Source organism: Neolamprologus brichardi, chromosome 1, assembly GCF_056152115.1.
Source record: "Neolamprologus brichardi isolate AB-2024 chromosome 1, ASM5615211v1, whole genome shotgun sequence".
NCBI lineage: Eukaryota > Metazoa > Chordata > Actinopteri > Cichliformes > Cichlidae > Neolamprologus > Neolamprologus brichardi.
The window spans coordinates 15,086,353-15,147,525 of NC_142104.1; the positions used below are offsets into that span (position 1 = coordinate 15,086,353).

General features: G+C 39.3%; 6 protein-coding genes across 7 annotated transcripts; 4 read left to right on the forward strand and 2 right to left on the reverse strand.

Moving 5' to 3' along the window:
- Positions 1-452: 452 nt before the first annotated feature.
- On the forward strand, positions 453-11,885 carry phf10 (PHD finger protein 10). The gene is made up of 12 exons (XM_006779945.3): positions 453-893; positions 2,436-2,545; positions 2,834-2,964; positions 3,063-3,146; positions 3,238-3,362; positions 3,489-3,638; positions 4,158-4,267; positions 4,369-4,516; positions 5,136-5,288; positions 9,724-9,832; positions 10,350-10,538; positions 10,733-11,885. Exons 1-12 carry the CDS (start codon positions 822-824, stop codon positions 10,828-10,830), a joined length of 1,479 nt encoding a protein of 492 aa, XP_006780008.1. The 5' UTR covers positions 453-821; the 3' UTR covers positions 10,831-11,885.
- Positions 11,886-13,728: 1,843 nt separating this feature from the next.
- psmb1 (proteasome 20S subunit beta 1) lies at positions 13,729-17,105 on the forward strand. Its single transcript, XM_006779946.3, has 6 exons — positions 13,729-13,921; positions 14,279-14,386; positions 14,569-14,650; positions 14,762-14,891; positions 16,014-16,120; positions 16,553-17,105. Exons 1-6 carry the CDS (start codon positions 13,821-13,823, stop codon positions 16,736-16,738), a joined length of 714 nt encoding a protein of 237 aa, XP_006780009.2. The 5' UTR covers positions 13,729-13,820; the 3' UTR covers positions 16,739-17,105.
- A 1,491-nt stretch (positions 17,106-18,596) lies between these two features.
- psmc3 (proteasome 26S subunit, ATPase 3) lies at positions 18,597-20,281 on the reverse strand. Its single transcript, XM_006779947.3, has 2 exons — positions 19,303-20,281; positions 18,597-19,053 (listed from the first exon to the last, which is right to left on the reverse strand). Exons 1-2 carry the CDS (start codon positions 20,245-20,247, stop codon positions 18,715-18,717), a joined length of 1,284 nt encoding a protein of 427 aa, XP_006780010.1. The 5' UTR covers positions 20,248-20,281; the 3' UTR covers positions 18,597-18,714.
- Positions 20,282-20,302: 21 nt separating this feature from the next.
- Positions 20,303-28,481, forward strand: tbp (TATA box binding protein). The gene is made up of 9 exons (XM_087836507.1): positions 20,303-20,401; positions 20,827-21,040; positions 22,897-23,062; positions 23,181-23,349; positions 23,527-23,614; positions 25,533-25,624; positions 25,743-25,910; positions 26,031-26,125; positions 26,911-28,481. Exons 2-9 carry the CDS (start codon positions 20,987-20,989, stop codon positions 26,988-26,990), a joined length of 912 nt encoding a protein of 303 aa, XP_087692633.1. The 5' UTR covers positions 20,303-20,401; positions 20,827-20,986; the 3' UTR covers positions 26,991-28,481.
- A 937-nt stretch (positions 28,482-29,418) lies between these two features.
- On the reverse strand, positions 29,419-33,064 carry pdcd2 (programmed cell death 2). 2 transcript variants are annotated; one of them, XM_006779949.3, is made up of 8 exons: positions 32,779-33,064; positions 32,070-32,178; positions 31,885-31,941; positions 31,143-31,331; positions 30,475-30,636; positions 30,235-30,335; positions 30,044-30,157; positions 29,419-29,938 (listed from the first exon to the last, which is right to left on the reverse strand). In XM_006779949.3, the coding sequence occupies exons 1-8, from the start codon at positions 32,956-32,958 to the stop codon at positions 29,759-29,761; spliced, it is 1,092 nt and encodes a 363-aa protein (XP_006780012.2). In that variant the 5' UTR covers positions 32,959-33,064; the 3' UTR covers positions 29,419-29,758. The 2 variants fall into 2 exon arrangements, with proteins under 2 accessions (XP_006780012.2, XP_006780011.2); XM_006779948.3 differs by having other exon boundaries at positions 30,475-30,639.
- A 2,354-nt stretch (positions 33,065-35,418) lies between these two features.
- rhoua (ras homolog family member Ua) lies at positions 35,419-45,196 on the forward strand. Its single transcript, XM_006779950.3, has 4 exons — positions 35,419-36,017; positions 36,433-36,491; positions 39,664-39,852; positions 41,448-45,196. The coding sequence occupies exons 1-4, from the start codon at positions 35,726-35,728 to the stop codon at positions 41,730-41,732; spliced, it is 825 nt and encodes a 274-aa protein (XP_006780013.1). The 5' UTR covers positions 35,419-35,725; the 3' UTR covers positions 41,733-45,196.
- Positions 45,197-61,173: the final 15,977 nt, after the last annotated feature.

The following is a 61,173-nucleotide window of genomic DNA, read 5'->3' on the forward strand; positions in this document are numbered from 1 at the left end:
TTTTGGTTCGTGCAACTGGTCCGTCGGGTTATTGTCTCCCCAGAAACATTTCCGTTGTCTTTTTTCCTATTTCCGTTGTGCTTTGTGTGCTTTTGCAGCGTTTTTCTTTTTGCAGCATTTTTCTTTTTGCAAGTGTTTTCTGAAGTTGCAGTCCGTTTGGCCTCTCAGGGCCATCGTAATTTTGTTTTATTTTGCGAGTTGGTTATTAGGTGCCGCAGTAGCTAAAGAATCCCCCGCCGCAAGCAGCAGTCGCAAACGGAGGGCGCCCCTTAATCCCAGCAAATGGCCGTAAGAGCACCGATCGGTCCCTATGCCATCCCCAAAATGCGCTGGCATGATGTCGGGGAAGCATGGGTACGACGAGTAACGTTTTTTTTGCCGATGCCCGTGATGCCGCCCCCATCACGATGTTGCCCTGGGCAACCGCCCATGTCGCCTATTGTGTGGATTAAAATTCGTTGTAGGCACTTTTTATGAGGGAATTCTTGGCCTATGTCAAAACTGGCCTAAACCACGTTGTCAAAGCATGACACGTGAACAGCATGTAAGGGTTAATATAACTCAAACTTGTTCAAACTTCTCATCAAACGTAGTTTTAATTTATGCAGCCTGTAACGACCATGAATTCACTTTAACTGTCTATAATAATTAAGATAAATCGAGATTCTACCACACAGTCCCAGTCCTGTCCTGAAGTCACCCGTTTAATCCAGCAGGTGTCGGCCATGTTTCAACGCTCGCCAACAGCCGCGACACTTCACCAACGAAGAAGTAACGAGCTAGTATGCTAGCCTAGCTGCAGAAATCATTTAGCAAAAAATATGGCTGCTGTGCTCCCCGTCAGGCCGCCCTGCGATAGCAACCCCGCTACCCCTGGAGCACAATCCATAAAGGTGACATTTGTACGCCATAACAATATTAATAATACTAATAAGAAAAACACGAGTCACTGTTAGCTCAGTTCCCTCGGCTCTGCACGGCTATAGCCTGAGCTAATAGCTAACTGGCCATGTATGGGACACTTTAGTCCATGATTGATGATCAGTAGCCACATTAGCGTCCCTCCTTTGTTTTCAGCTGTGTAGTAATTGGTTAGTTAGCTCGTTCGGTTTGAATTTCCTCGTTTTATGTATCTGCAGTGATCTGGTCTGTGTACGTTTTGAATGATCTAAGTAAAAACGCGACGTTTAATGTCGTAATATTATAAGTGATTTGACAATTTGTGCTCCTTCTGTCAGCCAGCTCTGGCGTGTAAACTCATACATTTGTTTTGGTCTGTATTTAGCATAAAAAGTAATTATAATCTAACTCTATAATCTCACCGTCAATAATATTGAATAAAGCTTCGTGTTGATGTAAGAGGGGAAATATCCTTATCTGAAATCATTTTTTTGTGTTTTTCAAAATGAACCCTCTGTATTAAACTGGCTAAAACTCTGAATGTTAACTTTTGCAGTTGTTTAAAAAGTTTTCATCAGGCCGGGAAATGCTATCATGTCTAAAATAGCAGTAGTGTGCACTGTGTGTGATTTTTATCTCATGCCTGTGGAGCATGTACAGAAAATCACACTCAGTTTAAATACACTCTGTGATTCATTTAAAGTAAAAGTATGCACTGCTCAGTCATTAATTGGGCCTGATTTGTGGATATAGCTGGCTGAGGAGAGATGCCCAGACCTCTCTCTCCCTGGCCCCCTCTTCTATCTTTTCTTGGTGGGATACTAAGCTGTTACCAGGCCAGCTGAGAGAAGTAATCTTTCCAGCACATCCTGGGTCTTATCTTAGAACAGGGGTCCTCAATCCCAGTCCACGAGGGCCGGTGTCCCTGCAGGTTTTAAATCTCGCCCTGGGTCAACACACCTGAATCACATGATTAGTTCATTACCAGGCCTCTGGAGATCTTCAAGACGATTATTTATCCATTTAAATCAGCTGTGGTGGATCAAGGACACATCTAAAACCTGCAGGGACACCAGCTCTCGTGGACTGGGATTGGGGACCCCTGTCATAGAATATGAAACAACTCATCTAGGAGGTGTCGTAGTCCCTCCATGAATTGTCACATTAACATGGTGTCAACCAAGTGATCCTGGGAGCCTCTAGTGGGGTCTCTCAAGGCAAATTGGTCTTAAGCGATGATAGAATGGAAACTCTGTCAGGAACCAAGTGGGTCAGATGGGCCCCCCACTTGCAGAATCACATGTTAAAATTTGTTGTAGCAACAGGAAGACGAATCCTGCAATTATGAGTCCTAGGGTTCAGGTTTACCAAGCAAAAATGAATTTGGGCTCTATTCATTTCTGTGTCATAAAAGTGTCCAGTACAAAATCAGAAAGCTCTTAAAAGCTTTGTGGATATACTTCATGCTCAGGAGTTTTCAAACGTCACATTATGTAATGTTAAAAATTAATTCTGATTTTTCTTTTCCTCTGTAGGAGGATGTCATAGAAGAAGTGTCCAATGATGGCAGCCAACCTCCCAAGAGAAGGAGAATGGGTTCAGGGGACAGCTCTCGAAGCTGTGATACCTCAAGTCAAGATCTTGGGTAAGCTGGTTTGGCATTCGGCAAGAAACATCCACTGGCATAATTTTCAAGCATTCTTGACAACCAAGTAGGACAGAAAATCTGTTGTTACCATATGTCACATTCTTTTTATTTTAATATATATCCCCAAAATATACTTGCATATGATAAACCCTAAAAGCTGTAACTGTCAGTATTGATGTCTATTTAGTTCTTCCAATGGCTTTCTTATCTATATCAGCAAAGATTAATCTCACAAAATCTTGTCCAATCATCAAACTCTGTTGTCCCTCCAACCTTCCTTTCCAGTCCGACGTATTTCCCAGCAGAAAACCTGACGGAATACAAATGGCCACCAGACGATACAGGAGAGTACTATATGCTGCAGGAGCAGGTCAGCGAGTATCTGGGAGTCACGTCGTTCAAGAGGAAGTATCCTGGTAAGAAGTGAGATTTTTTTGTGTTTACCAGTTTTTTGTTGTAAAGAGTTACTCTATTAACTGGTGTTGTTGGTTTGTGCTTTTCTGTTTCTTTTTAGATATGGAGAGGAGAGACTTGTCCCACAAAGAGAAGCTCTACCTTCGTGAACAGAATGTCATCACTGAGACACAATGCACTCTGGGTAGAAACCAGTCCTTCAAACTCAGACTCGACTGCTGTTCCAGTTGTGATATCAGAAGGTAACATCTTTCCTTTTCTTTCCTGTTCTTCAGGTTTGACAGCTCTGAGGAGTGATGAGGTGATCGATCTGATGATAAAGGAATATCCCACTAAACATTCAGAGTATTCTGTCATACTGCAGGAGAGGGAGCGACAGAGAATAGCAAAAGAGTACTCCGTAAGTTCACAAGCAACAAAAAAAGATCCTGTAGAAGTAGGGCCACATTGTTTTCATCTAAAGTGTAATGAAAATCTTCTGCATACATCTCCAAATATATTTCTAACATTCTTTATTCTTTCATAGCAAATGCAACAGCAGAACCCTCAGAAGGTGGAGGCCAGCAAAGTCCCAGAGTACATAAAGAAGGCAGCAAAAAAAGCTGCCGAGTTCAACAGTAACTTCAACAGGGAGCGCATGGAAGAGAGGAGAGCTTACTTTGACCTCCAGACACATGTAAATCCAAACTGAACTTGTTGTTTCTTTCAGTGTTTTAGTAATAGCCCAATAGATGACTTAATTTAAATTTAAGGCATTTATCAAAAAAAGAAAGCAGAGCGGATGTCTGTCTCCCAAAACCAAAAACGGCTTGCAAAGCTTTTTTTGCCTTCCTCTTTGGAGGCTTTTGTTTCACTTACTTCAACTGGAAATTCTCCAGTTTTATGCCCTAGCAGTGCAGGTTTTTCTCTTAAAACATCATTACTGCTTTCTCTGTGATGTTTCTCTATAAAGAGAAAATCCATGTATGGCAGTATGTAGTTTAAAATGACTCGTGATACACTGATATATTCACATTGGTTAGATCAAAATTTGTTAGATGGTGCACAGGTGTCAAAAAAGTAAAATTGAATGATATAATTGTATATGTGGTTATAGCTGATTAGAGGCTTATGAATGCCACAACAAACTGTCTTTTTTGTAGTTGAGGGTTTTTTTTTTTTAATATCTTATATGTGTTGTGTTTTGTTGTCCCAGATCATCCAGGTGCCCCAGGGCAGGTTTAAGGTGCTGGCTCCAGAGCTAACCAGGACAGGGCCCTACCCTGTGGCTCTTATACCAGGACAGTTCCAAGACTATTACAAAAAGTATGGCACCCACTAAAATAAGTACTTTCACTTCTAATTACTGTTCGGTGCAATGTATCAAAGGTTTCGCCCTGATCCTCTGTTATTTTGATGTATGACAGATACTCTCCCAATGAGCTGCGGTACTTGCCGCTGAACACAGCTCTGTTCGAACCTCCACTGGATCCAGAGCTTCCTGCGCCGGACTCAGAGCCTGACTCTGACGACGCTGAGGATGGCAAGGATGACAAGAAGATCAAGAACTCATCTGTAAGACAGTATTTTGTGCACAGCTATATGAATTTGTTATGTGAGTAATATTAATCCGATGAAAGAGGTTTAGTTTATTGTATAGATTTTCTATTTAACCAGATATTCACAAAAAGAAAACCAGAAGTGTAGAGTAATTGGATGCTACTTTAACCAAAAAGTTAACTAAAACAAAGAGTGACTTCTATTGTAGGTGTCACTGCTGTCCATGAATATTTTGATTAATCACAAGGCAAACTACCCAAGCTTTCATTAGTCATAAATGAGCCAATCTAGTTGCCTCTTACTCATGTTTGCATGTGATTACTCACTCTTCATTTTACCTCGCTCTGTTGGGTATTTTCACAGAGTGATTTGATTGGCTAAGAAGGGAGAAGTTAAACCTTTCTAAGCTTTTTAATACAAACAGTGCAAGGAAAGTGAAGCAATGGATCCACATTACAGTTTGGTAACACACTGAAGTCTGAAATGCCCAACTGTGCGACTGATCCTAGGTCTCATGTCAAAGTCACTAACCTCCATCACAGTTACCTCGTCATGGATATGCTCTCTCGCACAGCAGTGCTATATCATTTGTCCTTCACTGATCCTCCACCTGTTTAATTCTTTTAATCTATAGGACAGTTCTTCTGGCAACACATCTGATGTGGAGAGCCAGGAGGGCGTGGGGAGACAGAGCCACAAGTCCAAGGCCAAAGATAGGACATCAACAACGGGAAAAGACGGCAGCCAGCGTCACTCTGCGTCCCAGAAAGCCACCGCAGGGTACAAGGTAGAGGACAAAACCACCTGAACTCTTCTCCAACAACAGCAGCAGCACTTTTCTACCCCCTCCTCCTCTTTCTACTACTACCACTCCCTTACTCCATCCCCTCCCTAGCTTTCTTCACTTTTTTCTCCAACTTCTACAGTTTGTCAGTTTTTCAGCTGGGACAGCCTGGTCCACACAGACACACAAACACACACACAAACACACAATGGGAGTCCCATCTTCAGGTTTTTTGTTGTTGTTGTTTTTAGGATTGCCACGTGGCTTCTCTCCCCCCCCCCCCTCCCCCCCCCCTTTTTTTTGTTCCTCTTTGTACAAGACTGTGAGCAATAAGAACTTTTAAAGGAACAGTTCACGTTTCTTTCACCGCACTTTCACTTTTTTGATGATTTTATGTTTTTTTGGTGAAGACAAAGTTTTGCTTTTTGATCGTCTTCAGTATACCTCTTGTCTGTCCTCACTTGTCAGAAAAAATACTTCCAAGACAAGTAAGTGGATGTTTTTGGCTGCTAGTTTCTTCCTTTTTGGTCAAAAATGATAAAATGATTTTGTTAATCTAATATAGAAAATATAAACCACATACAGTTTGTAGTTGCTTTTAAAAAGTAGTTAATGTTAACACTAAAGAATTTTAACATTTATCTCCTTATGTCTAGAAGGCACTTAACCCTACTGTTTTAAGTGTGTATCGGTAAAGTAACATACTTTGTTTATACACTCTGTGATGTACTGTTAATAAGTATCAGACAGCTGTTTTGACAAGGGCATTACCCGCCCCTGTGATGTCATCATGGCGTGACGAGGCCTTGCTGACCTTATTCACACTGTCGCTGAGCTGAGCTAGAAGTAAAATGACACACAGTTGTGGAATATCCTCATTTTAAACTAAAAGTCTTTGAACTTGATGCAAATGCACCACTTTGCTTCCCCACAGCTCATTGTGCACTTTCCATTTGTCTGTAGTTTTCCAATCCAACTTTATAGGACTATTCAGATGTTAAAATGGACCTGGGTATGTCCAGTTGAGTTCAGCTCAGCTTTGTGGTGTGGGCATGGTCCTTTTGATAGTGTAAGACCTGTTAAGACTTTCAGTGTTTGTTTGTTTTTTAAAGTTTGCTTTAATTGACATTTTTATCATTACAACTTTCTGCATAAGAGCCTCCAAATGTGGCATGGCATGTTGGTAGCCAGAATCAACTAGAGGTAGTCAGCTAATAAAAGTATATGATATATAGTATGACCTATCATTTTGTTAAGCAAAAATATGCCTGCTTCCTGTTAAGTGATGAAAAATTTATTTTTTTTCCCCAGTGGATGAAAAGTTTGAGTGATTTTTTTTTTAATGACTGTTACTGTTTTTCAAATGTCACCACATGTGAAAGGCTGCTAGCTGATTAACGTTACTTCGCTCTGGTTTGGCTACCATCTACTGGACATGCAGTGCTTAATGGTGACTTCACTTGAAAGCTGTTTTATAAGCAACTCACAAATAAAAGCTAATTATGAACACCAAAGATGGAATTAGATTGTTGAATACCTGGCTCTACAGCAGACTTTTGTTCAGGTTTTGCACGTTTAATATTTAGCGTAATATAAACAAAGTAAGTGTAGTGAGTAAAAGAGAAAAATCCTACTGAAGCTTTGGCTCTAGAGCCTTTCGGTAGCTTACACGTTGTTTCAGTCCTTAAATACGTGGCTCAGAGGAACCTAAAATATGTGACGCACTACACTGCTGCATTTTAAGCATTTTAAAGATGCAAACAAACACAAATAAGTGAGACTGGAGCCTTGGCAAAAGCAAACGAAAGAGTAACAATGCAAACCAACCCCACAATAGTTAGATTCAGTATTTCTCCTCATTTAATAAACAAAAATGATAAAACTAACATTAAAAACAAGACTGCCTATAAATCCAAACCAAACTAATAATTAATAGTGCGAGTCGAGCCCCATGCCTTCCCTTCTCTGGCTTCTTATGCATGCAGGTGACTTTCTGCAAGCCAGTCAGTCAGAGTCAACAGGTTAATAAGGATGATAGTAAATTATTATTATTAACCATTATTTAACCAGGAAAAAAATTAACTCTTGAGCTAAAAAAAAAAAAAAAAAAACTCTTTTGAGATTGGGATTAAAAATGTGCCTGCACATCAAGGTACATGTAAGGCACTGCTGTGTTGGTTCACTTGTATTGGCATTAATTACATTAACATAACAATCAATCAGTAGATTGTATTAACAGTGAATCCAGCAGTTATAATGCAATAAAAAACGAGAGACACGACACATGACACGAAAGTAGATTAAGTGTCATGATTGCTCTTATTCATTTTTGCTGTGTGAAAGTTAAAAAATTATGCTTCACCGTAACATATGACGTAACCAGAAACCCCTCTTAACTCCACGCTGTAATCTTCTACGTAACCTGACGTAACCCGACCTCCTGGGAAATGTAACTACCTGTCAGGCAGATGACTTAATATTAAAGTTACGGCGTAGGGGTAAGAGGGGTTTCCTTTTGTGTCGTAAGTTTCCACCCAGATTTCCCGCCTAAGCAAAATGCAGGCATGACTTATCTACAATCAATAAATACGTTTAAAGAGTCCATTTTAAATAGCAGTATAAATGTTACTGGTGACATCAGTAATCCAGCCAGACCAAACACATAATCAGTGGGGCTCAGTTCAGGAGACTACTCTTAGTTTTTTCTCGTTTCCTTCTCCTGCTGCTGTTTTGCTCTTAGTTTTCTTCTCTGCTCTGTTTCTAGTTTTTGATTTCCACCATTAGTAAGCCACGCCTTTTGTATAGTCTAATCGAATCTAATCTGTCAGGGGATATTTTTAATGATGGATGTCACGCTGTATCTTCAGGCATTTGAAGTAATTGGACATAATGCTATAAATTTATAAGGATAAATAAATATAATAATAGTAATAAAGGGCTACATGTGATTAATGGGATGTTTCCATTAGCTCAGTTCATCTTTATAAGCATTTCATCCTCTTTAGATACTTGCTGAGTTGACTTTTACTCAACTTTTAGTTTTTAGAGCTGTGGCTCTTTCCTCAGATGTTTATTTCTTCAGCTTCCTGTACAGTTACATCAAGATTCATAAGTTTTAAATGGTTGTCCGTTTGTGTGATGTCTGAACTTAAATGTCCCCGGGCCACTTTTTTTCTGCTTTTTCTGTTTCTTTACTCTCTGCTATCTTTTGAACTAGACGGTAAATTCACAGGATGGTCGTGCCATGTAAAATCAGTCAGTTCAGGAAAAGACCTGACTCCCCAGAATTGGCTGGTTTGATGTTTGTTTGTTTGTTTGTATTTATACAATAACTTAAGCATATCTAATAAGGTCAGGTGAACTTTATCCTCATACTGTGAAAACTGTCAGTTACATGCCCTCAGAAAGTACATTGTTATGTAGATATCCACAGGAGTTCAAACGACCTTTAAGATTTTTTCAGAACTGCAACCCAATCAATATAACACTACAGGGGTCAAAATCTAAAGCTTATAATATAATGGGATGTCAGTTTCAGCCTGTCTGTGATGTAGAGTAAAAAGTAACAGAAACAAGCATTAGTACCCTGGATGCTTGATTTGATGTCTAATAGTACACTGGAGAAAAACTTTAAAAAGTGCATTTTGGGGTCAACTTTATCTAAACAAGTTACAACATATGAAAGGTCCCATATTTGCTTACATTTTGACAACTGACTAAAACCCTTTTAACCCACTCCTGTGTATGTCCAAAGCCTGTAGTTCGGGGAGTTTTTACCCCTCACTCTGAAAGGCTGGGGGTATTGTTGTCACCCTGGTGGGCGGGCTGGGGTCACGGACAAACAACTTTGTGAACACGGTAACTCGAAAACAAGATCAAATAGGATTCTCAAATCTTCTAGGAGGCTGATGGGTAGCACTGCCAGCCACCAGTATTTTTTATAGTTTGCATGGTGTCAATAGATATGCTAAAGTTACTAGAAGTTCCTACATTAAAAATCAGGTGATTCTCAGGGGTCAGGTGGGAGTCACTCACTGATTTTCTATGGAATGAGCCAGGCACTTCATATTTCCACATTCATAAGTCATCATGAGAGAGTTTGCACACTTGTGGGGAGGACAGAAGTTATGTTAGGGTCAAAGCATTCATTAGTCAGAGTGTATAAATGTTTTTCAAATTTATTGAACATTTTAACATCATAAAGGGTAACTTTGTGTGGTGCTGCAGCTGATTGATCAGATGATATTTTAGGGCCATCTTGGGGTCACTTTTATTTAAAGATCACATTTATAGTTAAATAAGAAACATAATAAAATCTATGTTCACCAAAACCTTAAATGCAGCTTTGACACCAAATATTGAAAGTTTTGTTTCTAATTACACCCATGACTGCAGGATGCTCGTGTGTGATTTTTATAGCATTATTCTGCCCTTGCAGCCTAAGGTCATTCCCAGTGATATATGTGGCATTTGCCAGAAGGGTAAAGAGGCCAACAAGAAAGGCAAGCCAGAGGCTCTCATTCACTGCTCCGAGTGTGAAAACAGCGGTAAGTTCACACACTCAACTCCAGAGGGAAGTTTAATCACATCTGTTTGTACTTTGCTACAAATTGTCTAGTTAGTCATCAGCAGTTAACATGTATTAGGCCACCTCCATATTTAGTCAAAGGAAACCTTTAGTTAAGTGTTAAACAGCTGGCTAACTTTATATACCTGTGTGTAAGCATGATTTAAAGTATTTGTACTGTTTATGATACTGTATGTAAGAGAGCTTGTGTGGTTCAAAGCCATCTGTCAATGGAATTAGCAGGTATTCGGATGAAGGCTGTTTCATTGGTAGAAACATTCAGCATCTTATTTAGTATACCTGAAAATGTTCTAATGTCACAAATATTACTGTTTTAGATGATGGACTTTAGTATGTCGGTGGATAAATGCCTTACTGGGGTCAGTAAAATATCAGGGCGGTATTTTGCCTGTCTTTTCCATGTGTCATGTATTTATCTGGGTTCGTGCGTGTCTCTCCGGCTCTTCTGCTTCTTTGCGCATGTCCGTGAACTTCAGGCCACCCATCCTGCTTGGACATGAGCGAGGAGCTGGTGAGCATGATCCAGACGTACCGCTGGCAGTGCATGGAGTGTAAGACCTGCACCGTGTGCCAGCAGCCCCACCACGAGGACGAGATGATGTTCTGCGACATGTGCGACCGAGGATATCACACCTTCTGCGTGGGCATGGATTCCATACCTACAGGTGAGTAGATGGACATACAAAGGCGATTTTTAGACCAACAAATACCTGAGGCTTGTACTGCGAAACACGATTTGGGGTTTAGCCAAGTAACCTTCAGGTTTAATCCCAGGTTTTTAAGTTTGCAACGGAAGTTCACGTCTTGAGCTGAGTGTAGTTTTTTTCATGTTTTTGATTAATTCTCTCTGTCTCCTCAGGTCTTTGGATATGTGAAGTTTGCGACAAAAATTTCACCACGCCCAAGAAGAAAGGAGGAGCTAAAACACCCAAAAAGAACAAGTCAGCTCAGAAATGATCAGCGGTTCCATTAATCATAACAATCCTGTTTTCACATTCTAGACACATGCACTGCCATTAGACGCTGTGGAACTGGAAAATGACAGATAAGTGTTTGGCCAAACAGCTTTGACAGAAAAAGATAAATGCACAGTTTGTGATCCATTTAAAAAGAAAAAAAAAAGCAAACACATTAGCGAAGCTTCCTTCCAAATATTAAAAAATCCAAACTGAATGTTCAACCTGCTGTTGCTGTTTGGTGTGTCTTTAATATACAGACTAAGACTTTTCTGCTGCAGGCCTATAATTTAAAACATAATTAATTCCCACCAATAAACAAGATCAGTGCATTACGGTTTTATTAACTTATGTATGTGTCACATTAGGGATTACCCTCAACAGAGCAGCTCGGGAGAATGACCTCCACATACATAAATAATGTAGAAGCTAAACTGGAACTCGGATCCATCCAGATTTGCTGCACTGAATCCTTTGACCAAACCACTAACAGTGTCGCCTGTTCATTGTTAAATCGTGCAGTTTGTGCCTCGTCATGTTGCTGCAGTGATAACTTGTTTTCTGGGAAATTGTTTCAGTTAAAGAAAAATGGTGCTTTTGATTGTTTTACTACTGAAACAGCTGGTCTTTTTTTCTCTCAAAATTCTGTCTTTGTCTTTTTTTTTGTTTTTTTTAATATCTTTTGAATTACAGTTTGTATGTTGATAATGTGTGATTCACAGATGCGGGCCAGTAAAATCTTATTCAAGTGAATAATGACATGGTGCTTATGTAAAAGACACTGGCTGTCAGACCTCATAGCTGCAGGAGTTTTCAAGTTTTGGGAGTGAGTCTTTATTAACAAAACAAAGTCTCAGAAAAATGGAACCACTCGTAATTACATTGAATTGTGATTACACTGAATTTAGCGTCCATCACCTCGATGGTTAATTGATGTTTCTGCAATCAACTTAAAATGTTTTTCTGCTGTCCTGCAATAAGCAGGTTGTTAATGGGATATTTGTTGTTGAATATAATGCTTTGGTTATTGAAGTTAAATGTGTTTTTTGTTTTTTTGTTTTAAATAAAAGCTTTTTTTTAAAAAAAAAAAGAACAGTTTGTCTTTTTTTCTATCCGTATTTTATGATGTTAAAGGGAGCCCCTGTCAGTCATGTGTCCTCCTGCTTTACCTTTCCATTTATCTTTTTCACAGGCTGAGCAGAAAAAACTCTCTCAGTTCAGCATTGCATTATTTTATCTCTTAAATATCAGAGCCAAACGGCTTTACCACTAGACAGATGGCAATTTAGTTAATACTGTAAGGTTACATTGTGTACATTGCATTATTTATAGAGAAATACATCCATAGTTCATATATTACTAATAAAAGTTTCAGTATGTACCAACAGGTGTGCTTTTATCGCTAAGCGTGATTTTAATTTAGGTATTTTGTGCAGAAACTATAAATTTGAGACGCATGCTCACAGCAGTTCAGCAGTGTGATGAGGCTGAAGTAATCTGATTCAGCCACTGAGCCATGTTGGAGAAAGTGGCCTGCCACAGCACCATACAGGATAACTTTTTTTTTTTTTAACTCTCCCATAAGAGAAAATCATCCTGGATCAGGCAACTGCTGCACTAAAAAGTCACACACACACTTAAGAATAGGTGATAATTGAAAAACAACTAACTTCAAAAACCTCGACACTTCCCTGTCATTCACTCATGACCTGCTCATTTACCAGTTTAATTGACAGTGGAACAAATAATGTTTACAACAGTTATATTTACACTGGAGACACGGTTCCTTCTGCCAGAGTTCATCAACTCTTAGAACAGGACTTGTGAGGGGTCGGATAAAATCCTGGTAGCCTGCTCAACAGCAGACTGTACAAAAATATCTTGGTGGCTGAGGAGTGTTCTTGCTGTGATTTTTTTTTTCTCCTGCCGTTTTAATCAAATTAAAATTTGATCTTGAGTGGTAAATTTCCAAACCAGTTGCTGATGCCATAAATTTAAGACAAACTTTGTAGTAGTTCTATAAAAAATTGACACAGTGTTGCAGCATACCGCAAAACCTCAGTCTCCAGTGAAAATGAAGCTGCTGATGAACTCTGACACATACGCTTTTCACATGTATGTTCCAGGTAAGTGCATTATGAATTTGCACCCCTAAGTATTTGTACATTAGAAGCTGTCTAATGGCATTACCATGTATATTAATATGGGTCAAATCTCCAACTGATTTTAGATTCTTATTCATTTCTTCCTGTTTCTTTACATTAATATGCAAGTGATGCACAAAAGTTCCAAGAAGCCAGTATCCCCAGTATTTCAAGCTTAAAATAAACTAAAACCGTGTAATTGCTCAAAAAATTGCGCTTCAAGTCAATTGAGATTCTTAGGATTCTAAAGTATGTTATTTCAGAAAAAAAACGGAGCAAATTTAATCTTTCGATTACAATTTATCTTTCTTTCTTCAATTTCGGAGATATTTTTTTCGGCTAGTGCAGCGGTCCCCAACCTTTTTTGCGCCACGGACCGGTTTATGCCCGACAATATTTTCATGGACCGGCCTTTAAGGTGTCGCGGATAAATACAACAAAATAAAACTAGTACCGGTACCGAAAAAAAGAAAATTTATTCATAACACACATGAAAAGACCAAGGAAAACCGAGTAAAAGATAAAAATGATAACAAAGTAACGCTGAAAACCGATAAAAACCCTGAAAACTATACATTTCACGCCTGATCCTCGACTCTCGCGGCCCGGTACCAAACGACTCACGGACAGGTACCGGTCCGAGGCGGGGGGGTTGGGGACCGCTGGGCTAGTGAACGCATTAAACGTGTGGTGTGCATTACTTCGAGCGGCCTGTGGAGGCGCTGTTACACGGAGGCGCTTTAAAGACTCGGTTGTGACGACCGTAAAAGAAGAGGCTGCCATATTGCAGTGATACAGCGAGTTTATCTGAAAGAAGCTTCAGCACCGTCGGCTTTTTCCTTCAAATATGCTTTCTTCTCAGCATTTCGGGGATCCTGGGAAGATGAAAGATTATCACTATACTGGTCCAGTAGAGCACAAGTTCTCTCCATACGCCTACAACGGAGGGTGAGAGCTTATTTTCAATTCCTGTGTAGTTAGCTTGCTTCTTTGCTAACGTTTACATCCTATTACATTGGACTCAAGCTAACCCGCTCCGAAAATGAATTGTCAACAAAGCAGTTGTTGAGTTAATGAAACGTTTCTGATCCTGTCTGCGATATAACTGTATACCTATATATTTATCTAACCTTAGTGGAAAAAAGTTATATTATGAGCCAGAGACTTTTGTTAGAGATGAGTTAAACCTACAGTTTCAGTTTCGGATCAGTAGCCTGTAGCTGCCATTAGCAGTTTCCTGGTGCAGCAGACTTTTTTCCGCTCTTGTGAGGTGAACAGGCTGACCTCTGTGGTGTATTTCCTCAGAACTGTACTGGCTGTTGCCGGAGAAGACTTTGCCATTGTAGCCTCAGACACCAGGCTGAGTGAAGGCTACTCAATCCACAGCCGGGACTCCCCAAAATGCTATAAGCTGTAAGTGCACTGTCATCTCTCTGTGAAGCTACTGGGAAAGGTTATGAATTATGGGTAGAGCCCTGTGAGGCCTTTAATAGTGTGTATTTTTTTTTCTTTTTTGTGCCACAAAGGAGCTGTTGTTTTCTGGGATAAAGCTACCAGATAAATAATATATTGATAAGAATGTTATCCTCTTACAGGACAGACACAACTGTACTTGGCTGCAGCGGTTTCCATGGCGACTGCCTGACTCTGACAAAAATAATTGATGCCAGACTAAAGGTGAAGTGTTGCAGAAAGACTTCACATTGCATGATGGATAATATAACAGGCTGTCATCCACACCCACGTCGTGCTAAAACACAGCTGTTCTAATGCTTTCTTTCCTTTCAGATGTACAAACACTCGAACAACAAGACTATGACAAGCGGAGCCATTGCAGCCATGTTGTCCACCATCCTGTACAGCAGAAGATTCTTTCCTTACTACGTCTACAACATCATTGGAGGATTGGATGAAGAGGGTGGGTGCTGATATTATGATGACTACATTTTTTTAAACTGTGTTTGGGCTGCAGATCTTTTTTTCTTGCTGTGGTTATAGATTATTTTTTGTGCAGAAGACAAATTTAAGTGAATAAAGTTTGTGAGACTACATTAGTTTGTATAACAACTTTGGGAAACAAACTAAAAGTTGGCAAGAGACTTCATTAAACAACTTTTATTAACACAGTAAAATAATCTAGCTAAAGCTTGAGTGGACAAGCTATTTCCACTGTAATGTCTATATATATATATATATATATATATATATATATATATATATATATATATATATATATATATATATATTTTTTTTTTTTTTCTTTTTTAAAAAGCAATTATTATAGATATCAAGTCGGTTGGATATCAGACCTCTCTTAGCATACATAGCCATGAAAGATGGGTTACAAGAACAAGAACTTGGGAGCCTTCATCCACTTGTGTGTGAACTTACCTGGCTCATAGTCTAACACTCAGAATTTTTAGTCCGGTAAAAATGTCAGGAAAGATCACAGAGAAAACAACATACTTTTATTCTAAAGGCATTTTTGGAGCAGTCCACTGTTTGGCAGGCTTACTGGATTTTAACAGCATGTGTTGAACTCTGAATTTGTGCTAATGAACTGGGTAAAAGGTACAGGATACAGTTACATAAGTTTTTACTCTCTCAGTTAAGCTGATAAATGAAAATGTCTTGCAGGATAGACAAAGAAGGAGGGAGGTTTTGATCTGATCACACTTTTTAACCAAATCTTTAAGGTTTACTTACTGTAGTGTTCATATTTAACATCCTTATTATTATTCTCTGTAATCCACCACTCTAATCTAATGACAACATGCACAAAATAATAAGAACAAATGGGCAACCCCCCCCCCCCCCCCCCCCCCCAAAAAAAAAAAAAAAATTGACCGTGATCCCAAAGAGGTGACAGTCTACAAAAAATAAAATAATTCATGTGTAGTGTAGTGCTGGGTGCTTGAGGTGTTATTTTTAATGTTATTCTTGTGTTAGTTTGTGTTATGTTTAAAACTATCAAGATTTTACTGTGTTACTGTATGTAAAAGCCTGTTTCTGTTTGTAATATTGTGTAATTGTAATACAGGTAAGGGAGCAGTGTACAGCTTTGACCCAGTGGGTTCCTACCAGAGAGACACCTACAAGGCCGGAGGATCAGCCAGCGCCATGCTACAGCCACTACTAGATAACCAGGTTTTTTAAAACGCGCGTGTACTAACCTGATGTTTCCATATTAACATTACTATATTCACGTGCTTGTATCTTGGGTGTGTATTTTTAAGCTTATTTAGCCTCCCAGCATCCACCAGGTTATGACAAACCACTTCGTAGCCACATATTACGTTTCAGAATCCCGACCTTCCAGTTATTCTGTTATAAGACCTGCATTGAGGTATGCCATATGGAAAAAATAAAAATTCTGTATAAAGGCAAACCTGAACTTAACTCTAAACAGGGTGCTGGTGACCTGGTGGATGGTAAGGGTGGACCCGTTTCTCTCTCTCTCTCGCTCGCTCGCTCAAGATTTTTTTTTGTGCTTGGGTCCTTTCTAAACAAAGAATCAACTAAACAAATTTTACTGAGAACAGACAAATACAGGACTCGGTCTTCTCTCTCTCTCCACAGATTGGTTTCAAGAACATGGAGGGTGTCGAGCATGTTCCTCTGACTAAGGATAAGGCAGTTCAGCTGGTCAAAGACGTCTTCATCTCAGCCGCAGAGAGAGACGTCTACACCGGAGATGCTCTTCGGATCTGTGTCATCACTAAGGAGGGCATTAATGAGGAGAATATACCTCTGAGGAAAGACTGAGGAGGAAATGTATTGTTTCCATCTGCCTCTAGTTTTTCTGTTTGGTGCACATTCATTTTATGGCTTTGGCACCTTTACGTCAGGTTTCTCAAAACAGGAGTGTTGATTCAAGTAGCCACCTTAGTGGCTAACTGGGGAGCTAGTTTCCTTCCCACCGTTTCCCAGATACTCCAGTTCTCCTGTTCACATGCTCTTTTATGTGGTCTGGCAGGCTGATCCTGGATCAGCACTCCTATTCTGAGAAGTAAGTTCTTCACTCGCCCATACCTAGACCCTGCCTCTGTTATGATTTTTCATTATGTTTTCAAAGGAGATCCTCTCTGCTATTCTTTTTACATTCTTAATAAATGTAAAGAATTTAAAAGTCTGCTCTGCTTGTTCATTGCACATTCCACCTCAGATAGACCTCTGTGCATGTCTTTTATGACCAAAAGAATACAAATGAAAACAGTATCTTAATACAATATCTTGTTAAATAATAAAATTGTTTTTTTTGGTTTGGTTTTGTTTTGTTTCGCTTTTTCCATTTAGAACCATCGGTTAGCATATTAGGCATAAATAATTCATACACATCATCAGTGGATTAAAATCATTTTAGTTTGTTGGCTATGTACAACCCAAGTGATCTCATGTGACTGTATAATATTAAAATAAATGAGGCACCCAGTCAACAGTCAGCTATTGAAACTGATGTGCTTGAAACTAGTAAAAGGAGTTAGGTCAACTTTGACAAGGGCCAAATTGTAAAAACTGAGCTTGTCACATTAAGTACTTAAAGTATTTCAAGGAAATGTATGACATCATCATCGTAGGTTGATGTATAAAAGGGTTGTGTGGCTGTAGAACAGTTGGAGCGCTCAGTGTGTGTCTATATGGTTGTCGAATTAAAAGCATGACTCATGTCGTGATCAGAACAAGTGTGTATAGGAAAAGAAAATAAGAAAATCTAAAATGTGAAGTCAGCATGTATTCATTGATCCATCCATTTTCTTCCACTTATGGTATACAGTCGATCCCCGTCGATCCAGGGTTCGGTATTCATGGATTTTTCTGTGGAAAGCAACTCCAAAATACTTGCAGATTATTTCATGGATTTTTTATGTAATTTTTCTGACTAAATATATTTTTTATGATAAAAAAAATTTACTTTTCAAATTTGAATATTAATGTAAACACAGCAAAGGATCATTAAAATTGATTTTTTTTTTCTCAACAAAAGATGCGCAAATTCCAAACACAAAGATCCCAAAAAGATTGAAATAGGTAGTTATAAGCATCTTTAGAGGGGGTACTGAGTATTTGTGGATTTCAGATATTCATAGGGAGTTGTGGTCCCTAACCCCGGGGAATACGGGGGTTGACTGTACAAAATTGTTGGAATAATGAAGGACTACCTCCAAATTCTTCCACTTCACCTTAGATTAACAGCAAAATAGTTGAAACTTGGAGACAGTTGGACAATGATCCCAAACGTGTTAAAACGGATTCAGGAAAGGATAAAACAGGCTAATGCTAAGCTTCTGAAATGGCCTTTCCAAAACTCCAGTCTCAACCCTTTTGAAAATTTCTGGACTATGCTTAACAGCCAAGTCAATTGACCGGAAACCAATATAAATGAACTCTACCATTCCCCCAGAATTTATACTAAAGAACATTAAACGAAATATTAGTGTGTGTGTGTTTTGACCACAACTGTATGTTGAACCCTGCCATCTATTCTTAACTTTCTTTTACTGCTTTAAGTTAAGAATAAATTTATGACTACTATGCAATTCCAGATGTGCAGCTTCTAAATAGCACCAGGTACCCTTACATTATTTTTTAAGATTATTAGAGGAAATAACAAAAGATACTTGAGGCATTTTATTTATTTTATTGACTCAAGATAATCAGAAATCATAACATGTGTTTTCTTAACAGCTTTTAATAATAATCAAAGACTCTCACACACAAATACACAGACACAGGTAGTGTCCTCAGGCATAGTACTGAAGGTTAGCTTTCTTCTTAGCTTGGACCTCCAGGATTCCCTCCATGTAATCCTCATGGTTCAGCTCTGTGGCTCCGCGGCGCAGCGCGATCATACCGGCCTCCACGCACACAGCTTTGCACTGGGCGCCGTTGAAGTCGTCGGTGCAGCGGGCCAGCTCCTCATAGTTGACGTCGGGGCTGACATTCATCTTACGAGAGTGAATTTGCATGATGCGAGCCCTGGCCTCTTCGTTTGGCATGGGGAACTCGATCTTCCTGTCCAGACGACCTGAACGGAGCAGGGCAGGATCCAGGATGTCCACTCTGTTGGTGGCAGCAATCACCTAAATAATAAAGACAGTATCATTGCAATAAACTCCAGTCATCATAAAGTATTAATGTGGGGGTTTGGATATTGACGAAATTTTAACGTTTTTCTTAATGAATTGTTGTACAAATTCGCTTTAGGTGCCTCAGATCTACTCAGATGCAGTTTAAAATGTTTTATCAGTATTGAACATTAAATAACAGTGAAGTGGTAGCAGAATTGTGGTGCACTTTTGCTGTATTCAAGAGTAAACAGGCAAATTTACCTTGACCAGCATGTTTGGCTGAAATCCATCCAGCTGGTTGAGCAGCTCCAGCATGGTCCTCTGCACCTCTCTGTCTCCAGCCTTCTCACTGTCAAACCTCTTGGTTCCAATGGCGTCCAACTCATCTATGAAGATGATGGATGGGGCTTTCTCTTTAGCCAGGGCGAAGGCATCTCTCACCAGCTTGGCACCATCTCCAATGAACATCTGCACCAGCTGTGGACCTGCAAGCTTCAGGAATGTGGCTTTGGTTTGAGCGGCACATGCCCTGGCCAGTAGGGTCTTCCCGGTGCCAGGGGGTCCATACATGAGGACTCCCTTTGGGGGCTGGATGCCCAGGTTTTCAAACTTCTCCTTGTGGTTCATCGGCAGCACTATCGCCTCCACCAGCTCCTGGATCTGCTTATCCAGACCTCCAATGTCGCTGTACTGCTCTGTGGGGCGCTCATCCACCTCCATGGCCTTGACTCTGGAGTCATACTCGGTTGGTAAGGTCTCCAGGATCAGGTAGGAGTCTTTGTTAACACCTACAAGGTCTCCCGGTTTTAGCTTCTCGGCGTCCACCAGCCCGATTACCGGCAGGAAGTAGGTCTGCCGGGTTGAAGTTTTGATAACTGCGCACTTTCCTTTTCTTTGGGAGTCCAGGTCCACGTTAGCCCCGTCCTCCTCCTGGTCGTTGGGGTCCACATCCAGCAGCTCGATCACGTTAGACACCAGGTAGGGCAGCGTTTTGTTCACCTTTATCTTCTCCGTGTTTTCTTTAATTTTATCCTTCATAGCCTGAAGCTCGTGGGTTACTCTCAGCACTTCGCTCTTCATTATCTTTATCTCACTGTCGAGGAGACGAGTGCGCTGAACTATCTCCTCTGTGGACATTTTTAACACTTCTTCGCCGATCCCATCCTCCACTTCGTCCCAAACTGATTTGTCACTCAGCGACGCCATCTTTGCTGTGTCTGCGGTGAACTGTGACACGACGGAAGAAGAAGAAGCTTCCGGAAGTAGGTCGTGAGCGCCCAAGAACAAGTCCGGGGTAGTTACGGAGCTAGAGCTGAATTTATGCTGTTCGTGTGTTGATTTTAACAGCGACACCTTGATTGTAAGCTAAAGAATGATTTTCTGGTTCATGCTGACAGATTTCCGAGTTATTTGCAGTTGTTTTTACAGCATAAATCCGAAATTTTTAAACGTTTAGCTTGCAGATTCATGATTGCTAAATTTGCTAATGCTAACTGCCGCTAACTTCAGCTAGCCCGTGTGCTTACACGTTTCATTTTGTGCGAGGAATGTTTGGTAACTTTATTAGCGGCATTTTGCACGCTTAACTGGTTAAAGGACATCTCATGTACTGGGCAAGATATGAACGAGAGAGTTAAAGTAATGTTAGAAAAGGTTAAAGTTATTTAAATGAGTTCGCGCCACCGCTTGCTGCTGCACGATTTTGGTTTCATTCATTTGCATGTTGTTTACACCACTTTGTTTGAGTTTTATCTGAGTAAAGTGTGCTTCTTGTCATCTTTTCAGCCAAGACGCTACTGCCGGGGGTTAAAAAGAAGAGTCTGCAGTGTTTGCGTCTGGTGTTTGACATTGTAGGCTGGAGGTTTAAAGAGCCCTGCTGGGTTAGTTATCACGCTTTTACTGCCTTCTACTGGGTGGCAGTGAAGTAACGTGGGAATCTAAAGGGATGGACCAGAACAACAGCATACCAGCCTTCCAAGGGTTGGTGGCTTCCCCTCAGGTAACATGGGCTTTGTGTTTCATCATTAAGGCTTTTTGGAAATTAAGTCACAGATTTAGCCATCCGTTGTTTCTTTATATTTATACATCCAAGGAGCCAAGTTTTCTTCTATTTTTTTGAAGTGGTCTTAAACAATAGTTCTTCAGGCTTTCTAAAGTTTTTAAAAATGGGTGCTTTTCTCCACATTTTCAGTTCAGTCCCTGTTTTCATAGGAATCTTTTTGTTTGTTAAACCACTTAAAATGACGTATGAGTCATTAAAGCATTAAAAAGGTACCTAATTCAAGGCATGTACCAGTGTTGTGTCTGGTGCTTCACTTCATTCATACATCTGCTGTATACTGAAGCCTCATCAGAAATGGTCTCAGTGGAACAATTATGGTCAAGAAGCCTTTCTTAAGAAAGGGAAATTGGAGGGGGAAATGCTACAACAAATTACACAAGAACTGGATTGAAAATCAGTGGTGAAGGGAAAAGGTCTGGAGCCATTCCCTGCAGGAAGTGAATAACTGTGATGACCTAAGACCATATAAAATCAGGGATATTCAAAGACTTAAATCGATACAGTGTGAAATAGGTGTTGGTGATGCAAAGTGGGTGGACACAAAGTTTTACGTTTCTCAAATTTGAGGTGACTGATTTAAGTGACTCCCAATGAGAATGAGGGATACTGCTGATGAATGTATGTTACTTATGGAACTGGAGCCTGCTTTCCAGTGATGAACCATTAGCGACAAAGTGATGGATGATGAGTAATTTCCTCCCTGTGTCAACATCCCTTAAATCATCTTATGTGTTACTAAATATTAAGGCTGGGTGATTGGACGAATATATTGACTATTGACGATAGGCTGAGCCTTTCACCGATCATTTTTACAAGAATGATTTATTTATTTGCCTATGAGTAAGTTTGCTAATGATGTTGGTTAAAGCTAAGACAAGCAGTCAACGGAAAAAATAATTTAACGGCACCCTCCTCAGAGTGCGGCCAAATGCAGCGATTCATTTACTCAAACTCATAATAGAAAGAAAGAAAGGCAGTAGCCTATGTTCAGAAGAAAAAACAAACAAACATATTTAAAATTTAAAAAAAAAACCACACACAATTGTGGGAAGGGAAACAGAGATACTGGCTAATAATCCAAACTTACTTAGACTTAGATCCTCCTGCACCGATCGGCGCATTGGGCGACAAGAGAACGCCATTGAACTCGGTCTATCGCGGCAGTTGTTGCTTCATCCCATGACAGTTCGACTGAACGTAAATCTTCAAGGAAAGTCCTCCTCCATGTTATTTTAGGTCTTCCTCGCCGTCTCGAAGAATGGAAAGAGACGGCGAGGAAGACCTAAAATAATTTGTAAAGAATGTAATCCAAAAAGTAGCTATAATAATACTGAAACAAACAAGAAAAGAAGTTGAACTATTCCCGCCAAACAAAACATATGAATTCTAAATGCAAAAATCAGATTATATTACATTGCTCCGTCCATCAAAAAGCCTGCACCTGCGTGAATATATTGCATATCGTTATTTATCGGGCCGACGATTGTCGTTTGGAAATTTTTTTTATATCCAACCTTACTAAATATGATTTATTTCTTAAGTTACATCTTTATTTCATGAAAAAAAAAGACACCTTGAGCTGTCACAGTTGTGATCTTTTCTGTTCTTTCACTGGTCGGAAATGGCTGTACTTCCAACAGAACCGACATATTCTTCATGGGTTTAAAGTCAGTGGAGAGACTGCTGTCATTTAGATTTTTCGTTTTATTTGTGTAAAGAGAAGAGTCAAACCTAAAAACAAGAATACTAACACTGCTTCATTACGCCCTTCTTTTTGCTTTATCCCCATGCAGGGAGCCATGACCCCAGGGATGCCGCTCTTCAGCCCCATGATGCCATACGGCTCTGGTCTGACACCCCAGCCAGTGCAGAACACCAACAGTTTGTCAATACTGGAGGAACAGCAGAGGCAACAGCAGGCTCAGCAACAGCAGCAACAGGCACAACAGGCCAGCTCAGGTACTCCACAAGCTGTCATTTTTTCATCTTCCACATTTATTATGAGAAATCTTGGTTCCGTGGTGGAAGTTAATCTCCGGTTACACATAAATAACCACTTTTTTTTTTTCCTTCGCAGGGACGTCGGGGCAGACCCCTCAACTTTTCCACTCCCAGGCAGTGGGAGGCTCGACCACAACTGCACTGCCAGGAAACACCCCCCTCTTTACCACCCCGCTAACCCCCATGACCCCCATCACGCCGGCCACCCCTGCTTCAGAAACCTCTGGCATAGTACCGCAGCTACAGTATGTTTCACATCTCATCCCACCCACCCCCATTTTTGGTGATAACTGCTTTAAAAGGAAAGAAATTCCTGCACATATATTGAACCAAATTGTACTTTAAGGGAATTAAAATTTTAATTGTTTGTATGTCCTTCACTCAGTTGTTTTCTCTTGTTCTTTTCTCCTCTTCACTTTTAGAAATATAGTATCTACTGTAAACTTAGGCTGTAAACTGGATTTGAAGACCATTGCCCTGAGAGCCAGAAATGCAGAGTACAACCCAAAGGTGAGGCTCTTGGCTTTTTATTGCTCTACAGCTTACTGATGTGACTTTACTAGCTGCAGGCTACAAATTACAAATTGTGGATGTTCCTGGTAATTAATTTACTAGAAAGGCCATCCTAAAGTCAAGAGTGCTGTGGCCCACTTGAAAACCAGGAATTCTGACAGGGCCCACCAAATCTTAAATCTCCACTCTAATCAAAATAAAAGACACAGTGGCGTATTTCCTTCAAAAACTTAAACAATACAGGCTGTTGGCTATAAATTGCTAATGCTACCCAATCACATGCAAAGTGACACAAACTTCAGTACAAGAGGAGTAAATTAAGGTCAGTGTAATGATTAATATAACAAACCTCATATTTCCAGTTTTTAATTCATTTTTATATAATTAAATTCATTAATACAAATATGTAACTATAAATACTTGAGTGATTTCAAACTGAATTTCTGTTATTAATTCGACCCACACTCTGGAATCCACTGTACTAGATAATAAACCAGAGAGAAACTCATCAGCTGATTAGTCTAAAATGGTCAAAAGAGACAGGGTGTGCTGTATCCCAATTCAGGGTCTGCAGCCTTAAAGTACGCAGCCTCAACGATCCTCAAGGGCCACGTACTTAAAGACCGCTAAGGCCGGAAGTGCGAGGCTTGTGAAATGGGACGGTGTAGCCTCCGTTGCGCTGCCCAGGTTGACTAGCAACCATGATACTAACAGCTGGAAACGTTTCATACAGCTTTGTTTGACAGAAATGAAGGAGAAAATGTTCATTTGTTTGTTTGTTTCTACATGAGCTTTGATCATTCTCTGTAAGATTTAGGTCAGCTATTGAACGGCGTATATTTTAAAGTAAAGGCTTTAAAACCAAGTTAGTACAAACGTCACTAATGTCACATAACTTTGCCGACATGTGGCCAACAGTAATGTTTTAATGTTCTTCGTTATTAAACATTTGCACATAAATAAGTGACATAATATTCAGTACTTACTTAAAGTTTACTCTTCGGGTGCCCCTCATCCGCCGTTTTTTTTTTCCCGGCAAAATTATCCACACCCACCGCCGCGCTATGCATTCTGGGATATGTTGGGCCACGAAGTCTACACCGCCACGTCCTTAAAATTCAGGGAAATTAAGGACGCATTTGAGGGCCGCATTTCGAGCAGCCTTCGAATTGGGACAGCCTTCGTCGCGTCGCGGTGACGTAATCGGCCTTAAAATGCGGCCTTTAAGGTTGCAGACCCTGAATTGGGATACAGCATATATATATATATATATATATATATATATTCATTCTGTGGGTTTTTAAGAGCCAGCTGAAACAGTTAGGTACATTCTGTTGCACAATGCTTCAGATGATTGGTCGTGTAGATTTGCACTACTACACACAGCTGTCAGCTATCTAATTTCCACCCTGTTTACAACTTCTCATCACATAGAGATATTGCAGAAAGTGATGTCATTACATATTACAACTAACGGTTATCTGGTGTTGTAAATCCATTCAGCTGTCCATAGCGTTCATTTTCTGCCTTTGATCTGGGTGTGGGACTCAGGGGCTGCAGTCTAAGCAGGGATGCCCTCTTCTGAGTCAGCCACCACCTCTAGAAGAGCTGTAAGAGATGGCTGGTGGGAGGAGAGTTAAACTGCTTTTGAAACTGAAAAACTAGTTAACAGACTTGTGTTCTTGTTTATTCTTGTAGTCGACTAGTTGCACACAGCTCTAGTCTCAACATCTTTCCTTCTTCAGCCCCCTGTTTGACTCACTTTTAAAAAATAAATATTTAAACATGTCTCCTCTACCGAACTCAAATATCTATATAGAATTAAAATCAGCTTGGATCAAATTCAAGCAGAAATTACTGTATTTTAAAAGTAACATGTGTAATAATGGTCAGCCTCGCTGTCTCCGTTCATTAGCGTTTTGCTGCTGTCATCATGAGAATACGAGAGCCCAGGACCACTGCTCTGATCTTCAGCTCTGGAAAGATGGTCTGCACAGGAGCCAAGAGGTCCGATTACAGTTTTTAAAAAAATTTTTTTACAAAAAAGGGGGAAAAAAGTCTTTCTGCTTTACTTTACTAATATTTGACCGCTCCCCTGGGCTCTCAATGACATTTATCTTTCTAGTGAGGAGCAGTCGAGGTTAGCAGCCAGAAAATATGCGCGTGTTGTGCAGAAGCTCGGTTTTCCCGCCAAGTTCCTGGACTTCAAGATTCAGAACATGGTGGGCAGCTGTGATGTGAAGTTCCCCATTCGGCTGGAGGGATTGGTCCTCACACATCAGCAGTTTAGCAGGTAGTTTTTGTTTGTTTTAGACTGACTGAAAGCATGTGAATTGCAAAATTAAAAATGATTGTTAATGATTTTGTACTCTTTGCTTTTTAAGAACAAAAATAACCGACTTGTGTTTTGCAGCTACGAGCCGGAGCTGTTTCCAGGACTCATTTACAGAATGATTAAACCCCGAATTGTCCTGCTCATCTTTGTGTCTGGAAAAGTTGTACTCACAGGTCAGATCCCATCCTGTCTGCTTAAAAAACAAAACATTTTTCTTTTTGTGTGTATTAAACACAGGGGGAGAAGTTAAAGTGTGTTAATCTGATTTTCACATTGTTTAGACCCTTCTTTTCTAAATGTCCTCGTGTCCTTGCCACTCATCGTAAATAAGATAAATTATTTTGATGTATGAGCCATACAAAAGAAATCGCGAGTCCAAGAATTGTTGATAATACATTTAAAGTTGATACTGAACTGGACATTTTGTAGATGGGAAAATGTTTCACACAGAATCTCTGCACAGTTGAATGATATACTGACTGTCGGAGAGACAGAAAGGATTTGATTTAATAGCTTCTCCAGTCGTAAATGATAAAGTTTGAGGAATTTCCAGTCAGTTGATTTGTGTAGTTGGGGAAAATCAAATTAACAAAATATCTTTAAATAACCTCCTTGAACCCATGATCCAATTAATCTATAATAAAACTATATAAAACTATAATAGTACTAAACATTGATGGATAGATGCTTTTTTTTGATTCCGTAACAGGAAATTGTTTTAAAGGGGATAAGGATAAAAATAATACAATAAATCTAGGTGAGGGTGCAAACATTTTAAAGTTTTAGTTAAAGATGAGTAAAAAGTAAGACTGAAATCAAGTAAATTGCATTTCTTGAAGCACTTGGACAGGCGAGATGGGATGTCCATGATGGGGCAGTTTGTTCAGTTTTTAAACTCTGTTAATGATTGTTGTGAATTAACTTTTGTAACTTACTATACTCCCTGTTTTTGTTTAAGGTGCCAAAGTGAGAGGAGAGATCTACGAAGCTTTTGAAAACATATACCCCATCCTCAAAGGCTTTCGGAAGACAACGTAGACCCTGCATCTCTTCTTTTATCATCCCCACAACCCTGTTTCTAACATTGTTTTTTCTTTTTTAAGCTTCACATCAAGCATCAGCCTTACGCTGACCTCTTCATGTGGACATCTGTAAGAGATGTGCTACAATGAAGTGATTCCCTCACTTTTACTTTTTGTCCCTACAGTATTTCAAGTTGTCTTAAAAGCAGGGTTTTAAGGATTGTCTTTTCTGTGTTATGATCCCACAAGTTTCTATATTTAAAAGTCAGTTTATTTCATACACATTTTAAGTCCTCTTTCGATTGTACATAAGATTGTAAGAAAGTGTAAAAACTGCTAATTAGAAAAGGGGCCGTCCTGGACTGTTTTATTTTATTTTTAGTTTTTTTGCAGTTAGTTTTCTACTTCTGGTTTTTATTAATTGCTCATATTTTATTTTGACATAATCAGCTCTGTAAGCCCCAAATCAGAGAGAGAGAGACTTCAAAACCGAATTCGCCTACTTTGCAAAGGTAGATTTCTTTCTAAATTTAAGGCCAGTAAGTACAGCAGTTATTGACAGTGAATTCTCTTAAAGTTTGAAACACTTCAAGTTGAACTAAACTGATCCAAATCCTACGGCTTAAGTTGAGTAGTTCATCAGTTTGGTTTCCTGTTGCAATCCTGCTTAATTCTTTGATAGTTTGGAGTCGGTCTAAAATTTTCTCTGGAGCAGATAACATGTTGTAATTTTTGAAAGAAGTGTTTTAATGCTCAAACTTTCATGTGTATGTACATATAGAAATATTTTTTCTACTGTAAATAAGTGATTCCGACCTTGAAGGGGATGCTGCTCTGCAGATATTCTTTTTGTTTCTTTGACTAACAGGACAGCGTGTTTGTAAGATCACTGGCATTTAAGTTTAGCCAGGATTGAAATGTGACCTGCAAGAAAGACGCTATTAGCTTTGAGTACAAGAAGCGGCTGCCAACCTAATCCTGAATTTACATCTAGTGATTGATGGCAGGTAAAATATGCATCACGTTGCTGCATATTTATTATTTTTAATTTTAATCATTTGTTTTTGGCTAATCAAACCTATATTTAAGGGTTTTTTTAGGTACGTTTTACAAACATAGAATATATGACTCTGTCCTGGTTACCAGTGAACTGTGCTCAGACACACAGCTGGGGGAAAAAAGCCGTTTAAATGTGTTTTAATTCTGGTCACGTTTTGATGTGCTTGTGTATCTCATGCAGGTTCAGCTGGGCACATCCTTCACACCAGTGTTAACATGTAGTTCTTAACCAGTTCAGAATATTTGATTGGCAGATTGTTTGGTTCACATGTTCAGTTAAGCCACTTTTATCGACTGTATGTATGGAAATCAATCAGGAACCTGTCGCATCTACATGCTTCTTAAAGTGTTAATGTACTTCTCAGTGCGTTAATAAACATGTACATACGGACTCCTTTGTTGGATCTGGGTCTTCTGTTGGATTAAGCACCATTTTTGTTTGGTTAGCCCCCTGTGTTTTGAATTCAATGTTATTTATATGTCATGTCACCTCAAAGTACTTTAATATTTCAAGCTAAGCACCCTACAATATTAAAAATACAAAAGCAACACTCGTGACTTACTATGAGGAATCACTTGGTGATTGTGGGAAAGGAAAACTTCCTTTTAACAGGAAGAAACCTCTGGCAGAACCAGGCTCAGGGAGGGGCCTCGGACTATAGCAGCGTAACTGCGTAGTGTTGTTCAGGGTCACTCAATTCAGCCATAATTGTAAACTTTAAAAGTTTTAATCCTAGATTTAAAAGTAGAGAGGGTTTCCTGATTCCCAACCTGGGAGCTGGTACCACAGAGGGGTCTGATAACTGAAGGCCCTGCCTCCCATTTTACTTTTGGAAATTCTAGGAACCACAAATGAGCCAGCAGTTTGAGAGGGAAGAGCTCCTACTAGGATAATATGGTACTAATTTTAGGTTAAATCCACAGGTTTGGCAGTGGCTTCATCCTTGTTTCATATTATATAGCAGTAAAGGAGCATGCATCATAGCATACTGTAGCTGGTATCAAGTATTTGATGTATTTTTCCTGTGCAGCCCTTTATCAGACTCGTTCATTAAAACATTCAGTTTTCTGTATCTGAATACGTTTTAATTACTTAAATGTTCTGGCTAAGATACTTAACCTGAACTATGAATATGTAGAGTCTGAAAGATGGGGAAAATAAGATTTTTTTGGTGGTCAGTAACTTGAGGTGAGTCATGCTGGTAAATGTCAGAATTCGCTGTGTTAATAAAATTTGTCCCAATTGGTGACTTATTGCTGTGGTTATTAAACTGTGGGGGTGGACGCTGGTGAGCCGCTGTGAGGTGATTAGTGGAAAAATCCAGATGTTTCTACATTGTTTAGCTAAATTTGTTTTTAATGATGCAACACACACGTCTTTTTGTACACACGTCTTTAATACATTTGGAGATGGCATTTTACACTGTTGTTTATATTTGCACAAAGTTTATGATTAGTTAAATCTCCAGTCCATTTAATAGGGAGAGGCAGCATTACTCCCATGTGATTAGCTCAGTCAGCATAAGTAGTCAGCTCTTACCTGCAGCACCACGCAGCTTTTTGACTGAATGACAAGTTCAGGTAACACATTTGGATATGTCAACATCAGGTGTCCCACCAAGCCACGTGGGTGAACGAACACACTGAAGCGGAGTCGCCTAAACATATTAATGAAATCAGCACCACCTGTGCTTTTCCTGCTATGCATGAAACAAGGGACGCCCATCATCTTCGTTCAGTCTGCGTGTGTTGATCTGAGGTGAAGTCCTGCTTCCAGATGACCTCGGGGCAGTACTGGTCGCTGCATTCACAGCTGGCAGAGCACGTGTAGACAGCCGCAGTCCCCCAGTCAATGCTAGCTCCAGTCGAGTCCACGCTTAGACTGTTTAACAGCTGCGGCATCACCTACACACACACAGGATAGCAATAGCACAAACTTGTGAATAAATCAACCATTAGTGAAAGATTAAAGACCCGAGCAGGTCTTCAACAGATCAGCAGGTCGATTACCTGGAACTCAAACGTCCTCTTGGCACCACAGGTGCATGGTGGGATATCCTCATCTGAAGGGATGTGCTGAGAGGAGACCCACAAGGGAGAGCCCCCTCGACTGTAACGTATCACCTAGAAATGACAAACACTGTGAGATATGGACAGAAGAAAACAACTGTCTGGATCTTTTTAGCTCTTCCATTTTCTACCTGTTGAGGTTCAGGTGCGATCTTCTTCTTAAACCTCTGGAACACTTTACTGTCTTCAGTCTCGTGCATTGCCATCTCCTCCAGGTCGCTCTCTGCCAGGGCTGATAGAGAACAGAAAGTCAGGATGGTGCTGGTCAAATTATAATGAAATAAATATATACATCACTAAGACTGGACTTTTCTACATAAAAGTTCACTTTTCAATTGAAAACTGAGGAAAACTTTAACCTTTAACCTTACATTCTGCCAAGGCGGGACAATCCACACTCCTCTGAGTAATGATCCCTCCATCGTCCTCTTCTTCTTGTTCTCCTTCAGCCTCTTTGACATCTTTCTCCTCCTCTGGCTCAGTGACCAGCTCAGTCTCAGGAAAGAGGAGCGGGGAGGGTGTAACAGGAGACCCTTCTAGACAGAGACGGACAAGTTTAGTCTTTCTAGTGACGAGAAATGACAGTCATAATTCTCTTAACTCGGGGAAAAGGATTATGGACCACTTAGCTTTTTATCCATCGCTTTTCTAAATATAGATACACTCTGGATCAGATCAGCTGCCCAATAAAGGGCTAACACAGAGAACCACACATGCTGATACCCATTTTACAATCGCCAATTAATCTAAATGTACCGAGGGCTGTGAAATTACTCAAATAATAAATTAATAAAAGGTTTATTGTGCTGTTTTATGATTTTGAACTCATCACCTTTCTTTACTTTTGCCTCTTTATAAAAATCCAAATTCACTCCTTTCATTTTTTTTTTACTCTAAATTCATTTTATGTATTCATTTATTAAAATTTCAGAACCAGATTTCTTCTTTGGAAAGTTTAATGAACACAATCATTAAACTCAACACTAAAAAAAATGTGATTATGCTTTTTGCAGCTCAAGTAAACATCCCACACACACACCTTGGCTGCAACACTCCTTCTTGTGAGATTGTTTCCAGTGGAGGGTCTGGTGGTGTTTTCCACAGTAGGTCACAGTGTGGCACCGAGAGCAGGCTTTGTTACCGGGGCATCCGCACACCCAACACAGTTTAACTCCCGAAACGGGCAACACACTCTGGCCCTCTTCTGCATCGCAGGGTGGTTCATCCTCTAAAGGGAAGATGATATTTTATATTTGTTGACAAACAGACATACAGTTGTGGTCAAAGGTTCACATACATTGGGCATGAGTGTCAGGGTAATTTTGGGCTTTTAATGATTTCTTTAAATTGTTCTTTTTCCACAGTGGAAGGATTGTACAGCAAACATCTTTAATGAGAGTAAAAAACAAGAACATGCTGCATAAGTTTGTATTAATTCTTGGATTTTTTTATACTCCACACAGGGTGAAAAGTATAGTATAAGGTTCAAATATATACATACACACTCTGTATATTTTGTTAAATGTTCTTTAGCAAATTGCACTTCAACCAGAAACTTTTGGTAGCTGGAAGGAACATCCAAGTGTGACAAAGTGTAAATGGTTTAGCTGGTATTCCATTCCTTCATTATTTCATCCACTTTGTGGAACCACCAGCACCACTAACAACAAAACAGTCCCAGAGCATGATGCTACCACCACCATATTCTTCTTCTTCTACAAATACTCAGAAATTGAATCTTGAATACTTCATTAAGAGTTAGGCAGCAAAAATTCACAAACCTGGTGGAGGGTCATAGGGGTAGAACTCGTTCCTCCTCTGTAACTGGTTTCTGAAAACTGGCATGAAGGAAAACACAGCTTTTTAAGAAATACTGCAAAATCTATTGAGAAAAATGAGTAGAATCAGACAACATCTCACAACACCACCCCTGGGAAGTGACAGACATCAAACAGTGAAGAACTACCTTTCATGCAGCGGCTGTCGTTTTGCGTGTAGCACTCTGGAGTTTTGCAGCAGAAGAGAAAGAGCGTTCGGTGAAAACTTCTGTCCTGACCGGATATTGGTGCATACACCTGCAACAATTCAGGTAAATATAGTATTTATTTATAGTGAATAAGGCTAAGGTGGGATTTTATAAGTTAAATCGGAGCTGACCCAGATTTGAGTATGTGTGCACTTAGGTATAGGTTCTGTGTGTGTGTGTGTGTGTGTGTGTGTGTGTGTGTGAGATCAGGCTTGTAAAAAGTACTTAATTAAAGTTGAAAAATACTCACACATTGTACACCACCTGGGTAAAATGTTCCGATTCTTATATCAGAATATATATCAATAACCAGCCGGCTGATGAAGGTCTAGTACCTAAACCCTGCAATTAAATATATTTTGGGGGGTTCTAATTTATTAAGGATATATTTCAGTATGTACCTTTTTAGGAGGCTTATAAAATACAAATGTATGATATGTGTGCCACTTTCCTTTCTCTGTGTTTATGCTGCTAAAATGTTGTGTTAATATGTTTACTGTTTAACTCTTTATACAGGACACCAAAGCTGTAATCTACAAGTTATTTCAGTCTTTATAGTATAATGTCAGCACATCTCTCTATACCTCAGTACAGTACAGTGAAGTAAATATTTTTATGAAGTAGGGTAACATGGCTCCTGGAGGCTCACCTGCAGCAGGAAAACCATAGGCAGACGGCATATCTCACACTCCAGTCCGGGCAGAGAGGGCAGGCCTCTCTGGCTGAGCCACGCCGGCTTCCCTCCGACTTTACTCGGGAACTGAGGAGACCGAAGCCGCCACGGCTCCGCATCCTCCAGGAAACCCAGAACTACCTCCGCCGAGGACATGTTGGTATTACAGAATATTTAACGAACAGACTCTAACCCTTACTGACGGAGGGTCTTCTACATCTCACAACCAAAACACATGCTGCTACAGTTCTGAAACTCGTCCGTGAGGAAACACAGCCCAGACTTTAGTTCCGTGGGCCTCGAAACTGTCACTCTGTTGGTAAATACTCATAAATATATGATAGTGCTTGGTGGCTTGAATGAACACGTTTGACTTCTATTCTACAAGTAGAGTTTTAATATGCTTTAATAAGCAATTTAACTTTAGTTGTATTTTGTTATGTCCACCAGATGGCGCAAATGTCACACCTGTAGTCTAAAAAGTTTTACAAAAAGTCACGTTTGAATAATATAATATCACGTTATTACAATATACAGAATTATAACGTACAATATAATATTTATATTGTACTTTCCACGTTATAACGTGATATAGCTCTATTTTTCTTTCCCGATGCTCCCCTCAATATTTATATTTTGCTTTAAATTGGAATTGGAGGGACTATGCTAGGAGGCTATTCCAGCTGTCATAAGGCTGGAATAGCAAGGCTAATAAGTAAGGCTAATAAAGCAAGAGGCAGAGGGGGGAAAAAAATCCCATCCGTGTTCTTAAGACACAGTTCTCTGGGTTTTCTGGAGGTCTTTCAAAGTTTTTGTTAAGCTACTTAACACTGCCCTATGAGTCAGGCAAGCATAAAAACAACAGAATTCAAGGGATGAATCCATGTTGTGTCTGGCCCTTCATCCACACACTGTTCACTAATGCCTCACTCATTCTTAAGAAGGGGAAGAAGGGGGGGGGTTAAGGCGGAGGTATTAATAATTACACAAGAACTGGACTCAAAATCAGTAGCAGCGGGTCTGATGGAGTGATGAATCATCATCAATGGAGGAGTTCAAGAGAGTTGAGTGTCTACAGCCAACTGTAAAACACAGTGGAGGTACTGTTATGTTTTACAGCTGCATTTCAGCCTTGGTGTTGGGATCTTGTCAAAATTGATGAAATTATGAACGCAGAAAAGCATCCATCAGTTTTGAAAAGCATCTGATTGGTAGCAGCTACAATTTATTTTTATTATTTTTTTTAGCATAGTAATAATCCCATACATACTAAAAATGCAGAATATGCATACTTGGATAGAAAAACACACAATAGTCTCCCCAGAACCTGGACCCTAACATTACTGAAGAAGTGTGGGATCATTCAGTTCAGTTAAATTTTATTTATATAGCGCCAAATTGCAACAGTCATCCCATGGTGCTTTATAACTATTGTAAGGTAAAGACCCTACAATAATACAGAAGGAAACAACAAAAATCAGATGACCCTCTATAGACAAGAACTTGGTGACAGTGGGAAGGACTAACTCCCTTTTAAGACAAAGAAACATCCAGCAGAACCAGGCTCAGGGAAAGGCAACTGTTTGGGGGTGAGAGGAAGGGGACAGGACAAAAGACACACTGTGGAAATAAGCCAGATATTAATTACAAGTAATGATTAAATGCAAAGTGGTGTATCAACACACAGAAAGTGAAAAGAGATGAGTGAAAAAGAAATGCTCAGTACATCGTTGGAAGCCCCCATCAGCTTAGACTTATTGTAGTGTAAATAAGGGAGGGTTCAGCATCACTTGATCGTCTTGACAGAAAATGGAACAAAAGGCAGCCAATGTCCAAAAAAGAACTTTGAATGTCCTTCAAGAAGCCTATAGAACTATTCCTGAAGACTACTTAAAGAAATCACAAGAAAGCTGGCTATGAGAGTTCAGACTGTGTTGAAGAATAGAGGTGGTCACACCAAATATTGACTTTCCACTCATTACAATTGGACAAAACTCTTTTTTCCCTCATATACTGTATATCCATGTGTGTGTGTGTGTGTGTGTGTGTGTGTGTGTGTGTGTGTGTGTGTGTGTGTGTGTGTATATATATATATATATGCAAACCACAAGGCATTTGTGTCTCTGTGAACTGGGGATCTTTTGTTCCTCTATGTTCCTCTTTCCTGTGGTGTGATAAGATGTGGTATGTGATTTGCAGTAAGTACTCCAGAATAGACAAAAAGAAGAGAAAACCACATACTATGGTTTTCACTTCAAAAAATGAAAATAAAGATGTTAGACAATAATGCTGATATTTCATACAAGGAAAACGCCACTATAATGCTTGATGAAGGCAGCAGAGCATTTTCAAAACAAAGAAAACAAAAGCCACAGGAAAAAAGAGGGAAAAAATAAATCAAATTTCAGTCTATGAAACCATCGTCTACTACTTTTTTTTACTTAGTTAACTCCAACATCAATCTTAACCTTAATAGATTTGTAAGACATAGTTTGTCCTCCGAAGAGCGGCAAGTCCATACAGTGTGAGTGCGTGTGTGTATGTGTCCCCACAACACCTGTAATCCAAGCACACACACACACAGAGGCACCGTGATGTCACTGAAGGGGAGTTAGCGGCGGGTCTGTCCGTTGGACGTCTGGACGGACATAGACTCAGACCAGCGGCCAACGTTAATTCATCCTCCGCTCTTAGAATCGGACTCTCATTACTAATTTAATAAATCATGACGCTTAAAGGGGCTGTGTTGGGTGAGCCTCGGGTCCAACTTTGGTGATTTAACCATGGTAACTAAAAGGAAGAGGGCTTCGGCTACCACATAAAGTCAGTTGACAAACTGTGGCGGACGTTAACGGAAGAATGGACGGAGTGAAAACTGGCCCTCAACAGGACTGAACCTCCCGCCCGGGTTTCCTCGGGCTCCATGTCACCCTCCTCTCCGTGCCAGATGCCCCAGCGGGGCGATGGCTGCTACAAGCCGGCACCGGTGTCCCCTGCTCCGCCTGTGCCCCCGCGGAGGGTCCGGAGCCGGGACAGAGGCTCGGGCAGGACGCGGCGATCCGCGGCAGGGTCGGTAGGAGCCGGAGCAGCGGAGAAGCGGGTGAAGTGCGTCCTAGTCGGGGACGGGGCTGTGGGGAAAACCAGCCTGGTGGTCAGCTACACCACCAACGGCTATCCAACCGAGTACGTCCCGACTGCGTTCGACAACTTCTCAGGTAAAAAAGAGGAGAAACTAATGACATGGTTCATAGGATCCAATAAATGCAATGATCTATGTTTCAGTTCATCAAGTGTTGGAAATGATGTCTTTGGCTTTAATGATCCTATTTCACACGGTCACAGTTTTGCCTACTAGAAGCTGTTTCAAGGGATTGATTTATGCGTTTACTTGACTTATTTAATATATTAAAATTCAGTTTTTCATATTCTTTTAATTTTTTTTTTTTATCATACTGACTTTTTTGCCAGTTTGTGTTGTGTTGTCATCAAAGTCAAAGTTTGTCATTTTATTACAACAGTAAACCTTACATTGGTGATACTAACCTCAAGATGATTTGTGTGTGTGTGTGTGTGTGTGTGTGTGTGTGTCTGTGTGTGTGTGTGTCTGTGTGTGTCTGTGTGTGCATGTAGCGGTGGTATCAGTGGACGGGCAGCCAGTTAAACTACAACTCTGTGACACAGCTGGACAGGTCAGTGATCTCTGTACAAACTAACACTAGACACTCACAGAGCAGTGTTTCCTGTTGTTCTTTTTTAAATTCATGTTGGACACAATGCCTCTCCCAAGGAAATTATTCTTTCTTTCTTGCCTGTCTGAGTAGCATCCAGTAAGACAAATGCCTTTTTTTTTTTTGCCTGAGCTACAAAGGAAATGGGAGGGAAGAGGGGTAAGACGTGCTGAAAAGGCTGCATTGAAACAGGACAATGCACATCCTAGCCCTAGTCAGTGGGATAACATGTAAACAGGTTAAAACATGAAGTTCATTAGGTTCTACACTGCAGGGATGTTTCATAGATGACAGGAACATAGATTAGGATTACTCCCAGACTAAAAATAAATCAGTGTTTTGTGTATCTCTAGGTCTTTCCTTGGAATAACTCTCTGGCACACAGGAAGTGATGTAATTCTGTCTACATTTGCGAAGGAGTAGATGTTTGTTTGAAGATAGTGGAAGATGTAGAACACTGTGATAAGCTACAACTGGTTAAACATCAAACAGAGGGTATATGCTGATAGAGATAAAACAAATATGGTAAAAAAAAAACAAAAAAAAACACCACACATGCAGTATAATCACATAATCATGCACCAGAGTTATTATAGTTATTTTTTTTTAATTTTTCTAATAAGTTTTTATTTTTACTTCTTTTTGACTTTTTGTTTTTAATTCAGTTTAGTTTCAGTAAGTTTCCAGAGTGGATTTTCTTATTTCAGTTTAGTTTTTATTGTTCAAAAATGTTTAGTTTTAATTTATGTTTTATTCGTTTCAGTGTTAGTTTTTTAAGTATTATTTTTGAGGGCGTAATAATAATAATCTGAGGCAAGATTTAGGAAAATTACTATAGGTATAACAATAAAAAAAAACAACATTTTAACTCACAGTCAGCTCACAGTCTTGTAAATAGTCTCAAAGTTGTAATACATTATTTGATCCAAAGTAACAAATACTCAAACATTAAAACTAAAAATAGACATTTCCTCTATGTTTTTATTTTATTTTTGTTAGTTTAAGTTTACAAAATCATTTCATTTGGTTCTAGTTTTTATTTTTATTTTAGTTTCACATCTAGTTTTAGTTTTTAAGTTTCGTTTTAGTTAGCTGTAATAACCTTGACATGTAACATGTAAAAAACATTATAATCACCATTTTTCAGCTCACTTCAGCTGTATTTATATGTAAGACAGTTTGTAGTATCTGGAAACTGCAACCATCAGCTGATGCCCTATGAGAAAGGATTTGGTGACAATGGGGAGAAAGAACTTATTTTAGCAGGAAGAGAAACAGTAAAGTAAATCAGAAAGTAAAAGTTTATTTATATAGCACTTTTCACAGACATATGTCACAAAGTGTTTCACAAGAGAGGTAACAAAAACTCAATACAATCATAAATACATCATAAAAGCCCTGGTCTAATTAAAAGCTTTTTGAAATAAAAATGTCCTTAGCTGCTTTTTGAAGGTCTCCACAGAGTCCAAACGCTGTAGAAATATAGGAAGTGCATTCCACAGTCTGGATGCAAGGAAAGATCGGTCCCCTCAAGCTCTGAAACGAGTGTGGGGGACCACCGTCGTCCCCCGGAGGTTACACGAAGAGGTGTATATGTGAATCAAATTAGCAATATAGGGAGGGGCCTGTCCATGTAGTGCTCTAAAGGTTAAAACAAAAAAAAATTAAAATGGAACCTAGATCTGATTAGTAGCCAGTGAAAGTGGTAGCCTTCTGGTACAACCAGATAAAGAATGAGGGGAAAGAGAAGAGTAAGGAGAAAGGAGGAACAGACAAACAAAAAACAGCAGAAAATACAAACTCTGGGAGAGAGAAGACAAACATTAATGACTTGTAGCATCATCAGTTGTACAATCACCCTGGTTCTATAGCAAATGGCAAAATAATCACAAAAAGGTCATTTATTTGTCCATGTTGATGGAAATGATTTTCTTTTTTCTTTTACCGCTAAACTAATCACTACAGTACATTTCAGGTCTCTGCTGTGCAGATGCTACAGTGGGAACACATCACTGTGGCAACTGAGAAAAGTATTTTAAACCAAACCATCACCTTTTTATACACCTTATCAAGTAGTTTCTAATGATTATTTATAACATATTTTCAACTAATTACATATTAAAATTAGACAAAAGAAAAGTAAAATATCTATAATGTGTATGACTCAAAGTGTGGTCTTGTGTGAGTGCAAAATGATTCATTTCACTACCATTCCCTTCAGCCTCTGAATGTAGACATTTGTATTTAACTTATTTTTTATTTTTTACTTTAAAAATTGAAATGACTAATTTCATAAAGAATGGGTTAATCTAGACAGATAAATAACCGTGTTCACAGACAAACAAAAAACCTGGAAACTTAGAGGACATCACTGTTTCATGAATTCATGTATGACAGTTTCAAACAAACAAAAAATGCATCTCAGAGGAGAATGAAAATGCTCTGTTCATGGAAAGTCTCCCACCAGTGAGAGCTTATAGCAGCATAACTAGGGGGATGCTATAGCATGCCGTGTCAAAAATAAAAGCTTGAAGCTTAATCTAATTTTAGAGACAGGGCTTGTTTCATAAATCCAACAGAAGAGGGTCTTGATAGCTGATTGCTCCTCCCATTCTACTTCTGGAAACTCAAGAAACTAAAGTTAAACCAGCACTTCCAGAGAAAAGTGCACTGTTGGGATAATATGGTAGATTATCACTACAATGATCAGCTGACCTCAAAAACAGTGGAACATTGAATGAGAGAGGAAAGATAAAGTTGGAGATCAAGGAAAAACAGAAAGACAATTTTTAGGTTTTGATAAAATGTGCTTCTCAAACTTTTTCTGATACGCTTCACCCCAGAAGCAGAAATAAAGTTCACACTCTTCTACCAATTATTATCTATCATGAACAATAAAAAGGGATCTGAGGTGAATTTTAATAAACTAAAGGTTAGCATAATAGCTTAAGTATGCTATATATTTAAAATAAAATCACATTAATTGAACATAGTGTTACTCCTAGCCCTCATCATCCCACCTGCAGTGGGGCCCGCCCTTTAGTTTAAGAACCACTGCCTTGAAGCAGAGGTAGACAGTGATGAATCACAGTATCTCTGTGTGAACACTCTCGATCTCTCACAACCTTTCCAGGATGAGTTCGACAAGCTGCGCCCTCTGTGTTACACCAGTGCAGATGTGTTCCTGCTGTGCTTCAGCGTCGTCAGCCCTGCCTCATTTCAGAACGTTCCTGAGAAGTGGGTACCAGAGATTCGGAAACACGCTCCCTTTGCGCCACTGGTTCTTGTCGGGACGCAGTGTGATCTCAGAGAGGATGTCAAGGTGTTGATTTTTATCCTGTACATAAATCATGATTTATGTAATTCTATTGCCTGTTTCTCTTTCTTATCATTCTTATCATTGTGTAAACCAATGACACCACGCACAAACTAAATGGAAGCGTTATTATAGTTATTGCACAGCTTGGTTGTGAATCTAGAATTAAACTGTAACATTTTGAAGATTATGACGTTCAGCTGGTGTTGATTCTCTTGTAGAGAAATATTTATTCACCTTTATGGTCATTTTGGCAGCTTTAGTTATACCACTGTCGAGGTTTATACATTTTGTCTGCTCCATTTAAATCAGTCAGGGTAGAGTAAATATTAGAAACACAGCATCGTTCAGCAGCACCACAAACTGGAGCCTCGTAAATGTCCAAGTCTCCATGCTGTCTGGATGTTTTTTTGTGACCGCAGAGAAGAGTTGTCGCAATGTCACAAGTTGGTAATGTTGCAACTTTCGACATTATGACCAAATGCAATTTTGGCATTGCATAATGTGTTTGTAGGAAAAAGCACATGGATGTATACTCAGGGGCTGTAGCTGTTTGGATTATAAAACCTTTTCATGCCACTTACCCAGTGCATAAAAACGCTAAAGCCTGTACAGATGCATCTTTCCTGTCTCCTCAACTGATTGTGTGCCGAGGTCAGTACTGTCACTTTACAGCAAGCAGGTTCCTGCAAATGTGTTCCTGCTGTACGTCAGTGTTGTCAGATTCTAATCTTTCTGGCTTCGTCCCACAGTAAAAAGATATGTGAGTTTAACTGGCAATTCTAAAATTGACCATGGATGCAATTTACCCTTAATGAAAGCATGAAGATGCAACCTGATATCAAAGCGTGTAATAAACACGCTGGTCCACCGTGTCCATTTTCATGTCCACTTCATGTTTTGACTCTCGTAGATTTCACGTTTTTGCTTACACGTTTTTCCATGATGCTGGGTTGGAATATATATATATATATATATATATATATATATATATATATATATATATATATATATATATATATATATATATATATATATATATATATATATATATATCTGTTGTAGTCTAAAGCACTTTGAATGATCAGTACAAATGTCAGTCCATTTCCAGCAAGTAGCAATTGGCAGACAGGCAAAAAGATAAGACTAATTAATTTAAAAAAAAGAGACAAACAAGAGGTTAGACAAAAAACATACAAAACAGGCAAAAATGTAAAAAATTATAAAAAGGAAGACTAAAAGCAGGCAATACAGATTAAGAGGACCGAAAAGGGAAAACAATAACTAACTCTGTGAGAAGGATCTCCTCAGGCCGGTGCTCATGTAAACATGCAGTCACCCTCTTGACTTTAAAACAGCCACAAGGGCCACACCTGGATCTACTTTTATGCTGTATGTCTTTCCCCCATAAAGATGAGATTTGACTCTAATAGGCATCCAAGGGGGAAAGAGATATAACTTAAAGTCAGATCCAGATATACCTTAAAAGGCTCAATTAAAATGTAAAAAGCAATTCTAAGACAAATAGTATTGGGGTGATGTGATGCTATTTGCTTAAACTAGTAAGTATATTTATTTCATATTTTTGTGATTTTCTTTAGGTCCTCATCGATCTGGCGAAGTACCGTGAAAGACCTGTGGACCCAGTGGATGCCCAGGACTGTGCGATGGAGATTGGAGCAGTGGCCTACTTAGAGTGCTCTTCGCTGACCCAAAAAAATCTCAAGGAAGTGTTTGACACAGCCATATTGGCCAGCCTGCAGAACTACAGCTCCCATAAGCACCAAAGGGGGAAAAAGAAACGCAGAAAAAAGCAAAGACAGACACCGGACAAGATGAAAAGTCTGTCAAAGTCGTGGTGGAGAAGGTACTGTTGTGTGGCCTAGACGAGACTTTATTCTTGTCTGATTCAGCTGGGTTTTAGTTGACAAGCACAGAAAGGTGATTTTCTCTTTAAAAGGAGACGGATACAGGACCTCTCCTGGACTGCGGCTGGGAAGTGTCACAGATGTAAAATATTTTGTTTTTAGCCACCATTCTGGATTCTGGATGAGATTTACTACTGAGCCTCCCTGCAGGAGAAGGTGGTGTTGTGTCTCCTGGAATTAAACTGGCATGAACCAGTTCTATTGTGGGACTAGCAGAAGATGTGATAATATTGTTCAGGATTAGACTGGTACAGATTTGAACAGGAACTTGGAACTGTGTTTTCTCTGGAGTTAGATCCAACCTATAATGGATTTATGCAGCCTGGTTACGAACCCTGGAGGGGAACTGGACTGTCTTCAGAATATAATTGTTATTATTGGTGGCTTAAAAACTGTGCGTCCAATTCCTGGTCCTTTTTTTTTAAACTTGCTTCTAAATTTAGTCTGGTTTCAGATGCCCATGATTAGAAAGAACTGCTGACTGAAATAGACCAGACCAGACCAAACGTTGTCATTTTGTAGTTTCTGACCCAGACAATGATCGGTGGCTATAATTATAGTCAGAACAAGTCCAACCTTCAGTTAATTTTAGAGCTTCTTTTTATAACTGGGGCCATTGTTATTCATAATGAAAAAAAAAAAACATTATTAAACTGTTAAGTATTTCCTGGTGACACACATGTTTAGTCTATAACCTCTTTAATTGTAGTGCTGATCTGGACAATTATGCTGTTAGATCTGGCATGAAATTAAGCATAGTTTTCAGCGTGTCCTGACAGAAAAAGGTTTGGTGAGGCTTAGGCTTTGGATAGGTGCCAATCATGTCTTTCTTCCTGTGCTTTGATCAAAAGTGAGATTTCAAAGAATAAGGAGCCAGATAATGAAGAAAAAAATCATAATATGTTAAAAAGCATGTCTGAATATCCACTGCTCTCTAACAGCAAGTTGTATCTTTAGTCAAGAAGATACAACCTGGATCCAGGACTCAGTGACCCACTTTGGGTTTCTACTGATAGCTGTGGTATTTTATCATCTTCATCTAGCCCCCATGATTACTGAAAGACTGAACAATCTGTTAAAATAGAGTGGTACCAGTGTGGCGTGGTTAAATATAAATCTCTGCACTGTGCTGGTGACTGGTGCTTGACCTTAATCGGGCAGGAGGACATTTTATAATTCATGATCGCATTGTTCCACAAACGAGAACGTTGCTCAGTGCAGTACTCAAGTGGCTCTTTTCACATGGAAATGAAGAATTCAGTTTAAAACTGAGACATTCGAATCTAAATCATCTACAGGCACAAGCTGCAAGGCAGGCAAATAAAAGCCGATTGATGTTAGATATTTGTTCTGCTTGATGTGGTTTTGATTTATCTTTGCAGACACTTAAACAACCTTAACTATGAGCACGTAATGTAATTAAACCAACCCAGTGCTCTTTGCATGTGCTTGTTTCTGTAAGTTTGCAAAAAAAGAAAAAGAAAAAAAAAAAGAAAGTGACTTCACCTTTTCTCTTCAATGCAGTTAAGACTGTGAAGTTAGAATTTTGTACTAGCAATGTTAACCATCCATTTTTCTGCCCTCACTGTTATAGCCAACCGTGTGTTTCCTGTCTTCTGTGATAGTGCTTGCAGGCTGTCCTTTCTCAAATAGATGTAGCTTTATGTGTTGTAAAGCAGCAATAAAAACAAAAGTGAAGATGGAAAACATGTGGCTGTCACACACTCAGCTGCCACACCTTCCTTCGTACACCATAGTTACTAAACCGAGAGCAGAGACCGGCAGGATCTGTTTTATTTTTCTCCAGTGTCTCTGTCTAAAAAGGCCCGTTGTATTAAAGTCACTGCAGCAGACAGGAAAGGGCGCAATGTTTGTTATGCCATTAAAACACAATTATTCATAGAGATCAGACATGAACACTGTCATAGCTGCATTTCGAAATTTGGAAGTTTTATCTCACTTCCCAGTTAAATGTCAGAATTTATTAGAAAAAAAAGATAATTATATTATGAAAAACACATTTATTATTTGACTGACGCATTTCAGCTTGCGGCCTTCATAAAACATATCACAGACCAGATTCTAAACAGCACAGAGTAAAGAGTACAGTAAAAATATATACAAGAGCCAGCATACATATCCACCAATGAGGCACCAAAAAGGATGGCCTGGGCAAATGGTTTAAAGCTCATGGTCTTAAAATTGTTTAAAAGATTTGATTTAATGACATATTTTGCTTCTTGTATTGTTAGTGACATAAAAATAATAATTCTTTACTGGTGTGAAACAGAGTAAGCCATGTTGTGCCTGGGAAGTTCAATTCATTTTAATAATGAGACTTTGAAAAATAAGAAATGTTTTATTTAGATTAAAATATCCACAGTTTGGAATCCACGTAGTGTTTTCTGTCAGAGTTGCATATTTTCAGCCAATTAGTAAATTACACTCTTGTGCTCATTTTCAGCTTCATATTTATTCTTGGACTCTAGAGTAGCTTTGCATGAGTCACAGTTCAAAATAATCCTTATGTGTCTTGCACTAGGCCTTCTGTCATCTTCTGTCTGAAACAAACTGTTTTTAGGCCCTTTCAACCTTTTTCGGATTCCTCTTGTAAACAGAAGGTCTGAACAGGTTGGCAGGTGGGTGGAGCTTCTGTGCTCAGAAATTACCATATTAAAGTCATCACCTCTCATTGACATCATAAAGATCCAAGAGTAAAAAAACAGCCTCAGCCTTTGGGCTCACAGGGATATCTGATGTCATTATTTGAAAATTTGGCTGTTTAATACGACCATCTATGAGTGTAACAGTTGATGTATAACAGAAAATAAGGAAAAGCAAAACAGATCAGCTTTAGAATGGGTTTTACTTGAGCTGCTTGGTAGCTTTCTATTGAAGATGTTACAGTGTTTTAGGCTTGATAGCAAACGCATTGTTTCTTGCAGGGGAAAAGGCATAATAGGTTACTTGTCTTGCTGTTTGTGAGCAGTCTTGGCTGATGGTGCAGTAAAGTAGGCTAAAGGTCATGCAGAGTCTTTATCATAGCTTGTGTTTCCCTTTATCAGCTTTTACCTAGTTTAAAATTTCTGGAAAGCAGGATGTTTGCTTACTGCAGTCTTTCAGTAAATAGAAAATTGTATAACTACTGAAATACATTAAATCAACATATTCTTACATAAGTCTGAGTTGGATTTCAGGGTAAATTCTCCTTGATGTTTTTTTTTCTCCTCCTCATACATTAAAATGTGACTCCATAAAGTATGCAAATCATGCCACTCTGTTCATGACTGACTGATTAATAGGATATTACAATTCAAACTGCTGTCATGTGATACAACTTTTAATGTGTAAGACTATGACCGTGATCACCAGAAAACAGCATAGATTAAGTTTTACTTCTTTTAGCTGCCCCCCCCCCCCCCCCCCCCCCCTTTCCCCCAAGTGTTCAACGTGCACGCACCCTGCACTGTATGATGGATGTAAGGCTTTGCAATGTAGAACAGATCGGTCTCTGGAAGTGAACAGTGTTTAAAGACAGTCAGAGAAGACGTGGTGTGCTGGTATTCTTCTAAAGCTAAGACAGATTGTTCTGTGTTTGGAGCAGGTCCAAAGTCAGGAGTTTTATAGGTGTTATTGAGCTATGAGATTTCAGAGATGTGGTTGAGTTTAGCTATTGGAGTAGATTTGGTGCTGGAACTGGATTCCAGAGTGACCTAATTATCCCTGCTGAGGACACTTATCAATAAGTAACTTGTGTAGTGCTATTGGATAGCAAGTTAAAGTCATCCAATAGGAAAATGTTTGAGTCAGACTACAACAAGAACTGATCCTCTGTTTACTTTAGGTCTAAATGTGCAACTTCATGCACATTTAGACCTAACTGGGCACTAAATGCCCATGTTGACCTAATTTCTGATTGCACAAGACTGCACCACGTGGTTATGTGAGTGTAAACAGAAGCATTGCCAACAGAAGGTCTCATTTTTGAGGTTCGATTGTTTTACTGAGGTTGATACCCCCTAGAGGACACCTGAGCTCACTCACATGAGACACCAGCTGAAAGCTTCTCTTAGGAAACCAGTCCACTGAGCCTGTGTGAAGCGCCAGTGTTTTCATTTTCTTTGCATATAAAAACACTGCTGCAATTCTCTGTTTAACCGAGGGCTTTGGTTTGTGTTTGATATATTTGTACAGATGTTTTATACCCTGAGAAATAAAGAATATTTGGTATAAAAATATGTTGTGTTTGAGTGCTTAGTGGCAGACTGAGAATGTGTGTGTATATAAACTCTACTCCCACAGGCTGTAAACAAGACTGAGGTTTCATTTTAAGGTGCATGCATGTTTGAAATGAGGGCAGTAGGGAATACAGCATTTTAGCACCATCGCTTGAATGCAGAACGGTTTTGAGTTTGACAAAAGTCCAAACTCCACAGAAAGTACCTGAAGTCCAGAAAATAACTACGAGCACCAAAAAGGCATGAAAAACCCTAGGAATACTGGAAAGCTTGAAGGAGACAACACACTCTGGCAGGTAAGAAGAACAAATTCAGGTATATATACGCTGAGGAGACTGATGGCTATCTGTAAACAGGTGTGAAGGACCACACGGCTGAAATACTTAGCGGGATGGAACATGCAAACTAACAAGGCCAGGAAATAAAACTGGCAACAGTGTAAACAGACTAAGAATCACAAAGTAAAACAGCACATGACTTATTATTGCTTTCTTTGGCTTCCTCTCAGAGTCCTAATACATGCTTTTGAGGTTAAATGGTGATTCCAAACTGGCTACATGTGTGTGGAGGTGAGAGTATGCGATGGTCAGTCTCTTTGTGTTAGCCCAATGATGGACTGGCACCCTCCTGCCCTCGCCTTGTGCCAGCTGGGTTAGATCCCAGCCTCTCTATGACCCTGAGTTAAATAAGCAGTCAAGAAAACAGGCCAGTGGTGTCAAGCGTGCATTCACTCAAGCCCACTGGATAGCTTTGCCACTGATTAATCATTAGTCATTAATATTTTGGGGTTTTTCAATAAAATCCACTGCTACTCCTAGTGGGCACTTGGGTGAGAAAATGCATGGAAAGTTAAAAGCATTTCTAGAGTATGTCAACTTTTTTGCATCATAAATAGTAAAATAACATTTCCTTCCAAAACCTGTTCAAGATATGCTTTTTTAGAGCCACTGTGGTCTTTAGTGTGAATGTAATAACACATTGTTAAAACTGCGCCCACACAGGAAGTGAATGACATTTGAAGACTCCGCATGACTATGGGAGAAATAACCACTGGCAGTTGAATGAAAGGACTACCAATGAGAGTGCAGGACACCAATGATTGACATATGTCAGGGTAAATAATGCCAGAGCCCTTGATTAAGTCAGTTGTGTCAGCCAGGGTTCAGAATTCACGTTTGTTAACTGGGTCATATAACCTTAAAAATAGTGCCTGCAAGTGCTTAGCGGACAGCTTCTTTTTTAACTTCTTACCTTTTAAAAATGCATCTCAAACTTTTGTGCTGCTATATCTGTATAGCGCTGCTAGCATATGTTGCTAACTTTCTGAACTAGTGCAAGGCTCTATGATCCACCATTGCTTTAAAAAAAAATGGTCTGTTAGCATGAATGGAGATGATGCAGCTCTACCATTCAACAGTTCTGATAGATTGAGGGTTACTTAGGCAAACACAATGTGGAATGTCAACCAGCGAAAAACCATGGAAGCTGCATCCACACGGAGCGATTCTCTTGCTTTTTAATTTCAGTCATCTAGCTATCTTTCCAGGCTCTACTTGCCTAGGTAGCTCAAATATGTGTCACTTAACTCATTGCTGCGCTCTCATTGGTAGTTGCTTCAATTGATGCTTCAAAGAAACTTTATTTCAGGACCCACCACTTCGTGTCGCCTGTATTGTTTTTCTTTTTGACCTGAAGTCACGTTAAGTTCCCAAATGTCTACCATAGAGTATTGTACTCAGTTCACTGTATGCTCAATACACAGCCTAACTACTAAACTTGCTGCCTGAATTGATTGCCTGGATGGGTGGCATCTTGTTTAGTCAATCTTTTGTGTCTTTAACTTTATATCAAGCTTTCTTAACATTAAAGGAAATCTAAGCTATGGAATTTTTTAATGGAATCAAACTGAGCTTCATACGGCCCATTAACTGAAGGGAGTTTAACACCCCTGAAGTATGAAATAGTTCGTTTACAACATGTGGTTTATATTTGTGTGTTTTGTCAAAAAGAAGGTTTATAGTTAACTTTCTAAGTTAACTTTTAAATAAGCAGACCCTCAACTACTTTGTTAGAAAGAACCAGCGCCTACTAACATGTTTGTTCATGTTGTTTTTGCTGATGTCGTGTTGCAGCTTGCTTTGTGATGCTACGCTCAGCTGATGAACATCAGGACAGTGAGATGAAAGATGTGAGCAATGTCTGAGGGCATAGAGACCAAACACAGATACAGACAAATACACACACACACAAAGAAAGCCTACAGAAAGTCATCCAAATTCAGACTGGATCATTGTAAACAGACTCTCTGCTTCCAGGCCCTTATGGTTATGCAAGAGCGTTATTTTGAAGGCTGTCATGTGACATTTGGTTAGTGGTCTGTCTTAGCTCTTGGAGACTCTGTGTGTGTGTATAGGAGAAAGTGATTGTAACTCTTACTGAGATACAAATAGCTTTGCTCCACATGACAACACAGTTAGTGAATAAAGAGGCGGCCGACTTTGTTCTCCTTAGGTCAGCTGCTCTGTGACTCGAGCAGTGCCAGGTCTTGTTGGATGATCAGCTCCTGACACAAATTACAGCCTGTTTTCCAAAATGCAATAATGCCATTCCCTTATTTCATGTCAGTTCTGTTTTGATGCTTTTTATGTGCCAACTGAACCTCGTAGGAGCAGTAACAAATGATTATGTAATTCTGCAATCGTAGTCAAAATGTAATACAACACCCCCATTAACTATGCTTATGATAAAATGCACAACTGACTAAAAACACATGTCACAATGCAATGAAGGCTGACACATCACTAGTTTTATAAAGCTACTGACCTCATGATGAGGTCTTAAAAGTCTCCGTGATGCCAGTTCTCAGAGGTTCCCAAAGCTTTCCGTGTTTTTGTTGCATTAGTCTTATCGAATTGCTCAAGTTTCGGATTTGTTTGGTTTGCCATTCATCGCCACATCCTGTGTCCAGCTGGTGTTTTTAAGACTTAAAATGATTAAAATTGTACACTGTGAAATTAGTATAAAACTGCTGGTTAACTTAATGAGGTGCAAAATAAGATCGTGCTGCAGTTGCATTAATGTTACTGTATTAGGCAGATGTTTTATCAGTATGATGATATTCACACAAGAAGCAATAAGAATGGAAATTGGCAATACACATGAGAGTGCATTTATGCTAATAAACGTTACAGTCACATGTTCACAAAGCTGCCAGTATAGTCAATGGTTTAAGGGTTGGCTCCAATTCATTTTATAATTTTATAGCCCTCTCTGTGTTCGTGCGTGCGTGCGCGCGTGCGTGCGTGTGTGTGTGTGTGTTATGTAACCAAAAAAGGAGCCAAAGTGACATCAGTGCTGACTCTTAATGAGCAGAGCTGAAATATGATCTCCACTTTCCTAACAAGCTATGAACCCAATCAATGTGTGTTCTGACAGCTGCTGTGTGTGTGTGTGTGTGTGTGTGTGTGTGTGTGTGTGTGTGTGTGTGTGTGTGTGTGTGTGTGTGTGTGTGTGTGTGTGTGTGTGTGTGTGGGCACGCACATGCGCTAAAGAGTGTTAAGAGAAAGTACAGTACAGGAAGTTCAGGGGAAAAACAGATGGGCAAGAGTAGAAAGAAAAACACTAATAAATACTTGATCAGTTAGTGACAGAGTGAGAATTAGAGATCTTTAAAATCCAGTTTTAATACATTAGAAAACTTTATGTAAAATTAAGAAATAAGAGACGCCTCCTGCCACATTAATCAGACTCACTGAACTATCTCCAGAGATGCAGGCTTGATAACAAGCTGGACTGTCCCTCTTCTCTTTAGTCTGGAGTACACGGCGTCCATGATTTTTGATTACTGAACACTTTTTCTCTGAGATACTCATCCTCTCCGACATGCTCTTTTTAGACCCAATCATATAAACCCAATCAACTGCCAGTTAGCATAACATTAGTTGCAAAATGTTCCTACGGCTTGTCTCTTTTTCAGTACCACTTACTTTTACAACCCTTTAATTGCCCTGTCTGAGCTTTCTTTGTTTTAAGTGTTTATGTCATCAAATTCAAAAGAACTTACATGAAATGATAAATGTCGCAGTTTAAATGTTTTTGTTTTCTATATTCTTTTGTGAAACAATATAGGTATATGAGATTTGCAAATCACTGAATTCTGTTTTTAGTTGCATTTCACACAGCATCCAGTGGGATTGTGTATTATGGAGACAATAGTAATGACAGGGTAATCTTCAAAGATAACATTTTTTGTAGTGAATAAAGAAACAGGACATAATCTGGACTGCATTAAGCAATCCTTTAAAACTTATTTTGCTGCTGTAAATGATTTTTATTTTAATGTAATTTCTAACAAAGTTGATAACAACCAGCTGCTTTCATTTGAGTGCTCAGCTTGTTTTTGTTAAGTAACACTAATAGTGTTGCCTTGCTGACAACACTATTAGTGTTACTTATTTTTTATACTGAATCCAGGTGTTATCCATAAGAAAACATCTTGCAACTAGCTGACTCGATAGTTTACCATCATGAGAGGCTATCATTTTTACTGAAGGGTTTTGACCTTTTTCCACAGAGTGCAAGTCACAATCAGAAAAGCACAAGAGTGAGACTGAATGGCTGATTTACATTTAGCGTTGCTGTTTTTGTTTCAGGTTCTTGGTAGGGTGGATGCTGGCCTGCTGACCATGACCATGACCATGACTCATGACATTGTTAGTTACACCTGTGTTTTTCCTGCCATGGCGAGTCAAAATATCTTCTGTTATCTACATCAGACAGGAAAACAGCTCAAAAAGAACCAGATGTTGTATCCATCTACACTGATTACTGGAACTAAAAAATAGATTATGACTATGGCTTATACCCAGCAGCTGTTAGTCAGACATTAGTAAGATGTCTACGCACAGAAATGTAAAAATAAAAATTTTCATAGAGCTCCATGCACTACTGTGAAAAACTAAGCATAACCATAGTAAGGTTGGTCTTCTGCACTATTTGTGATACTGTTCACCCATTTACACATCTGTCATCTAGGTGTCTCCAGCACCAATCAACAATGGACGGTGGTAGGAAACCTTTGCAGGCACAGAGGGAACATGCAAATGTCACACAAAAAGGCCAGAGGAGATCACAAAATACACAGCAATGACTTAATCTACACATTGTGACAATGAGCGGATTTTCCCCTCACAATGATCCGCACAGACCCACTGTTCAAACACGCTGACACACACTCCTGGAATCTTTACTGAACGAGTGAAACTGCTGCCTGAATGGACTTTATCTCTGGCCATTCACCTGCTCTCAAACAAATATGCTCTTTTCTTTTTTTCCCCTCCCTTTCCGTATCACTTTCCAGTCAAATACACTCTCTCCTCTCTTGGTCTCTCTCTGCCCTCTTGCTCACATAGTTTACGAGGATAACCCATGAGGGAGAAGGTGCCATATAGCATTTGAGTTGAGAAACAGTGTGACACACATTCAGTTTACACACTTTCCTCCCACTTTCCAGCTTTTCACATTAATACAGCTCATCTGTGAACTGCTAACAACAGCTGACGACTGTAACTGCCATAAAATCCCTGTAACCGCCCTGGAAATGCTGTGTATTTAATAAATGTGTTATTTCAAACGCCACTAAGCCTTTATATCATGGAGGCCACGATATAAAGGCTTAGGGGTCACCAGTACTGTGAAAACTTGAAGAAACACTTTTAGCTTGAAGTAATTGTTTTCTGCATGACTTCATCAGTCCCTCACATCCTTGCTGGGGAATTTTGGCCTGCTCTTCTTTACAACACGGCTGTAGGTCATTGAGGTTTGTTGGGATTTGTTTATGCATAGCTCTCAGTCCCACCACCGCATTTTAATCGGCTTGAAGTCTGAACTGTCATTGCAACACCTTGAGTCTTTTTTTAGCCATTTTGTTTTAGATTTGTTGGCATACTTGGACTCATTGTCCTATTCCAGTTTCAGCTAGGCTTTAGTTGTCAGACAGATGACCTCACAATGAATACTCTGGCATACAAAGGAGTTCATGGAGGACCCAATGATTTCAAGGTTCCCAGATCCTGTGTCTGAGAAACACATCCGAATTATCACCCCTCCCTCCACCACTCTATTTCACAGTTGGTGTCAGGTATTTGGTTTTAACCAAGCGGGGTTCTTTGCATTATGACCAAACATCTCCACTTATTGGTCTAAAATACATTGCTACTGAAAGTCTTGTGGTTTGTTCAGCTTTTATAGAGGCTCTGATGATCAGTTAATCAGATGCATTTGATTAGCACCCCCTGACTGCTGCTCACCCTCTTAAATCCTGCAGACACAGTAGACCTAAACTGGATAAAAAAAGGATAAAGGACATGGACAGATTAATGCTGTATTTAATTTTTCACAGGACTGTACACAATTGACACCCAGCTTTTTTGAAAACAAATTATTTTCATGTTTTACATTTTCCCATAAACAGCAGCAACCAAAAAGTATTGCAGGGGACTGATTTCCCTTATTTTCTGTATATAGACTGCAACAATAATGAATGCTCATATTACAAAGTTTCAAAGAATGAGGTATGTGCTGTTAATAACTATGACTTAAAAGCTAAAGCTTTAAAATGCTTGTTTTGTGTTTTTTTAACTCTTGCTTCTAGATGATCAGTTAATCAGGGACAGGATAATATGATCTAATATGATCACCTCGTAGCAGCTCCACCTGCCTGACCATCAAACTTTCTGTTTGAGACATAAAACAGCTCGTTTCAGGGAGTCGATGACTTTGAGGGGCTATATTAATGCTCCATACAGGATTGATGAGTATTATTTTTTAAATTTGAGTCATGTAAGTATAGAATCAAACTGTGAAGAAAGAAATGAGCACAGCAGGTCCACTTTAAATTAAAAAACAAACAAACAAACAAACAAACTTTTTTGCAGCAGTTTAGCCTTGATTTTTGACAGGATATGAGAGCAGATAGACACACAGGAAATGGCAGGGGTGGACTCAAATGTGGGTGCCTGGAAAAATCTTTCACTATATGGGTCACATGCTCAACTAACTAAGCTATACTGGCAGCCCAAGAGGTCCTCTTTAAGAAAGATTTAACTAAATGATACAATTGGTGTTTTAATACTCAATAAACCATTCTAAAATACAAAAATACTCAAAGTCCTTATAATCCAAAGTCCTTAAGTAATCTGTTATATGAATGTAAATGCCTTGTAATAAAACTATAAATGTTTTATTAATAATCATTATACTGGCACATACTAATTATTAATAAGCATGTTATAAGGACTTTTACCATTTTTACCACCAATTAAGTAACACCTATTACAAGGACCTTACAAGTATTACCCAAGTCTCTCTTTGGCGTATGCATAAAACGTGGTATTTGCATACTTCTTGTTTGTCAAGATAAACCTCTTGTTATCAAAGGCATGTGGTTTCATATCATCGCTTGTTCTCACTTAATATATCTCATCTAATTAGTCGCTGCTCGAGTGTGTTTACTGGAAAAGATAAAAGCTCTCGGTAATGAAGTCTGCAGGGTGCGTTTCAGTCTGCAGCAGCTGCAGCTGACACCACAGCTGATTCACAAGGAAGCTTTAAACTCTGAATCGGACACTCAAACAGCGTGAATCAGCCCAGCATTACACTTATTTTTCAGTTTTAAAGAACATACTTTTTCTAACAATGTTAGGGTTCACTACGTCAATGAAAGTAAAAATACTAGCCTCAGTATTTTGCATGTGATACACATTAACTTTAAGCATATAATAGCAAACTGTACATGATGTTTTTGCTGAATTTACTTCACCTGAGAAGCTCCACAGGGGTCAGTGGACTTCATGCACCACTAAGAACAATAAAGGTGTAATTTTTCATTTGTCATGCCACAGATGACCTCAATTAAATACAGTATATCCACACAGTCCTGAGGGAGACATGCTGATCTGAAAGCAGATGTCGAGCTATAATGTTGGGTTAATAGACTTGAATTTTGAGCTAAAAATGCAATAAAACTAAGTAGAAAATAATCTGTTTTTCTTACATAGACTCATGAGCAAAGCCTTATTTAATGACCTTTTTTCTGTCACACCTCTGAAAACCTGTCGTGTGTTTGATTCGCTCAGCTGAAGTTTATTTGCAAAATGCAACAGTTTATACAAGGATGCTATTCTGTTTCACTTCATTCATTAATTGAGTGAAACTGGAGCCGTGAGAAGAAGTCTGGAAGTAGGAGCTTTGACAAATCTCATTTAGAGGAGAGCAGATCAGTCTTAAATTGCTCACAAATCAGTGCCTCAGCAAGAGTCAGAAATTCCTAATAATTATAAGAATGCCTAACATCTGGGCAAAGTCTGCTGATGCTTTCCATCAGTGGTGTGTTTCCATGTTATCAGTAAACGGGACATACTGACAGGTTTTTCCAACTGCTCATTTCATGGAGTAGATAAGACCTTCAAGAACAAAGCGGAAAATGGCTCATAATTTCTGGATTATCGTGGAGCAAATAACAAAATGTCAGTTGATCCCGAGCCTGTTAGATGTAATTAGATGTACTAGGCTCTGTGGCAGAGCTGTATTATAAGACTGAGATTTAATACTCATGGGTGTTTTTTTAATGTAACACTCTTTAACATTGTTAAGTTGACTGGTTTGATGCAGTTTCTTAGTACAGGAAAGTGTAGGATCCCAGTTTGAGAAACATTAGAAGACAGCTTTGTGTTTGTTGGGCTTCAGCTGTAGTGGAAGAAAAGAAGTGAAAGAAACCGTGATACACAGCTACACCTACACATGGTTTTTATGGTTGGAAAAATCCAGGTGTGACTAATAATATTAACGACTTCACTTCTCAATTAAGTGTCCCAATGAGCCATGACAGCAAGTCTGCAATAGCAGGAAGCCGGAATGAAGTGGAAGCATCATTAAAACTATTAATTACATGAATGGCTTTCCAGCTATAATTTGGCAATAAGTGAAAAAGGTGCATTGACCACTCACTTTTAAAGGTGAAGGTCAGTGCTAAGAGCTGAAGCATGTGAATTTTCACACGCACTTTAGTAAATTACAACACAGTGACTAAGGTCAGGATTCAAGACTCTCTAGTCCTGTACACGTTGACAGTTTGTAACAGAGTCGTGCTTTGTTGCAGATGCAGCAGTTGGAGACTCAGCATGTCTGTTTGCTTCATCCTCTTCTTTTCTTTCTTTCTTTCTTGCTTTCTGTTTCTTTTCTTTTTCTATTCTTCCGCTTCGCCTATTTTCACTAACCTGGCCTTCACCTCCTGTCTGCTGCAGCAGAATATCCACACAGATGATTATATGAATAACAAAATAAAATAAACAAACAGAATAAAAACATTATAGTGCTCCCTTTTAGCAGGAAGAATATTTTAAATATTTTCCAGTTTTATTTTGAACTTTGTTTATACATTTTCCTAATTCTACTTTTACTTCCTGTCTTTTCTCCTGTCTCCTGTCTTTTGAGACTTCATGCTCATAGCTTTGCAGGAAAAATTTCTTTGTTTACTTAAGAGTCTCTTCTGGAACAAATGGTTAGCATTTTAAGTGTTGTCTTTATTAATTTATACAATATAATAAATGTATTTTTAAGTAAAATTTGCTGTTAGCCAAATTTAGGTTGCTCATGTTAGCTTGCTAAAAGCATTAGCTACTTCTTTGGCTAATGCTGACTGAATGCTCAGAAAATGTCATTGGTTAACTGCAGTGCTGATCGTGGACCAACATTATTATGAAGATGTAGGAACAACACTAACACAGAACACAGATATTATACTGTACATACGCACACATAGCTCTGTGTTTCCTTCCTCTGTGCTAGTTTGTATGCTAGCTCTTTGTGTTCCTGCAGTCACTTTAAACTTCTTGGGACTTTGTTCATTTTCAAGTTTCTCACAAGCCTCAATAAAAGCGTGCCTTTTGTCATGAATTGTGCTTGGATTATAACTGTACAGTAAACACAGTGAACTGTGGCAAACATATGCTATGATATTGGTGCTCAAGTTATACTAAAAAAATATGCTGATTGTGGCTTTAAGCTAAAGAATAAAAGGCTAAAATGCAAGATTTCAACCCACCCTTATGTACTTTGTGGGGTTGTAACTTGAAAAATATTCATAGTATGAATAAATATTTACAGAGCTTTGTTAAATATGATTCTGAGTCGGTCAGTGGGAGGTAATGATTGATCACACTGATGAAACCGACAGGTGAATGAGACAGGTGAATATAGCCTCTGCCACCTTGACAGTTTGTAATCGGATTTCATGCTCTGTCACAGTTCTCAGGATTTACAGTATCTTAACATTTTAAAATGAACACATTTTGTGAGTCTCTCTCTTTCACATACAGACACACATAAACACTGTTCTGGGAAATGGGGATTAGTTACTGATACTGAGAGGTGGGAGTAATCAGCCTCCCCGTGTAGCCTCTGAAACCAGATGTAACCAGCTGGCACACACACACACACACACACACACACACACACTGTGACCAACAGGCTCATGGCCAGAACTTTTGTCCTTTTCTCAACTATGTGAGCTGACACACAATGAGGAGAGAGGGAGGCCCAGTTTCAGCTGTGCAGAGTTCAGAGACGCTGCTTCAAATGAATCTTTGTGATCGAGGACAAATGTTCCTCAAAGGTCTGGAACAGTTGGACTTTATTACCTTTCCGTGCTGCCGCTTTAATTAAACACTTTAATCTTTATCTTCACATTAAAATCATGGGCAAGTGAAAGTTGCACATGAGCTTGGATGAGTGTGTGTTTTTTTGGAAAGAAGCACAAGTGCATGTGTGAAGTGCGCCTTGCAGGACTTGCATGTCTGTTTGTTTAACCCAGAACAGGCAGCAGGGGAGAGACTGGGTGTGCGGTGTTGAGGCAGTAACTGAAGGGAGTAGGATTCATCCAATACACTGAGTCATGAGAGACTGATCCTTAAAGCAAAGGGAGGATGATTTTGCACAGTTTGTGTTTTTCTGGACATATTGTGCTGAATCTGGATTATGACAGAAGCCTCAACTCTATAAATAGCAAACCTTTTATTTATTTCAATTTAGATTGCTTTAATACAAAACCCTGAATATGATACCTATTTTAAGCTCTTCTGTCAATAATTTAAGACCTTTGGGACTTAACGTATATGGAGCACACTGCTCTGATTTATTGGCAGCAGGTTGCCACTTTGAAAACCTACCTGTCAATATAATAGCATACATAAAGCAACAGAAGACTAGCTTATTAATGTCCTTTATTAACAAGTATTTAGTTTATCAAGGAAAAAAATGTCCCATGCTTTTCCGCCCCCACAAAACTGAACTATTTCTTAAGGTTTTGGGTGAATCCCCAAACGAATCATGAATCGTACAACCTTTCAACAATTCCTGGAGTAAGCACTTGGTGACAGTGGAGAGAAAAACCTCCCTTTCATTAGGAAGAAATGCCGGATTCAGAGTGGACAGGGTTTGTTGAGGGCAGATAAGCAGAAAGAAAAAGCAGAGCGTGGAGAGGCAACAGACTGTAAATACTGAGCCTGTTGCTCTGATCAGCAAATGTAGATTTGAGATGGTCAGCTCCACCAGCATCAGAGCAAAGATGTAAAGAGACAGAGAGAAAAGAGAAGAAAAGGGATAAACTACAGGGGAGAGAAGATACAGTTTTAAAAAATAAGCAATAGTAGCAAGTAAATACATGAGACTGAAGTGGAGGAGAGGTGCTCAGTGCTTCATGGGAACTCCCTCTGCACTGTGGGCCTGCAGCAGCACATTTAATCAACCCAAAACTGGGAGTTGTTTTCACACTGAGGAGCCTGATAGTTGAAGATAAGCTAAGATATACTTTATTTATCCCAAGAGTTGGGAAATGTTTGCATCACGGCAGCCAAAACTTTAAACACAACCTTTAACAACACAGGTTAAATGAAGTATCCTTCCATCGATCTTCTTACACCTACCTAATTCAGGGTTGCCACAGTGCTGGAGCTGATCCCAGCTGTTAGGGGCCGAGAGCCAGGGTACACCCTCGATGGTTTGCCAGTCTATCATAGGGATAGCACAGATACAGATAACCATTAATGCTCACATTTACATGTATGTTCAATGTATAATCACCAGTTAAAGTCAGATGCATGTCTTTGGACTGTGGGAGGAAGGTGGAGGACTAGAGCCCAGACCCTCTTGCGGTTTGTTTGTTGTTTGTTTCAGAAACTCATCGACGTGTCTTTAACACCCTTTACGAATTAGATTTCTCAGGGATGTTTAGTTAGCAGCAGAGGTTTTAAGATTGTAAACCTTTTGCTAAAAACTTGCACATGAGCCTAGTGTTTTAGACACAGATCAATAACCAAACCTCCCTTTTATTTTAGAAAGTTATAGCCTCATAACATAAAAAAGCTCCTCTCTGAGCTAGAACTGCATAGCATTCATCATTAAGCAGTCATGAGCTCAGACAATTGTTCATATGATCCAGTCGTGCTGCATATAGACTGCAGAGCCTCTGATGCAGCAATGAGATGGCTATCAACCCAGTCACAAGATAAAACAGCTGTGGGGAAAATCAAGATTGCTCCAGTCACGAGATCTTCAAACCACCTTCAGATGTATCTATTCTTCCTTTAAGATGTCAGCGTTTATTTTTAATCGGTGTCACAAACATGTTTTACTTGAAGAACGGCTTTTCTTTGCTGTAATGTCTATGACAGCTGAACAAATTCTCTTTCACTGGTAAACACGCAGATGACAGGAAGTGTTATCTGCTCCACACTATAATGAGACCTCTTGGCCATTAAACACTCTCCGTAATGGCATTAAATATCCTCACTGCGGACGCTCGCTCATGGGGGGCTTCGGATTCATAGAAGGAATTAGGTCTTGTTAGACTAAAAGTTTGACTTGCACACATGTGATATCACATATACAAACATGTACACACATACGGTGGCCTTGGCTGTCTTTGAGTTATCACCAAACTACCAGTTATTAAAGTATTATTTACTGAAGGTGCAGCTTTGACTTTTTCCATCTTTGTATGTTTTTCTCTTTTTTTCCCCATCAGCACCCCGTTACTAAATCCATCCATCCTTTTTCTTAACCATGTATCCAATTCAGGATCAAGGTGGGGCTGGAGCCTATCCCAGGGTGAAAGACACACAAGTTTCTGGAAGGTGGGAAGAAGCTGGAGTACCCGGAGAAGACCTCCACACAGAAAGGTTAGAGATTTGAGGCTTAGAGGTTATCACCTCACTGCTTTTGCATCTTTGGATTCAACCTTTAAATTCAGAAGTGTCTCAGCTCCATTTTGCTGATCCCTTTGCATTGTCTTCTTTTTCCTGTAACCTTGCCGTGCTAATACAGTAACGCTGTTTTTGTGAGATTCATAGTTGTCCTACCAAATTTTTAACCATGATGAGGTTGGGGGGTCCGAATCTGGCAGTGCTCAGAAGATTTAGATAAAAGTCAAACTTGACATTGACACCAAATGAATATCTGTAAAGCCAAAGGCTGCTTATTCATCACAGCTTCGCCCTTCATGCCTGCTTAAAGAGCCATTAAAATGACAAGCTCATGACAAGGTTAGAAGAACAAAATGTTCTGCTTCTATTATATCTGATTTACTTTGACTACTGTGAGATAATCCTTACAGTTATCTATTTACAGGAATTATCAGTTTTACTTTTCTGTTTGATGATAAACAGTTTGAGTAAGAAATGGGAGATACGAGAGGAAAGAAACCAGAGAAGGAAAAATATCTTTGAGGAAAACAGGCGGGTATGCTGATTTTTAAAAATGGAGTTAAAGGAGGAGAATCTGTGGCTGGGAAAGAGTGACTAGAAATGTGTGGTGATGTAAGGGCAGCAGTATGTCCGCTGATCAGACAGCAGCTTGTTTCCCCATTCTCTTATCTCTGACCTCACCGCTCTGGTGTGTGAGTGTTTGCCTACTGTACATACTGATGTTCTGATATATGTGTAGTAGTTCCTGCATGCACACTTTTCTTTGTGTGTCTATGTAGGCAAACAATCATCTGTGCGGTATGTGCTTCCCTGATATAGTGGGCTTTCTATTTATATTTAGCATGTCTTTGTATCTTACACTCATTTGCTAGCATGTATGCACAGTGCTGTGAAAGGGTTTTTTTTGCACATACACCTTTTAGATCATCAGATTAGACAAAAACGAACCTGCGTAAATACAAAATGCACTATTTTGAAATAAGTTCATTTATTTAGGTTAAAAAAAATGAGCAAAACCTACCTGACCCTGTGTGAAAAAGTAATTATCTCTTAAACTGGCTGTGACACCTTTGGTAGCAAGAACTGCAGTCAAGTGTTTGTGATGGCAGTGAGGTTTTCACATCACTGTGGAGAAATATCAGCCCAATGTTCTTTTCAGAATTGTTTTAAATCAGCCACATTGGAGGTTTTTCTTATAACAACCTGTTTGAGCTCATGCCAAAGCATCTCAATCTGGTTTAAGTCCAGACTTTGACTAGGCCACTCCAAAACCGTTGTGTTATTGTTGTTGTTTTAAAGCCATTCAGCGATGGACTGTGTTTTGGATCATTGTCCTACTGAATAACCCAAGTACTCGGGCTTCAGGGAACAAACTGATGGCCGGACATTGTCCTTCAGGATTTTCTGGTAGAGAGCAAAATTTATGGTTCCATCAGTTACACCGAGTTGTCTTGAAGCAGCGAAGCAGCCGCAGACCGTCACACTACCGCGACCATTCTTTAACTGTTGGTATGATGTTTTCTTTTTAGGAAATGCTGTGTTAGTTATATGTCATATGTAAGAGGATCACAACCTTTCAAAAAGAGCCACAGAATTATTTTCACATTTTTTGATCATCAAAATGTCTTCAGGCAAATGTGAGACAAGTCATTGTTTTCTTTGTGGTCAGCGGTGGTTTTTCTCCTTTGAACTCTTTCATGGATGCCATTTTTGCCCAGTCTCTTTCTTATTGTTGAATCATGAACTCTGACCTTAAATGAGGCAAGTGAGGCCTACAGGTCTTTAGATGATGATCCATTCTTGGATTAATTTTGGTGGGTTGGGCACTCCTGGGAAGTTTTTTCCTTTTTTTGGACAATGGCTTTCACTGTGGAGCCCTAAAGCCTCAGAAATGGCTTTGTA

Coding starts and splice junctions, on each gene's coding strand:
- phf10 (XM_006779945.3), top strand. CDS start 822: ATGGCTGCTGTGCTCCCCGTCAGGCCGCCCTGCGATAGCAACCCCGCT. Junction 894..2,435: donor CTGGAGCACAATCCATAAAG/GTGACATTTGTA, acceptor TTTCCTCTGTAG/GAGGATGTCATAGAAGAAGT. Junction 2,965..3,062: donor GTTCAAGAGGAAGTATCCTG/GTAAGAAGTGAG, acceptor GTTTCTTTTTAG/ATATGGAGAGGAGAGACTTG.
- psmb1 (XM_006779946.3), top strand. CDS start 13,821: ATGCTTTCTTCTCAGCATTTCGGGGATCCTGGGAAGATGAAAGATTAT. Junction 14,651..14,761: donor TAATTGATGCCAGACTAAAG/GTGAAGTGTTGC, acceptor CTTTCCTTTCAG/ATGTACAAACACTCGAACAA. Junction 14,892..16,013: donor TGGAGGATTGGATGAAGAGG/GTGGGTGCTGAT, acceptor ATTGTAATACAG/GTAAGGGAGCAGTGTACAGC.
- psmc3 (XM_006779947.3), bottom strand. CDS start 20,247: ATGGCGTCGCTGAGTGACAAATCAGTTTGGGACGAAGTGGAGGATGGG. Junction 19,054..19,302: donor AGCCAAACATGCTGGTCAAG/GTAAATTTGCCT, acceptor TTTATTATTTAG/GTGATTGCTGCCACCAACAG.
- tbp (XM_087836507.1), top strand. CDS start 20,987: ATGGACCAGAACAACAGCATACCAGCCTTCCAAGGGTTGGTGGCTTCC. Junction 21,041..22,896: donor GGTTGGTGGCTTCCCCTCAG/GTAACATGGGCT, acceptor ATCCCCATGCAG/GGAGCCATGACCCCAGGGAT. Junction 23,063..23,180: donor GGCACAACAGGCCAGCTCAG/GTACTCCACAAG, acceptor TTTCCTTCGCAG/GGACGTCGGGGCAGACCCCT.
- pdcd2 (XM_006779948.3), bottom strand. CDS start 32,958: ATGTCCTCGGCGGAGGTAGTTCTGGGTTTCCTGGAGGATGCGGAGCCG. Junction 32,179..32,778: donor CTATGGTTTTCCTGCTGCAG/GTGAGCCTCCAG, acceptor GAATTGTTGCAG/GTGTATGCACCAATATCCGG. Junction 29,939..30,043: donor AGAGGACGTTTGAGTTCCAG/GTAATCGACCTG, acceptor GTGTGTGTGTAG/GTGATGCCGCAGCTGTTAAA.
- rhoua (XM_006779950.3), top strand. CDS start 35,726: ATGTCACCCTCCTCTCCGTGCCAGATGCCCCAGCGGGGCGATGGCTGC. Junction 36,018..36,432: donor TGCGTTCGACAACTTCTCAG/GTAAAAAAGAGG, acceptor GTGTGCATGTAG/CGGTGGTATCAGTGGACGGG. Junction 36,492..39,663: donor TCTGTGACACAGCTGGACAG/GTCAGTGATCTC, acceptor CAACCTTTCCAG/GATGAGTTCGACAAGCTGCG.